General features: G+C 38.4%; 1 pseudogene; it reads left to right on the top strand.

Annotated features, from left to right (window-relative positions):
* The first annotated feature begins 28,643 nt into the window (after nt 1-28,643).
* LOC139732251 (monocarboxylate transporter 12-like) lies at nt 28,644-40,221 on the top strand (annotated as a pseudogene).
* Nucleotides 40,222-72,089: the final 31,868 nt, after the last annotated feature.

The raw sequence follows: 72,089 nt of genomic DNA, 5'->3' as shown, positions 1-72,089 counted from the left end.
GAGGACAGAGTTTCAGAATTTGTGATAATTGGGATGAAGAATAAGAATATTTTCAAAAAATAGAACACATTGCAATGAACTCGCAAGCAAGCGGTATTGTTATGGAATTACACTGCTATCATTTCTGAAATATGTGAACCTTATAGCTGGTAAAATTGGGTCTTTGAGAGCGTCTGGGGGCTACGCCCCACCACTTAAAGCGTCTGGCAACGGTCATGCATTTATTCTGTAAGTGTAAGAACAAGTTCCAGTGGGTTTCATGGGGTTACTTTCCTAATTTTCAGCTAGGCTAGCCTCGCTGGTAAGAGTTTGGTCTTTGGGACGTCTGGCGGCTATTGTCTGGCAACAATCATTCAATTATCCTTTGAGTGTATCACAAGAACAACCGTGTGGGTTTCAGGAGGTCATTTTTCCAGCTATATATAGGCTAGTCTAGCTGGTAAAATTGGGTCTTTGAGGGCGTCTGGCGGCTGCCCCCCCCCCCCCCTCCCCACCACCATTTAAAACGTCTGGCAACGGTCATGCATATATCCTGTTTAGTGTAAAGAACAAGTTCCAGTGGGTTTCACAAGGTTACTTGTTCAGCTAGGCAAGCCTAGCTGGAAAAAGTTTGGTCTTTAAGGGCGTCTGGCGGCTACCCCCCACCAATTAAAACGTCTGGCAATGGTCATTCATTTATCCTGTAAGTGTAACGAACAAGTTCCAGTTGGTTACAATTAGGTTACTTTTTCAGCTAGGCTAGCCTAGCTGGAAAAATTTGGGTCTTTAAGGGCGTCTGGCGGCTACCCCCTACCACTTAAAACGTCTGGCAATGGTCATTCATTTATCCTGTAAGTGTAACGAACAAGTTCCAGTGGGTTTCATGAGGTTACTTTTTCAGCTAGGCTAGCCTAGCTGGAAAAATTTGGGTCTTTAAGGGCGTCTGGCGGCTACCCCCCACCACTTAAAACGTCTGGCAATGGTCATTCATTTATCCTGTAAGTGTAACGAACAAGTTCCAGTGGTTTTCATGAGGTTACTTTTTCAGCTAGGCTAGCCTAGCTGGAGTTGGGCCTTTAACTCTTAATGTGCCAGACCCAAAACCCCTAACGTGCCAGACGTTTTTACCCAACGCCAGAAAGTTTGCGAACTGGATTGACAATGTAATTTAAAACTGCCATATCTTTGAAACTATTGTCTGTTTTGAATTGGGTTCTTCACAACAAATATCAAGAAATAATTGTTCTTTCGTGTCATGTAGTCAGTTTGCTGTAATGTTTATCTGAACCTGAAATATTGAAGAAATAATTGATATCATTAAAAAATTATTACATTTTTTTGTGTAGTATGGAAAGAAAGAGTCAGGCATGATTTTTCTTCAATAGAACCCTCCCTTGACTCTGTGAGAAAGTTTTAGAGCTACATTTCCTCTTTCAAATGATAACAAATTTGTCTTCTAGAGTTGTATAATTCCAAAGATATTGGCAGTTCAATTTGTCTTTTCAATTTCATTTTCTTCCTCGGTAATTCATTCCCAAATATGTGTCCTTTAGTCCCAGATCCTGTATTTGAAACTCAAGTAAATCCCGCGTTGAGTCCTGGAAGAGTGTCTTTTGTCCACTTGAGAAGGAAGCACCCACTAATCCTTCTTTTGTCTCTACTACGGCCGGGCGTACTTTATTGAAATCGGCAGGCCTTTGTATGTGAGGAGTTTGCGCTCGTGCAATTCCTTGGTTTACAGGTCTACTTTCCGTCCACTGTACATGTACATAGACAAGAACAAAAGCGTGTTCTTCTTTTGTATAAGCTAGCGAGGGGACGATTAGTGGAGTTCACTGTCCAAGACAAAAGGATGAAAGACTTGACCGATGAACGAAAGCTTGACCCTCTTTTAGGGACAAAATGAAAGCCGCTCCCGCAGGAGAGCGCCCAAGCAGAACAATGCGAGTGGAAACGCATAGACAACACACGCAGATTCAGTAGCATACACACGCGTGATTTATCAATGAGACATTTGATCTATACACATCTCGCTGAGGGTGCGCTCTCTGCGGATTTTCCCAACGCGAAAAAAATAGATCTAGCTGAAAAATCACGCATTTACTAAAAAATTTTAAATGTAAGCATACTCATATTTTTAGTGGAAACGATGGATATGCTGATCAGCTACCAGTACATGTAAATGGCAGTTTCTTGTTGTAACGCGTTTTGGTACCACAAGAACTTAAATGACCAATGTTTTTTGCGCTCTTCTTGGTCGCCGATCGGCGACCATGGCACGTCAGGACTAAGGTCGCCGTTCGGCGACCATGGCACGTTAAGAGTTAAGAGCGTCTGGCGGCTACCCCCCCCCCCCCCACCACTTAAACCGTCTGGCAATGGTCATTCATTTATCCTGTAAGTGTAACGAACAAGTTCCAGTTGTTTTCATGGGGTTACTTTTCCAGCTAGGCTAGCCTAATTTTGGGGGGTCCTTTTTGTGGCCCTCCTGGCCACACCCACCACCGATGACCAGCCAGACGTGCATTTCCATACTCAGGGGCATATGTACTAAATTGCTATATACATAAAAATTGGTAACCTTTTCAGCTAGGCTGACCCCCGCTGGCTCCCGGACTACTACTGCCCAGACTGTAACAGCAGCGCCAATAATCCATGCTCCCTCGGAAAATCGTGACATCCCATCAACCTCATCCGCTGGCAGTCTGAACCTATCAGGACATGGCAACCCATCCCAAATCGTGCTCTCTCAGTTGTGCAAACCAGTTAAATCACAGGCAAAACGGAAGCGCACACGCAAAACTGAGAGGGCTGGGTTTTAACGTCTACGCCTTACAATAAGACTCTGGAAGAAAAGAGCAAGAACACCAAGGTGAAGCGGTAAAGAAAGACCAATATGGTGCATGGAAAATCAACCAAACAACAAGAACAACGTCTCAATCAGAGAGAGGCAAGCTCCGACGAAGACAAATAATGGCCATGTCTTGTTTGTGGTGAGTCCTTCAACAACAAAGCAGGAGAAAACTGGATACAAAGCACTGCATGTCTGCTGTGGGCCCACGAGGAATGCACTCCTGGCGAAAGGGGATACATCTGTCAGAACTGTGATTCACATGACAGTAACGACTAGTTGCAGCACCCACCAGTAACACGCACACTCAAAAGACTAAGGTAAATTCAGTGCCAAAGTTTGGACCCAATTCTGTTATCTATACCTCTGTCCGCCACAGTTGCAATGAACTTTCATTCTACGTATGTCGTATTCATTTGCCAGTTTTAGTATATGTTGTGTTCTTGTTATCAGCTAACAAGTCTTCAAAGAAATCCAGTTAAATTTGGTCATGAAGGAAGCAAACGTGTGTTACGCAAGGGAATATATTCTACAAATTGTCTGGTTTGCACAGAATTTTATCACAAAGAAGAAATTTAGAAACGTTCTACGATTGAGGTCTTAACGGCCTTTTATTCACGAATCATTCCAATTTTACTTTACATCTTCATTACAATGTATTTGTTTTTTCTAAATCTATCTACTTTGTGAGAATTTTACTGATTCTTTTATGGTTGTCCCATTTCACCCATCTCTCTCATTCACCCGGGGTGTCCCATGTCTCCCCAAAATTGAGGGTTTCAAATTGAAGTACCGTAAAACGGGGTGAACAGGGACGGCGGGGTGAATAGGGACAAAACCGAGAAAAGTTTTTTTGAATGTGCATGTTTTATATTTGCTTGAACTTTTTTTCTTATTTTTATCACAGGATGGAAGGACCATCCAACAGTGTCCAGAAAGTGGTCCACCTGATGTGAAAAAATTCTTAAAGGGTACAGGAAGTCCAAATAAAAAGTTTTCAAAAAAACACCAAAAAATCAGGGCGGTCAAAACTTTTCTCCTCCTGTAGCTATTGATTAATGAAATTCGCTGAAAATGTGCATGAATTTAGCCTATAAGGTCCTACAACACGCCTTTGAATTTGAAATAATAACTCCAACAGGAATTGATAACAGCACGTTTTTTCTTCTCTTGGGCAAAAAATCAGTTAGACTGAGGTGAATAAGGACCCCATGGTGTCGTTTGATTGGCCCTTTAAACTTTCTGTATGATTAACTATTATAATGTCATAAGTTGCCCTGAAATGTTTATTTCCAGATATTTCCAAAAGTGTGAATTTTTATTCTAAATCTCTTGACAAGAGAGCAATAAGATCTTGGGATATGTGGCTTCACTTTTGTATGCATAGATGAGAGTGAACTTTGCTGTCTTAACCCTAACTAGAGCAGGAATGGTCTGGGAACCCCGCCCCCAACCATCCTCTTGGAAATGTTTTTCACTGCCTAAGACAGGCTAGGATTTTTCCACTTGTATTTCAAGACCCTTTTCTCTGTCTTCCTGCATGTTTTAATGCCATTAACACACCTGTTTGGGTCAAGCCCATACTTCAGGTGCCAGCCTATAATTACTGTAAGAACTCCAAAAATATCCCGACTTCATCAGAGTCAAGTTACACTGAATCTAGTGTATGAATAAGATTGTACATCATGATTTGCCACTTGAAGAAGAAGTGGGTTGATATTTGAGTGCAATTCAATGGATTAGTAAAGTTTTGACTTACTTTTCAATCTTAACCTTTGACCTGATGGGTCACTTTTTGTCTCGCCCACCGGAGGTGAAGGCGAGACTAAGGGCGGACTCACACTGTGCGATTTTTACTGCGATGCGCTGCGCTGCGACAATGTGCGATATCGCAGCCTGTTGCACTCTGTCGCAGGTGCTGCGATGTACACCGCACACTGTGCGATTTGTGGCCTACGATTTACACCGTGCGCATGCGTACATCGTACATTACGGCACCTGTTCATTACAAAGAATGTTTACCATGAATGAAGTCACTCGTGACTTTTTTTTTTTTTTTTTTTTTTGGCGACGTTGGTTTGAAAAGTACATGTATGTTCAAGCTTGCTTTTTTTATCATTCCAAAGTAACTACAGAAATTACTAGATATGAATCGAATAACAGTGTATATTCTAAGAAATAAAGTTAATAATGATAGAAAAATGAAATGCCATATTTTGGTATTAATTTGGATCACTGCCTGGATCAAAGCCCCCCCCCCCCCGTTTTTTTTTTTTTTGAGGAGGGGGGGGGGTTACGTGGTTGTAGGATTCTTGATCATTGGAAATAGTCACTTACAGCATATTACGCATATTGATGTAATTATTACAATGGGTAGAAATCAGAGTAAGGGTGAAAGAGTACTGCTTGGTGGAGGTCTGTATTCTCTGAGTGCTTTTCTAAGGCTTTGATAGTGGAATTCTAGCATTGTGGTTTCTCAAACACATAAAATATTGTGCTGACATATTTTTCTGGTTGGCCCTTGAAAAATTCACTCTTGTTTTGTGTACGGTATGTAATTACCATCCAGATGTAAGGGAATCACATTTATTTACAATATATATTGATTCACAAATAAAAACGTGACAAGAATAAAGATAATGATATATTCTAGTCATTAAATTAAATCTAAAATATAGACACATTGATCACAATTAAAGTCAATTCAATAGTTTATTTATTTCCATCATCAAAAAGAAAAAGATAAGATGGTACAAAGCAGTTCAAGTTGTCGATTTGTCTTTCTATATCATGAGTACAGCTGTATGCTTCAATTAGTTCAATACAATTGTACACTGTACTGTCAAAAAAATGCAAAAAAAAAATGCAAAACTAGTAGGAAAAGCAATATCATAATTGTGCTGTACAATTCATATATACATACTGCAGTATGGATGTCATAGTTCTTAAAAGTATCACACAAAGTGACAAAAAACATCAACTTCCATTTCTTTTCCACATAAACAATGAATAAATTCAGTCAACTTGAACATCTACAATAAGTTCAGCTCAACGAGTTACCATTACAATTTGCATGAGACAACTACCTATGCCACTACAATTTCCCAAATAATGTTGCAAAAACAAACAAACAAACCTCAGAGAGGAAATTGCTGCAATCTAACATACTCTACAAGCAATGTTTACAGTTAGAGTTTGTGTACAAAGGTACATAAACACTTACTGTAAACATATAGTGTATATTGAAAAATGCCAAATTGAAATGATCATACCAGCATCCGAAGGGGTGCTTTGAGATGCACTAAATGTGCTACTGGTCCTAATCCAGATTAATCAGACACTGCATACACTGCAAAATACTGTGGCAAAGCCGTCATTTGAATTGAAATTCCAACTGTGTGTGAACCTTGTCAATTGTATACCTTAAAAATGTAATATCATTACAGGAGATCTCATCTTCAACATTGCCCATTTTCTGTCCATCCCAGATTATGTTGGTGCCTACCTTAGGCATTCTTTGCAAGAAGAAGATGTGCTGGCTAAAATGTGCGGAAGGAAAAAAAAAAAGGTTCAAGGCTAGAGTACATGTAATTTTGGTTACACATATTACTTTCCAGAATTGACTTATAAGCAAGAAATATACAATTGTGTTACCAATAAATCAGGAAGATACAAATGAATGAACATTGAATTGCTTTGACTGATAAGGGTAAGTGGCAAATTGTAGCCTACAATGTAGCAAATACATCTATAACAATTTTCTGACTCAAACTCTCAGATGTTGAGTCCAGTAATAAATGTTATCCATTGATACAGATAGAGGTATGATAAAAAAACAAGCAAACAAACAAACATAATTTTGTGCAGAGGGGGGAGATCAGCAGTTAAAATATGTATGATTAAAATACCATGCAGCACTTATACGGTAGCATATATACGACTGCATAGGGAAAAAAAATAGCTATCTCAGAACGCTGACTGCTGCATTCACATTGCTCTAAATTCAGAATTGCACAGTAACATGATTTCTTGTTTGCAGCTATAGTACAACTTATTGCAATGATACGTGTGCCATTCTCCATTTTTCTAGCTCAAACATTTCTGGCAATACATGTATCATTGTCAGACTCACATTTCAATACGCTTAGACAAGGGCGATGAAAACACACTGTGCAATTCCATCATTGTGCAATGATTACTAAAAGCCTTGTTGATGTAGACTGGCATTATTTGGGTGATTAATAAGTTTACAAAACTAAGTTGTTCAATGGTCAAGTTAATCTAATATTAGACAACTTGCAATAAGCTCTCACTTCCACAAAGGCCTAAGGTGTTTTTACTCTGTGCAGTCCTGTGAGTGACGAAGAAATATGATGTCATGTCACTACCACTTTTGCAACAGTGCAAGTCATATACAACAACTTCAAGGTAAAACATCTCTTGAACTTCTGAAGTTTTCCATCGATTCAAAAGAAGTTTTGCTTACATGTTCAGCTCACTGCAAAGTGTGTTGCCGTGGTAACAGCACTAATTGCCCTCAAAGTTATGTAACGGCTTTAAGAACAGCTTTCTTCCCCAGTTTTCGAGCCATTAAAACAATGTTTGGCCCACATGTTGAGTTTAATGTAAAGTTGCACAAAACATACATTTCTAAACAGTAGTGGAAAGAGTGTTGCTATTGTCTCTGAACATTGTAATGGCCCTCACAAATCAAACAAAAGCTTGTGGAATTTTTCCCTCTCCAGTTTTCCAGTGATACAAACAAAACATGGTACATTTGTTGTACATGATCTTAAGTTGCAGGATACATTTTGAAGAGAAAGGGAAAGTGCATTGTCGGAGTAACAGTGCATAATCGCCTTAAAATCATGACAAAACCTTGCACATTGAAACTCTTCAGCTGTTTGATGGTATTTCAGAAAAAAAAAATGACTCACGGTGATTGCACGTAAATTTGAGTTTTTCGAGAGTAGCTGTGTTTGTAGTTGGTGGGAAAACAGAAATCAAATCATTGTAAGTTAACATCAAATGCATGTACAGTTCATGGAACTTGCACTGGTCCAACATAAATGAAAGAAACAAGTCAATATGTCACTTTCTTCAAGTTCCACCTTCACGACTGCCTGCTGTAGTAGCTTTGTAGTAGCTTTTGTTTCCAGTAAGTCCCAGAGAGACAGCAATGTCATCCCACACCGATCTTGCAGTTACAGGTGTAAGTGTTGAGGTGAACTACATGACAAAGGCTAAACAAACACACACAAAAAAAAAGAGAGCAAAAGGGAGAAAATAGGGGAAATATTAATTGTTACAAAAATGCATAAGGTTCCCTGTGAAGCAAATGTTTGTAGTTTAGGATGCCTCCAACTTTCCGCCCATTTGCTTACAGTGTTTACAGCACTTGAACTACACACATTAGCAACTGACAACCACAGTTGAGCTATCGAGTCGAGTTTTTATGAAGTTCCTCGACCATGGAATTCACTGTGGAATTTTATTTTCTTGAAAAAGTAAAAGAAAAATGTGGCATGTTTTTGTTTTAGACTTAGAGAACTTACGCCTGAATAATCCTTTCGACAGTGATCATAGATCTGAACGCCCTGACAAAAAGAAGTATCCCTGGATGATAATTCTTTGAATAAAGTCTACTCAACAATGTTCTTTGAAGTATGTAAATCAAATTTGGGATTTTCGGGTACACCCCAAATACATAAATATGTTGCACTTGTCTGTAGAGAGAGAGGAAAAAAAACCAACAACAAGCATGTTTTTGTTTTTCTTTCTCTCTCTATTTTAGAGGTAAAGCAAACATTTTCCATTAGTGCATCAGCAGGGTACCTACTGCTGATAAAATTTTGGTTTCCTTTGCTTCTTGACTCCTCCTTATCTTCTTAGGTTTTGCTTTGACAGGTCCTGCTTCTCCTTCTCCTGCTCCTTATGTGTAGCATTTCAGCCTTTGACGCCTTGCTGGTAGAGTCTTTATCATCTTGTAATTCCTAGTAAATAGGAGAAAAAGAAAAAAAAAACCACACAAACATGATTACATATTGTATTGAATTAGAATGATGAAGAGGGATGCATTCCCCCTATGTCTTACAATGGATTCATTCTTTCAAAGAAATGATGTTTTCATTTATTTCTAGAAATTTTTTCTTCAAAATACTGTAAAAGACCAATTAAATTACACTTTTTGAAATAATATCTTTCTTGCTCTCAACTTAATGTTTTTTTTTTTTAATTGTCAAGCCACCATAAAAAGAAAAAGAAACTGATGTATTCACACATGCAGTCACATAAACATTTTGGAAAGTATGAAAAAGTGTTTATTTTATCTTCTAACATATATACTGTACCTCAGTCTCCAAAATTGGTTAGGTATCCTCTTGGCATGTTTGTCCTCAGAAAGTGCAGGTGAGAGAGGGATTCATGTACTTCTGCAGGACAACCAGTTGCCAGCTGCTCCTTTTCTGCTCTTCCTTTTCAACATTGAGACAAGCCTCCAGTATGAATTCCTTAGAGATTTCATTTTTATCAGACCTGTTTAGGGTGACACAAAGGGACAACTATTTTCAGGCATTATGATAATTACAGTAGACTCAAAATTTACCATTTGGGTATTAAAAAGGACAACATTTGGGAATGAATCTAGAGTTAACAAACACATATAGTGATAAACAAATTTATTCAACTATTCACCATTGTTGATCATTGGACAGGCCTTGTACATAAGTGCTTCATAAATTCATATATCATAATCATAATTATTTCAGTCATTTACTAAGGTCTAAGGGCTCGAAAGCTTAACTAAATTACACTATGCATTACAAGTATGTCAATATACATACATGTGTAACACATGACGCACACAGCATTGTTTCCTACAATCTGCAATTTTGGATAATTCATGATTGCCCTTGAATGATGTTTTACATTCTGCAATCAAACTGCAAGTACAGTTTGTACACCCTACAGATTGGGGTAGGGTCTTTGATGATTTCAGACTGAGAGTTCATTTTGATATACTTTGTTATGAAATTAAAGGGCAATTAAGTTAACAGAGAGTATGACATGTACACCGGTACTGTACTGTACTGTATACTATATAGCCTTACCAAGTGCTGTGCACAGCACGTTTGTGACTTGCTGAGGCAGCAACGACAAGGCTGTGTTAATCGCCACAGATTAACAAATGACGCACTGCCGGATAATCAAATACTTTGTAGCACTAGTCTGCAGACCTGAGCATGAACATGTTACAGCCTCATACAGTAACAACTTTCAGTTTGGAGTGCATGATCGATCATCACATAAAAACTCGGACAAACATGGATAAAATGTTAATCACCTAGTAACCTACATGTAGAGAGGGTCACTTCAATGCATTGCATTTGTTTTGTGTGTGTGTGTGTTTCTAGACTACAATTTCTGTACAAATCTCCAAGAACAACTGATCAATCTAAGTTACCTCAGTTCCACTTAGGCCTTATTGTTAAAAATCTAGAGTGCTATACTCCTGGCTTAGTTAGGTAATTTCCATGAGACTAGACACTACGTCTACTCTAAAAAAAAAAGTTTGGGAACAGTCTGTTTATTTTTTGTCTAGGATCTGGATTCATACTGCTTGTAACTATAGCAATGGATCTCAATTACAGTGTAGGTCTAACTCCAACGGTTAGAGTTCTAATTCCTCTAACGTTTGATACAAAATAGGTCTAAGCCTACGGTTCTAGGGTTAGACCACAGCCAAGGACAGGAAAGGCTAGCACAGCTACTGACAATCTAGATCCAGTAGGTGCCTAGGCCTAAGTAATAATCGACACTGTATTTCTGTAGCCATCAATAGCTTAACCAGAGTAGGCCAACCGTATGGTTTGGAAATCCATGAGCACATTTGGAAAAAAAAAATGCAGACCATCTAACGTTAGTACCCTTACGTTAGATCACCATCAGGGACTAACATTACTATCGTTTAATGTTGTAGAACGGGTCTAAAACTAAGAAGAAGCCTGCTGACTGCGAGTAGTGCTAACGTTAGTGCATGCTACGACTGCTAGTGCTAGACTAATTAACTGTTAGATCTAGTGCTTAGGCAGGGTCTAAACATACTAGTTTAGGTAATCTATATAAGACTTTAATAAGAAAATGTAGATTTCTAGAGATCTTATCACTAATAATATCAGTTACATCTTGATGGGCTAGACTTTCAATTATCAATATCCTTTCCTATCAACGTGTAAAAAATATCTGGATCTGTTTCTGTTTCTGTTCCGGTTCCGTCGGTATAGAGGTCTACTCAGAATTAACTGTACTCCACCAACGTTTTGTAACTGTGTGTTAGTATGGTCGTGTGTGCAGGGCAGGAAGAATGTTTCACATTTGAAGCCTCTAGACTAGACTAGATCTCTAACTGTTGTACTCTTTTTCAACGTTATGTCGTTAGACAGAAACCACGTCTAACGTTAGGCCCTAACGTTATGTGTTTATTGTTACTGTTAGTGTTCACGTCCACGTCAGTCGATCCAGTAGCAGTGCAATAGTACTAAGCCATTATGGTCTAGACTTACAAGAGCCTGTCCAGACCAGGGGCCTAGCCCTAGTAGTTTATACAACGTGTACTATAGACTATGTCGATTTAATTTATAAAATTCGACTGGAACACGTATGTAGATCTAGGGCAGACTAGGCCTAGAACCACTTCTAGGCCCACACACGTATTTAGGCCTACAAGTAGCTAGATATGGGTCTAGTTTATAGCATACTCAGTAGGGCCTAGGCTTAGTATAATCTAAACATTAGATCTAACACTTAAAAAGTTAGTCCAAGGCTATGCATATGATACAGTACCGGTCCGGCGGTACGCAAACAGAATTTTAACCAACCCACAGACTATGTAATCTGCCCTCGTTCAAACTCTATACATGGGACTACGTATGGACAAAACGGCTGCAATGGACGCGAGAAGCCCATATTCATGGTAGAATTACTCACGATTGCACTCTAAGTCGTTGTAAAACTCCCTCCCCATCTCATCTTCGTCATCATGTTGAGATAGATCAGTAAGCAATTGTGGAATAAAGGAAGCATATCCAGCCAAATCTTGATTAGTACTTCTTCTACCACCTTGCTTCACTGAAAGTTTTCGATCATCGTCGCAAGCGATTGTCGCAGAATTTTGAACATGTTCAAAGTTCTGCGATGGGGCTGCGATCCCTGCGATATCCCCAAATCGCCGGTTGTCGTATCGCAGACATCCTCACACTGTGCGATTTCTCGTCGTGCGACATCGCAAAGGGTAAATCGCAGTAAAAATCGCACAGTGTGAGTCCGCCCTAAGGGATCCAAATGGCGTCCGTCCGTCGTCCGTCCGTCGTCCGTCGTCCGTCACGAATGTTAAAGTTTAGGCCCCAGTCACATAATGCTCTGCGTCCGGCGTTACGTCCAAAAGAGTCGATTTTTCTGCGGACTCCCGCGGATTCCTTGCCGTTACCAGAAAATTCTACAAAACATGCGGGAAAAAATGCGGGCGATACGGACAGATACGGATATTTGCGTCCACTTGCAGATAAACTTACGAATTGACACGTAATTTGTTTTTCGACTCGCGTTAATTTCCGAATGCTTCTGAACCCTTGCTGAGAGTTGCGAATATTTACGGAGAATTCCGAATATTTGAACGCAAATGGACGGGAGGTAAACATTTTTGCGGATGGTCTGCGTCCAAGCTACGGATAGTTACGTTCAGTTATGGATAGTTGCATTTAGTTACGGTTACTTGCGTAAGGCTGCATCTGTGGAGTCGCTCTGCGAAATTTTCGCAGGCTTGGCGCTGTCATTTTGCGTTTCTTTACGGAATAGTTACGGACAGTTACGTCTACATACGACCCTGCGGATGCCTGCGTCCACGCTGCGTCCCCCTGCGTCCACTCATCCGTATCTATCCGCGGCGGACGTAACCCATCGTAAGGCACTGTGTGACTGGGGCACTACCTGCAAGACTCTCTTATGAATAACTTGGCAACTGTTACAGCAATGGCAGCCACACTTGGGTGATAGAAGCACTAGGGGTATCTTCATGTTATGGTGTTGTCGGAGGTCATGTGATGATGTCAAAGGTCATTTGAGGTCATATATTAAAGAGTATGTGCAAGACTCTCTTTTCTATGTTAAAGTTTACCTGCAAGACTCTCTTTTGACAAATAACTTCACATAGGTTGCTTGGATTACAACTTAACTTGGGTCATAGATGCACTGGTGGTACCTTCATGTTATGGTGCCGTTGGAGGTCACAGGATAAGGTCAAAGGTCATTTGAGGTCATACGTTAAAGTTTACTTGCAAGACTCTCTTACCACACGTAACTCGACATATGTTGCTACAATGGCAATCAAACTTGGGTGATGGATGCACTGGGGGTACCTTCATGTTATGGTGCCGTAAGAGGTCACATGATAAGGTCAAAGGTCATTTGAGGTCATACGTTAAAGTTTACTTGCACGACTGTCTTATCACACGTAACTCAGCACATGTTGCTACAATGGCAATCAAACTTGGGTGATGGTAGATGTCTCTTGGGAAGTTGAAGGTAGCCACAAGGTCAAAGGTTACAGACAGGGGTCAACGAACTTTTAGGGCCCAATGGTAAGTTTTTAGGGCGCATTTCGTTTATGGCTCATAACTTTTGATCCCTATGTCCGTTTGTGACCAAACTTGGATGGAAGATGTCCCATGGGGAGATGAAGGGCGTCACAAGGTCAAAGGTCACAGACAGGGGTCAGCAAACTTTTAGGGCCCAATGTTATGTTTTTAGGGCGCGTGTTGATTGTGGCTCATAACTTTTGATCCCTATGTCCGTTTGTGACCAAACTTGGATGGTAGATGTCCCTTGGGGAGTTAAAGGTCATCACAAGGTCAAAGGTCACAGAAAGGGGTCAACAAATTTTGAGGGCCCAATGTTAACTTTTTATGGTGCGTTTCGATTATGGCTCATTACTTTTGATCCCTTTGTCCGTTTGTGACCAAACTTGGATGGTAAATGTCCCTTAGGGTGTTGAAGGTCACCACAAGGTCAAAGGTCATAAGCAGGTCAATTAACTTCTGGGAGTTATAAAAAAATATTAATTCCTTGTACGCGAATGGGCGAGACACAATTTGGCGATTGCCTTGTTTGTATATCAGCTCATTTTGTTGGGCTGTTGCAATTTTGTTAAAGATTGGTTTAACGATGGAATAGAATGCTCTGAAATGTTTGTTTATCATTTTTAAACTCTCTAGGTGTTCCCTTAATCCAAGCTATTGGATGGATTGGAAAAAAAATGCCCCCAAGCAGCTTTTTTTTAATCAAAATTTAGAATATCCACTGATGTAACAATACGTTCCACTTGCTGTGTTTGTAGTAATTAGTATGTAGTGAAGCTGGGGGGGGGGGCTCTTACCCCAGTCTACCCTACGAATGCTGGTACTCACGTTGAACCGACATGACTGAGGAGCAGTGGACGTGTGTAAAAGACGACTTCAGTCAATACGTAGAGGGGAAATCGTCCATGAAATTTCAAAGAAAGTTAGATTTGAAGAAGTTTTTTGAGACACATGAACTCCAAACTATTGCGACCAAGGTAATGAATGAAACGAGAGAAAAACAGGTAACGCAATCCAACAACATGATATCACTTCAAATCATTAGGTTAAGAAACCTTCTTGCCTGTTGGAATTGGAATGCAAGAGAATGATGATCCATATGAGTTTTATGACGTACAGGTACATGAAGAGAGTGACGGGAGCGTAGAAACTGAAAACAATGACAAAGTGAAAGGAGCAGGGAGGACTCACATGGGTGTTTGACATCAGAGTTGTACAAAGTCAGGTCTGCGATCTGCACCCAACTAATTGGAGTATTAAAGGTCCTGTTCACTTTTGGGAGCAATGATTAAAAAAATTATTCAAGATCTCACTTTTGAATTTCGATGCATATATGTGTAGGTCAGTTGTATAAAAAAAAAAAAAACCTTACCGTATATTTTTTTTTCAATAAAGCCTTAAATATTACAGGAGATACCACTTCTTTTCTCATCTAACCGTAACTGTAGATTGTTTAATCTGGAAGCATTGTTATTACTACTGTTTACATTTCTTGTACTGCATTTAGCAATACTTCGCGTTGGTTATATTAGTTTAATTTTTTACATTCTTAGTGTTTTTTTTCAATCCCTAACTCACATTTTCGAACTACAGAAGCACTAATCGCTGAATTTTTATTTGATCTGCATATGGTTAATTATGCCTTCAAAACATTCCTGCAGGAAACAGTTATTCCAAATGTTGTTAATAGAACTAGAATTTTCAGGTTTCCATGCCAAACGTGGCTTAAATAAGCTAGTGCACAAATGCAGGTACTCACGTTGGACAGAAGAGAATGTGGACGGGTGTAAAAGACTACTTCATTCAGTATATAAAGGGAAAATCGTCCAAGAAATTGCCAGGAAAGCTAGAGTTGAGAAGGTTTGTAAAAACACATGAGGGATTCCCACATGACCTCCAAACTATTGAAACCAATTAAGGTTATGAATGAAAGAAGAAAGCAGGTACAAGTGTAATGCAATCCAAAACCTGAAGTCACTTCAAACCATTGAATAAGAAAGCAAGAGTTGAGAAGGTTTTAGGAGACACATGAAGGATTCCAACATGACCACCAAACTATTGCGACCAAGGTGATGAATGAAACGAGGAAAGGACAAGTAATGCATTCAAACAACATGAAGTCACTTCAAGTCACTGGGTAAAGAAACTGTCTTATCTCTTGGAATTGGAATGCGATGGAATGATCCATATGGATTTTATGACGTACACAGGTATCATAAAGAGAATGAGGGAAGCGTAGAAACTGAAGACAATGACAAAAGTGACAAGAGCAGTAAGGACCAACATGGGCGTTTGAAATCAGAGTTGAACAAAGTCAGGTCTGACCTGCACCCATCTTGTAATGTACCAGGTTTGTTTGATTTAAAAGAATGAAAGGGTTGGGAATGGGGTGGGTATGTTTACATTGGCAGTTCTGTATCCAGATTTTAATTTGGGCAGGCAAGGTCAGGGAACAGTACACAAATACAACTTAAAGATTTAATCTCATTATACAATCATGCACTACGAACAAAGTGAAAGGAGCAGGGAGGACTCACATGGGTGTTTGACATCAGAGTTGTACAAAGTCAGGTCTGCGATCTGCACCCAACTAATTGGAGTATTAAAGGTCCTGTTCACTTTTGGGAGCAATGATTAAAAAAATTATTCAAGATCTCACTTTTGAATTTCGATGCATATATGTGTAGGTCAGTTGTATAAAAAAAAAAAAAACCTTACCGTATATTTTTTTTTCAATAAAGCCTTAAATATTACAGGAGATACCACTTCTTTTCTCATCTAACCGTAACTGTAGATTGTTTAATCTGGAAGCATTGTTATTACTACTGTTTACATTTCTTGTACTGCATTTAGCAATACTTCGCGTTGGTTATATTAGTTTAATTTTTTACATTCTTAGTGTTTTTTTTCAATCCCTAACTCACATTTTCGAACTACAGAAGCACTAATCGCTGAATTTTTATTTGATCTGCATATGGTTAATTATGCCTTCAAAACATTCCTGCAGGAAACAGTTATTCCAAATGTTGTTAATAGAACTAGAATTTTCAGGTTTCCATGCCAAACGTGGCTTAAATAAGCTAGTGCACAAATGCAGGTACTCACGTTGGACAGAAGAGAATGTGGACGGGTGTAAAAGACTACTTCATTCAGTATATAAAGGGAAAATCGTCCAAGAAATTGCCAGGAAAGCTAGAGTTGAGAAGGTTTGTAAAAACACATGAGGGATTCCCACATGACCTCCAAACTATTGAAACCAATTAAGGTTATGAATGAAAGAAGAAAGCAGGTACAAGTGTAATGCAATCCAAAACCTGAAGTCACTTCAAACCATTGAATAAGAAAGCAAGAGTTGAGAAGGTTTTAGGAGACACATGAAGGATTCCAACATGACCACCAAACTATTGCGACCAAGGTGATGAATGAAACGAGGAAAGGACAAGTAATGCATTCAAACAACATGAAGTCACTTCAAGTCACTGGGTAAAGAAACTGTCTTATCTCTTGGAATTGGAATGCGATGGAATGATCCATATGGATTTTATGACGTACACAGGTATCATAAAGAGAATGAGGGAAGCGTAGAAACTGAAGACAATGACAAAAGTGACAAGAGCAGTAAGGACCAACATGGGCGTTTGAAATCAGAGTTGAACAAAGTCAGGTCTGACCTGCACCCATCTTGTAATGTACCAGGTTTGTTTGATTTAAAAGAATGAAAGGGTTGGGAATGGGGTGGGTATGTTTACATTGGCAGTTCTGTATCCAGATTTTAATTTGGGCAGGCAAGGTCAGGGAACAGTACACAAATACAACTTAAAGATTTAATCTCATTATACAATCATGCACTACGAACAGTTTATTTCATTTCAGGTTCATATTACAGTGTATTAAGATTGCCATTTATTTTATATTATCTATTTCTCCTTTGATTTCTAACTTTTTCATCAATCTGGTGGTCCTTTTTTTTAATGAATCTCTGATATAATGGATAAGTCGTTGCTTGCCTTGAACTGCTTAATCTGTCATGTAGTTTGATTGATATCATTCATAATTGCAAGAGAAGTAAACCATTTTGTAATATTGAAGTTATTAATGGCTAGGCACCGGGGGTAAGAATTCCCTCCCCTGACATAATAATATATTTTTTTTTTTTTAACTGGCATTTTTTACTGAAAAATTCTGCAAAACTGAGCGAAACTTTCCCAAATGGAAGCATCAACCTAGCTGAAAAGGTTACCAATTGCAAGGTCTAAAGCAATGCAGGAGGGGACAACGGGGTGAGTTGAGCATAGGGTCAAGATGAGCCACCCCCCCCCCCTCCCAGCTAACATATGAAGGAGTTTGAAACTATAAAGGAGTGTCATCTGTTGATGACCCATGGCATAGCCCTAACCCCACCATTTTGTTTTTCAGCTAACCAGAGAAACCTTTGCTGCAGAGGAGAAAATCTGACTTTCAGCCTCAAAAGTGAAAAGCTGTCAAATACGTAGGTGCAGTGGTTTTCATTGCGCATCCCTGCTATGCGAACATGGATATCAAATGTGACCGTGCACCTCAAAACGAACATAAAGTCGCACACACTGATTTTGCGTGAGGACTGAAAATAAGTGAAATGGGTCAACCTAGCCGAACTTGACTTTTTCATATTTTCTGAAAGAGTGGGTCTTCTTTTACATTATGCTAAAAGTTGGTATCATAAAACGGGCAGGAAAGTGTGTTTTTTTAGCAGTTTATCTCGAACATTTTTGGCAGAATAGTGTGATTAGGTGTGTCTTCAGAATCCCTTTTTCATTTCTGAAAAAAAAAACTTGTCCACACTCTTCACTTTCAACTCTAAAAACTTTTGAAAGGATAGTGCTACTGCTTTCAAAGTTGGCATTAATTATGGACAGAATGTGTTAATGAGGTAACTGCAATGTCAGTTTAATCTGATAATCCCTTCATTGCTGTTACTCTGGTGGTTTACTTCCTGTTTTTTTGTCCCATTCATCGCACAGCCAGCACGGTTTGGTAAAGATTAAGCGCTTGAATAGACACTGTAATTCAGAGCCTCTTTTCTCAGTTCACATTTTTCCTGAGTTTGAGCTTTCTTTCCAATATTTAGATAGGTTAGGGGAGTCCATTTGATTTGAGTTATACATCATTTCAAAGCTTAAAGTCTGCTCTTTCAGAATATGGTCTTAACTAAAAATTAATGTCTGGCGACTTTTTGTTTGTTTTGAGGTGCAGGGTCACAAATGATGATTGATAAGTCTAGGTGTTGGTCTTTATCATATCATAAGCTTCAAAAATGGATGCACAAAACTTGTGTTTTTGTGTTGACTTCTCTTAATGTTAAGACTGGGATGTGTTGAGCAAGACCCTAAGGGGCAAGTTAGGTGTATAGGGGACAGGAAATCAGCCAATCATGAAAATAGATATATAGATATACTTATTGAACACGTTTTTTCGCTTGGCTTTCGTATTTCATTAGGGCCTACAGTGGAGGAGAATTGGTCCTTTCTCATTTCGGGTGTGGGAAAGTGGGATAATGTGTATCAGGTATATGGCTAATTTCAAATGTTTAACTAATGATTAAGCCAAACGCACAAAACTATACCCAATTATCATACACAGTCAGGATGTGCTTGATTAATGTATGTAATATCTATATATACATAACAAGTAACTTTAAGGGACCAAAATGAATGCACGTAACAGAAATAAATGCTTTACACGTTGCAATACAGGGATCGTTAATGACTTTTTCTTTTATACCGTCCAAAAAATATCAAGATGCTTTGTACGTATACGTCATGACAGTGTGTAAATGTGTAAATGTAAGTCCCGGGAACAATTAGGAATATCTTGATTTGTCTTGTTTCAAGATTATTATGAAGGAGGAAGGAAGTGTCATAGTAATTATGACTGCAAGAAGTCATGGCATTATTATCGTCTTAATATGTTATATGCTTTGTAACGAAGTCAGTCATCAAAATGTTGAATAGACTGCAATTTTTTTTATGTTTTTCTCTCGTTGAGATTGAATTAAAACAGCGTAGGGTAGCACGGATGCGAGGAGTTGTGTATGCGTTTTATTGGTTGATAATAATTACCCGAATCAATGAATGTGAGAAGTCAGAGTTACTATGAAACAATGAAATATTCGCTGCGTAACCCTCCATTACGGCTAGGTGTATTCTGCTTTAGTCTGAAAAAGTGAGAAAAAAAAACCCAGAACAACTTGTATAAGTTATTTCATGGTGTTTGTGCTTGTGTGTGTGTGTGTGTGTGTGTGTGTGTGTGTGTGTTTGTGTGTGTGCATGCGTGTGTGCTTGTGTATTTGCAATAAAAGCGCTGAGACGTATCTATACATTTGTCGAATATGTTCAAAGACTCGAGGTTTATGGCATGAGGCTTTTCAGAGTTTCGATTTTAATATTGACAGGGGCGTCATCAATTTTCTTTTTTTTAAGTCTAAGGGGGGGGGGAGAGTATAGTGCGAAAGCACCCCCCCCCCCCCCCCCTAGTGACGCCAATCATGGTCGGGGAACTCAGCTGCGCAGATTGGCAAATCATTCCTTCCGGCATAGAAGGGACCTCTCAGAGAAATAGCCCAGGCCCTACGTGAAACTGTTATCTTTCTAATCTATTGTATATCATCTATCAGGCAAGGTCAAATTCAGCCATTCTATAGTAGATGTTCTCATGCATGAAGTCAAAACTGCAGTACAGTCGTGTAGGGACAAAATGCTAAACCACAAATGTAGTGAATAAGGAGTTCACCTACTAAAATAGGAGTGCTATTCGAAATTCCAACGGTTCGCAAATAATAATATAACGCACCTTATTTATTTTCCTATTACTGAATCTTTGGAATAACAATTCATATTAAATTTACAAATTGTCGAATTTTTGGAATAAGGAGCCTTTGTAATAACGAATTTTTACCAAATGGGGAGAGTTAGTATTTACGTGAAGAGCACACATCCCATGTTTTCCATTAAAATTCTCATGATAAACCCTTTTTATTTACTTGTTAGCACAGCAGCTGCTGTCATATGTCATTGTAAGAGGCCTAAGCGGGAAGGGTCTGATTCACCAAAATCAGATATTTGATTTGAGGTGTAATTATTAAACGTAGGACTATTGGTGTTTTCGGTAAAGGGCAAGAGATTGGGTGGGCATGCATGAATATCATTCATTATACATTCATTCATTTTGCAATTTCCAGCAGAAATATTATATATATTACAGGAATTGATACATAAATTCAATTATAATTTATGATACAGCACAGACATACAGAATACAACTAGGTCTATGTTTCACTGGTTCCCCCTTAAATCTACATGAGATACATGAATTAAGTGAATGTTCTCAATCTATTGTAAATGATTAGAATTTCTGTTCTGAAGGTTACCTAAAGGATATACATGTATGTAGAAAATGATACTGATCATTATTGGTTTGATGATTGTCTTTTTATATGAATGAAATAGAATAAAATACTTCAAAAAATGGAACCTTCTGTCGTATCAGTATGATGAGTTGTAGGAGGGAATGGAAGTGAATGGAAATAAGGAGTCTACAGTAAGAAAAAAATGTCATGCAGTATACTGCAACACATTTGCTATTCTTACTCTACAATTTGTCAGTAATTCATTAAATATTTTGTTTCATTTTGATTATATTGATTGCATTTTGTTGTATACATTCAACATGAATTTTATTGTATAATTAGTTAAATATCAAAATCAAGTAAAAGATTATTGAAAACACAAAAAGGCAACATCCTTATACAATTATGTATACATTCCTGCGAATCTATATAAATTCCTGTTGGAGAGGTATCGGGTATTCGACAACAACAACAACAAAAAAAAAGACAGAGTAGGATCAAAAAGGTTACAAGGTTAAAAATGAAACAAGAAGTATAGTGTATCTGTTCATAATTATACACCTCTGTATAAGAGGAGATGGGAATGATGAATTTACTCCCCTCTCATTTAATACAAGTTCAGTTGAGAAGTGCAGAAAATAATATGTTAGGAATGGAGAGGGACCGACAATGCATTACACTAAACAGAAGATCCATGAAGCTTTTTTTTCACTCACATAAAATTTATAGCCTTTAACCATTATATAGGCACTCAAGCTGGTTTAACCAATTCAGACTGGTGATGGTGGACAGTGACTATACAGCATTTTGGTGTTAGTTCAATCTCACGCAGTTCTATTATTTGCGTTTCCCATGAAAATTATGCATGAATTAGCATTACGCTTACTTTAACAAAAACCGATAGGGCCTATACAAAGTATTGTCACAGTACATAAATTGTATAATGATCACGATAAACTTTGAAGCGTCTGAACAAGTACAATGAAAAAAAAAACCAAACACTAACCATGCGTGCATTAAAGGGACATTCCAGACGATTTTCATAATTTCACATAATGTAGTACATAAATCAACAACTCCATGTATAGATTTGTGTCATTTATTATGGTTCTTGAGCAGAGAAACAATACTTCGAAAAACCCCAAACAAATTACACTGAACAAGGATGATGACATAGAAGGTTCACATATTTCAGAAATGTAGCAGTGTAGTTCCATTACAATACCGCTTGCTTGCAAGTTCACCTGTGTATAATCTATGCATGCCTTCTTCTTTTGTTCTGCTTCCTTGAGCCCCAACTCATGCATTCTTATGGTGACTCTGCCATATCATCATCCTTGTTCATTGCAATTTGTTCTAAATTTTAAAAATATTCTTATTCTTCATCCCAATTATCACAAATTCTGAAACTTTGTCGTCAGTATAACTAATTAATGGTTGTTTAAATGTAAAAATCTGAAAATCATCCGGAGGTCTCCTTTAAAGTTTGACAGAAAGATGAGTCTGCCACATCTAGGGCAGGTACTTGGTGGTTGGTGGCAGCCTCAGAAAAAAAAAAGGGGGGGGGGGAACAGGCATAGAAATTGATAATGCGCCATTGAAACAAGTTTTTGATTTACTTAATGAAATCAACAAAAGGGAAGGTAGATCGTAAAGGCGAAAAAAAATCCAACTCGCAAGGTTAATGTTTAAAGTGATGATTTGGGGAATTGGTAGCAATTTAGCGTGTGCCTATGTCAGTGCTAAAGATCGGTGAGGATGTATTGAATGAGTAAATGCGCATCTATATTTGGCGTACTCATGTGTTTTGTCGTGTGAACTTACGCCTCTTGATGTGTATTAAAGTGATGTGTGTGTTAGTGTTTTGAGGGAATTTGCTTATTTGCATATGCGGCTGTTTTCGAGTCTATATGAGTTGATAAATAATTTGAAAGTTTCAATGGCTCTGGATGTTTGCTACAAAATGATAAATTAAGTATATTCCTAAAAGTCTGTGAACTGATGAGTAATCTAGTGGTTGACCAAAATTTACAAAAGCCTATAATTATTGCAGAGAGAGATGAAAAAAAAAAAACCTATGTGGTGAACAATAACTATTATCTATGTGTAATTGCGTATACGCCAGTTCGGGGCTAGCTAGACGGGCACATGGGCACACATGACCTTACTTCTTTCTAAGTTGATTGGGCACTCCACTATTGAGGGCGTCAGCTTGCCTGACGTAACAATCTATGGAATTCATCACTCATGTTCAAACAAAGGATAAATTTGCGAAGAACAGTTGACCAGAATGATTCTCAATGATTAGCACTTTGGAAAGCATTCATTTTCTTTATTTTGCATTGAAGTATAACAATCTTTTTTTTTTTCTGTTTTTATACTGTGAAATACCGCTTTTGCTGTCAGGTAGATGTACTGGCAAGCACCACCTTATAATGATCACTTGAATTTATAATCATTACATCACAGACGCTTATCTCAGAGAGTCTAACAACCAAAATGCTCCGTTGGTACAAATGACCTTTTCTGCTCATGCTCAAAGTGGCACCCAAAACTGGCTTATTGCGCTTTGCGCACCTGTCATCTGTTCACCAAAAATATAGAGTCAGCGCGCAGAGTAACAACCTTTCAAGCATTATTCAAGGGATGCATGACACACTCATTTCAAACCTGGTTCTCAAGGTAAGTCAAACTCCTGTTTTATATCAGAAATAGGAAACTTTGTGTACTTGCGCTATTTAGTAGGCCTACTTGTAACTTATCAAGACATAACTTATTATGCTTATGTTACAGCACACTGACGAGATCGACAATGACATGCAGACGAGGACCTCATTCGTCGACCGAGAGTAATCATTTAAGAGGAATGACTTTCATTTACGTTTGAAGACATTTCCAGAGATGTAGTAGTCTGATATGTAAGGGGGCAAATCATTCTACTGTTTGCAGTCTTGTGAACATACTTGTATCTTTAGCGAAAACTCTTCGAGTACGTGGACAGTGATAAGTACGCCCCTATAAATCACTCTGTCGAGTAAATCATATATGAACCAAATGGCTTCTTTTGAGCATGTATTGTGTTGAAATGTTCTTGGTAATTCTTTTCCAGGCAAAATGTGTACATGAAAATTCCGATGTTTAAAGCATGTGATGGGAAATGTAAACAGTATGTGCGAATGCTTCTATGTTTCCTGCTGAACTTGTTTGTTAGTGGGGAAAAGAAAAGAAAAGAAAAGAAAAGAAAAGAAAAGAGAAGAGAAGTCTCGCTCTACCACGTATACATACCACAACGCCTACGGATATCTTTGTTTCACATTGTTAGTGGGGAAAAGAAAAGAAAAGAGAAGTCTCGCTTCATAAGGGATGTTCAGATCCCGCTCGACACCACAACGGGTTTGAATGTCTTATAGGGCCGATAGAGCACCAACAGTAAGTGCAGATTGATTGACACGCTATCTTTTGAAGAGAAACAATACTTTGTTTCATACAAGATGAAAAAGCAGAAAGACAACTGATAATCATCCGCTCATATAAAATCAAGCAGAACTTTTTCAAAACATTTCAAGAGGCATCTTGGAGAGTTACAGTCTGTTAAACATGCCAATATACTGTGAACAGAACATTGAAAAAATGCCCAAAATTGCCTGACGTAATGACCCAAACTTAATTGGATGACAATAGCAAGTTGCAAGACACAGGGTTGCTTCATGTGGAATGCATGTTATGCCTCACAGTATGTCGCTTTCCAGATGGTCCATGACGTCACTGTATGCTCCAGGACCATGAGTCATTCACCGGAACCATACAGCCCACGAGCTTGACACTGACCAACACAGGCCCGCCAGCTCGAAACTAGGTAGCATTGCCCATGAGCTTGACACTTTAGGCAAACCAGGCCCATAAGAGTCCGACACATGGGGGGAGGGGGAGGTCCACAAGACCTACATTGAATAGATTAAGCTTTCTGATGTAATACATGTATTAATCTCGTGGGCCTTGTTTTCCTCGAGTGTCGAGCTCGCGGACCGCACAGCTTGTGGGCCTATCATATTTGATGTCGAGCTCATTGACCTTGTTCATCTAGTGTTTAGGTCACGGGATGTATGACTCGTGGGCTGCGTAACTCATGGGCTGTACGACTCGGGTTGTTTGACTCGTGACGTACATCTGATGAGGTGGGCCTGTTGTTTTCTGGTTAGCATCTGTCACCCTTTCATCCAGTTCAAGGGACTTTGCCATATGCCTGTTAACAAACTATTAAGCATCAACCCGAAATATGGTACTCCTCTCCCCACCTTCCATGTTTAAGCGTACAAATGTTGGCCAGTGCAAATTGGATAATGTTGCACATAATTTCATGCAAGCTAGTCTGCATAACTAGCCCAAACATAAATATTATATTTGAGGTCACTGCCATCACTGAAGACACGTAATAGTAGACGGCGAGTTGTCACAATATTGGGGTGTTCTTAAAATTTTCTGTAGATTTTGGGTTTTTTTGTGCTATTACCCCTATTTTGGGGGTGCTGAACACGAATCCACCTGTTGCCATTTTTCTAACCGACGTCTTCAGTCGTTGCCATGGCAACAAATTATTTTCTTTAGAAGAACGTGTATTCTTCATTAAACATCATAAAAACATGCTGTAAACACCAAAATAAGTCAATATAAACATCTCTTTAATCAAATTAAAAATCACAATTCTTATCATGCCATGGTTACCTCATAGCAACGATGGTTGCCATGGTAACAACTATTTCTAAAGAGAATAGTGATATTTTCATTAAAAAGCAAGAAAATATGACAAGATCGAGTGGAATATTGATTACTACCTACAATCATGATTATCAGCTTTTTTCCCCTCTATGTTCATTTCACTTCCTTTTCGTTGCTATAGCAACAACATGACAAAAGTTGCCTTTTAAAGAAAAAATAGATATTTCAATTAAAAGGAAAGCAAGAATGAAATGAATCGGTATATAATACATTTCTGTAGAGTTAGATTTTTTGTGCTGTTTCCCTTATTTTGGGAGTGCCGTACACGAATCCACCTGTTGCCATATGCCATCTTTAGCCGTTGCCATGGCAACAAATTATTTTCTTTAAAAGAACATGTATTCTTCATTAAATATTATAAAGAACATACTGTAATTTCCAACAGATGTCAATATAAACATATTTCTTTGATTAAATTAAAGATTACAATTTCCGAACGCCACAGCTACCTCACAGTGATGACGGTTGCCATGGTAACAGCTATTTCAAAAAGAAAATAATGATATTTTCATCAAAAAGCATGAAAACATATGAAAAGATTGAGTAGTTATTCATTACCATTTAGGGTCCTATTATGACTATCAGCTTTTTTTCCACTATGCTCATTCCACATTATTACTGTTGCTATGGCAAGAACATGAGGAAGACTTTCTTTTATAGAAAGAAGAACTGTTTCATTAAAAAGGAAAGAAAGAATAAAATAAACAAATGATAAATTCCTGTAAAGTTTGAATCTTTTGTGATTCTTTCCTCTATTTTGGGGATGCTGAACAGGAATGCACCTGTGGTCATTTTTGTAAATGACGTTTTCAGCCGTTGCCATGGCAACAAATTATTTTCTTTAAAAAAAACTTGTGTTCTTCTTTAAACATCATGAAATAATGCTGTTATCACCAAAATGGGTCAACGTAAACATGTCTCTTTAGTTTAGTAAAACATCACAATTTTCCAAGTTCATGGTTACCTCATAGCAATGACAGTTGCCATGGTAACAACAATTTATCACAGAAAATAATATCTTCATGAAAAAACATGAAAATATGGCAAGACTGAGTAGCATATCTATAACAAATTACTGTCAGTTCTGTTTTTCACTATATTCATCCCACATCGTCTTTGTTGCTATAGCAATAACATGAAAAAAAAACTGCTTTTTGAAGAAAAAACCACGTTAATCATTAGATAAGGAAGGAACGAATATACTAAACAAAAACAAATAAGTAAAATCACAAAAGTTTAGTCAGCTTCCTGAATTTCTGATCACATTGCACCTTCAAACCTTAAATATCCGTAATGATGGTTAATATTTAACATGGTTGCCATGGAAATGCATCAATTTTTTAGAAAAAAATTTCTTCAAGAAAAAAATCGTGAAATTGTGGCCTAAATTTTGAAGTATTACAAATGAGCAAGACTATTATCCATACATAATTCTGTTCATGGAACATAATTTCTGTTCCTATCGCAACACCTTGTTAAGGAGTAGATTTTTTTTTTTTTTACCATAGAAATACCTAGGGAATATAAAATACAAATAACAAGCAATTCAAATGTGTAAAACCTCACAAAAAAAGTTCAAATTTTCTCGTCATGATGTACTCTGTTTCAGCATTGATGCCTCCAAGACATTTGTAAACCTTAAATGACTATGATACGTCCCCTATAGTAATTTCCAACAGATTGCTCTAGAACTTTTATCCTTGAAAAAAAAATTCTCATGTTATTGCTATAGCAACAGAAATGATGTGGAATGAACGCTGTGAAAACAATAAGCTGATAGTAATTTGTAATGAAAATGCTCATCAATCTCGTCATATTTTCATTTTTTTAATCAAAATATCAGTATTTTCTTTTTAAGAATTATTACCATGGCAACTGTCATTGCTATGAGGTAACAATGAAATTGGAAAAAGGGATTGATTTTAACTAATTGAAGAAAAATGTATATTCACGTCTTGACATGTTTTGGCCTTAACATGTTTTGATGATGTTTAATGAAGAACACAAGAAAATAATTTGTTGCCATGGTAACGGCTGAAGACATCATTTAGAAGAGTGGCCACAGGTGGATTCCTTTTCAGCGTTCCCAAAATAGAAAAAAGAGCCGAAAAAAATTAAACTCTACAAAAATTGATCATTTATTCAATTTTTTTCCTTTTAATGACATACTTCTCCTTTCTGGAATAAAAATCATGTTGTTGCCATAGCAACGAAAATAATATGGCATGAACATGGTGAAAAAAGCTGATAATTATCATAGTAATTTGTAATTGAGTATGCTTCTCAAACTTTTCATGTTTTCATGCTTTTTGATGAAAAAAATAATTTTCTTTTAAGAAATAGCTGTTACCATGGCAACCATCATTGCTACGAGGTAGCCGTAACAGTGGGAAATTGTGATTTATAATATGATTGAAGCGATATGTTTAGATTGACTTATTTTGGTGTTTATAGCATGTTTTTATGATGTTTAATGAAAAATACATGTTCTTTTAAAGAAAATAATTTGTTTCCATGGCAACGGCAAAAGATGTCATTTAGAAATATGGCAACAGGTGGATTCGAGTTCGGCACCCCAAAAATAAAGGAAATAGCACCTAAAAAATCTCACTATACACAAATTTGTTATCTACCGACGTATTTTATTCTTGCTTTTCGTTCAATCGCAATGCTTTTCTTTAAAAGGTAGCTTTTGTCATGTTGTTGCCATAGCAACAGAAATGAGGTGAAATGAACATAGTGGAAAAATAAGCTGATAATCAAAAAAGTAATTTATGATAAATATTCCACTCAATCTTGTCGTTTTTTCTTGATTTTTTCATGAAAATATCATTTTTCTTTATAAATAGTTGTTGCCATGGTAACCGTCATTGCTATGAGGTAACCATGACAATATAAGTATTGAATTTTTTTTATATTTGATTAAAGAGGGTTCATAATGACATATTTTGGTGTTCACAACATGTTTTTATGATGTTTAATGAAAAAATACATGTTCTTTAAAGGAAAATAATTCGTTGCAATGGCAACGGCTGAAGACGTCGGTTAGAAAAATGGCAACAAGTGGATTCGTGTTCAGCACCCCTAAAATAGGGGAAATAGCACAAAAAATCAAAATCTACAGAAAATTTTAATAACATTACAACTCGCCGTCTACTATAAGCTTCATTTCTGAAGTAATTGACCGCTCACATTCCTGAGACCTGTTACTATGAACCAATGCTTTATGGAATGTGCATACATACTTTGATTATAGCGTCAAGGCGTGATTTGTACATGATTAAACATTTAGGATTAAAGCAATGAAGCCAAACATCAATATTTGCAATCCTACACAAATTTTTAGTGATATTCTAAAAGTCTGACCTCACATTGACCTTAGAGGTCAAAGTTGGATATACACAGGGTAATGACCAATGTTCTGTGGAATGAGAAGACACTTCTTGTACAATGTAGTATAAATGCTAATAGCATAATGCATGATTACACACCAGGCATACAGTTAACCATTGAATATACATCAAATATCAATATTTTGATATTTTGAGGTCATTGACCTGTCACAGTCCTCAGAGGTCAAAGGCAGAGACGTGTAAATAATTTCCCTTGATCTGAGGAATAGGGAAACGATTCAGTTGTAACACAAATGAATTTTTAGGACATCGTTATGTTTATCATCAACCAATTGCACCAAATGTCAAAATTCTGATAATTTGAGGTCAATAATTGACCTCTGGAAGTCATAAGAGGTCAAAGGTAGAAACCTGTCAAGGATCTATGGAACATGAAGACAATTCCACTGTAACAAAAATGAGTTTTTAGTACATCATTACCATATTTCACATTAATCAATGACGTAAAATATCAATTTTTATCAAATTTTGAGGTCATTGTCCTCTGGAGGTCATCAGAGGTCAAAGGTAGAAACCTGTCAAGGATCTATGGAACATGAAGACAATTCCACTGTAGCAAAAATGAGTTTTTAGTACATCATTACCATATTTAACATTAATCAATGACGCAAAATATCAATTTTTATCAAATTTTAAGGTCATTGACCTCTGGAGGTCATCAGAGTTCAAAGGTAGAAACCTGTCAGGGTTCTATGGAACATGAAGACAATTCCACTGTATCAAAAATGAGTTTTTAGTACATCATTACCATATTTAGCATTAATCAATGACGCAAAATATCAATTTTTATCAAATTTTAAGGTCATTGACCTTTGGAGGTCATCAGAGGTCAATTCAGACTTACCTTCCGATCTTAAAATGAATCTCATAACATGTACTAACACTGGTGAAAGTTTCATGCTTTAGTCAAATTTTGCACAATTTTTCGGCATATCTGCTCTATTATATTGCTTGTTTCATTCAGTCCACATTCATGCATGTTTTTGTACTTTGGTTTCCGATAACTCACTACATCGTAATATGCTAGACAATATAGTAAAATACTAGGTGTTTCAAAAAAACATTTCCCACTTTTGATCATAGTTCAAAGACTATTCATTCGAAAAAAAAACTGTCATTGATATGAGTAATAGCTGAATAGTGTACAATTTTGTTGCAGGTATTTTGAATGCGAAAGCATAAATCACTTTCAGTAAATCTAAGATTGATTTTGAAGTAAGGTTTCAGATTTTGGTCAAATTTTAACCCTCTGTACAAAAATTTAACTTTGCACAGGAACCAATGATGTGTATGTGAGTGTGTGCTGACAATGGTCCTGAACAATAGACATGCCTGAACCACTTGTTGACTAGGCGTTAGTCTCGCGCTCCCTGGCACATGAATGCTTAATCAATAATTCATGTGGATTGCCCTGGGCACTGCTAGTCTGAATTCACGCACGGTAAAGGGTAAAATGTATGCACATGGAAAAAGTAAGCAAATGTTTCCATGTGCTTGCAAACACCACATTTCATTCCAGCTGGCAATCATTTTTTAATTTTGCTTCACATATCACTAAATTTGGGGTGTAAATAAGCATAAATGATCTAAAGTTCCTCATTTTAATACAACTGTCTACTAATTGAATACATGTACTCTGACAAATTCTTCGCTTTTTCGATAAAATGAGATCATTTTTGGTAAAGAGTTCAGCAGCATTTATCATTGGGGCGATTTGTTTCACAGTAGATTAAATCTAAGGTTCCATATACACAAGTGTATACTCCAGTTGATCTTCTTTGCTTCCTGTCACCATGTTTACGATAGAACAGAAGGTATTCATTGTAATTTCGTTTTTCAGAAGTAGGGAGAGCACTGTCGCGACTAAACGACAGTATCGCCAGGCGTTTGACTTTACACAGATACTGCCAGAGGCTGAGTAAAGACTAGTTGTGATGAATAAATAATGAAGCATTCAAACCCTGGCCATTGTTCAGGACCATTGTCAGGGTGTTAACCACACACTCCCATACACACCCATTGACCCCTGTGCAAAGTGAAATTTTGTACAGAGGGTTGAAAATAGAGCAAAATCTGGAACCTAACTGTGAAATTAATCATGGATTTCATGAAACTGATTTACGCTTTCATATTCAAACCACCTTCAACCAAATTCTACACTATTCAGCTATCTCCTATATCAATGACAGTGTTATCTGATATATAGTTTTTGAATTATTAAGAATCAAAAGTGGGAAATGTTTTTTGAAACACCTTGTATTTTACACACAATAAGCACAACATGCCCTTAATATGTCGTCATGGAACGCGGGTAGCAATAGTATTATTCAAGAGTTATAAAAAATGCAACAGATTAAAGATAATAAAAAGTTTTGGTACCTCAAAAGCTTCCCTGAATTTCCTTGTCTTGGTTTGTGTTTCAGGTTAAAGTACGTTGTCTGTGAGAATTACTCGCCCCAAAGTGCTCTCATGTCTTAGTAATCATGCAATAATGGTTTCGTACCAGAGCCAACGCTGTACAGCGTCGATAAATATTGTACGAAACCACTGACTGCGACCAGCAGCGTGCAGCCCATTGTACGCATAGCTAACTGCGACCAGCAGCCCCATACGCATAGCGTAATGGGGCTTCGCATTGTAGCATTCAGGATCATGACAGAATTAGTATCGCGGGTAAATGTCAACTTAAAATCAAAAAATTTCTTCGATTTGAAGACTTACCAATTAAGTTGAAGTATTGAAAACAGGCTTCGAATAACGTTTGGTTCTGCCAATAGCCCCTTTCTGTTCGAATTGATAACTGAATGTGACTCGGTCGAGAGGACCTTGGGAGAGCTACTAGTACATACACTGGATACCATGGCCAGCGCATGCGCACACAAACATCTTATCCGTTCATGGATTTGAAATTTGTGTGCATGTGATGTGTTCGCATGCACTGGCTGTAGTATTCAGTGTACTGTATGTAGCTCTCCCAAGGTCCTGTCGACCGAGTCACATTCAGTCATCAATTCGAACAGAAAGGGACTATAGGCAGAACCAAACGTTGCCCGAAGCCTGTTTTCAATACTTCAACTTAATTGGTAAGTCTTCAAATTGAAGAATTTATGGGATTTTAAGTTGACATTTACCCTGCGATACTAAATCTGTCATGATCCTGAATGCTACAATGCGAAGCCCGATTACGCTATGCGTATGGGACTGCTGGTCGCTATGCGTATGGGGCTGCTGGTCGCAGTTAATTGCATGATTACTAAGACATGAGAGCACTTTGGGGCGAGTAAGTCTCACAGTGTTAGTTATATGAAAGGTACTTTAACCTGAAACACAAACTAAGACAAGGAAATTCAAGGACACTTTTGAGGTACCAAAACTTTTTATTATCTTTAAGCATTAAAAGAATAAATTTTAATATAAATTTGAAGTCACAAAGAGATGTACTCCTATATTTATTTCAAGGGACAATTCATTGTATTGTTTGTGATTCCTGCAAACATACAGAGCGAAACCTGTATTTCGTGAAAGGTGATAAATCACTCTGTCAAGTTGTGTAGGGTCTGTGTATGAACCAAACGGTTTATGTTCAATACGTTGTGAACATTTGCTGGCATTCAGGTAAAATCGCAAGAATCGCTACTATAGGGGAGTACGGAAAAAATAGTGACCACGGCAGTGCGACAGAGTTGTTAGGAACGCCTATAGCGGCTCAACAAGTTTGACCATGCAGTTAGTTGCCATGGTCTTCATCTTTAGATAACCCTTTCTCTTACGAAGTGGGTGAAGAAGTTCATAAATACACTATGTAGGCCTAACAATGTCAGTTAGGAATTATTTGATTGTAGATAATGCTTTGGATTTTCTTTTAAATTGGGCCTGTGCGGTTAAAAAGTATCCGAGTGCGAAGGGTTAAAAAAATCCTTTGGATTTTGTGCTCTTATAAGAGCGCTGTATATATGACATATCATAGTGTTATTATCATATCATCTTTCAGCAGCAAAGTATGGTGCCATGCTCCAAACCTTTATTGAATTATATTTCCCTACTTTTTGCGACTTCATCAAAATACATGAGAGAGAGGGAAAAAAAATAGGCCCTTCCCGAAAAACAGATTAAGTATGAATAATTTAACATTATGCAACCCATGTCAGTTCGACATTGGTCATGTATGTTTGCATTAATTTTAAAGATAGGTTTTCATAAATAATTTCATCAAAATATTTACCTTCACTAGTTTATATTGACTTCTATTCAAAAAATGCAGGTATGAGGCCTGAGGAAGTCCAAAGGATCAGTGGACGAAATATCGCCAGCAAAATTACTTAAGACTGGTAGGAGCATGTCATCGGCACGGATTCACATGTGCCATTCCATACTTGTGTTACATTTAACCTGTGTATTTCATAGCGAAACATGTGCGCATGTGCACGGGGAGACACAAGATGACCGCATAGGCCTACGTGATTATCATGGTGGCGGATTGCCAGGAATCGTTTGCCAGAATGACTGACGAATTTCATAGCTGAAGATGTTTTCATTAAATTTCATTCTTCTCTAGCGTTACAGAAAAGAAGGTCCCTAACAGTTGGGGGCTTGTCCGGGAGCCGAACCCGGTGTGAGGTTATAGTTCCCAGAGATATCAAAGAACTGAAAATGTTTGATAACATTGTTGGAAAAAATGTAAATGACTTGTCACACAAGAATAAACAATATCAAATCAAATCAATTTGTCAAATCAAACTGAGGAAAACCATTAAAATTTAGTCATGAAACTAAGAAACAAATCCTATCCATCAGACCTATAGGTGTAATGGATAGGATTTATATAGTGCCCCTAACATTATTGGCATGTCTAGATGTGTCTTTACCTAATATCACTTGTAAAATCACTGAATCTATGAATCTGTGGACATGAAATCACAAATAATTTTTTTATGTAAATCAGCACGAATAATTACTTGATTTAGTAACCTGAATCTGATTCGTGCATAAATGCATGAACTTCAATAAGAATAGTGTTGAAACTATACTAAAACATGCATAACTATAGTAATAGATGTAAGTAGTAGTTTATTGTTTGCGTTTAATACAAGCAGTCCTAGTTCCAAGGGATACTCGGAAACTAACACTTTCAACTGATTCAAAACACATGTGAAAGAGTTATATCTAATGTCCCAAAACTTGCCCATACCTCTATATTGCCTGCCACTTTTTGTTTTTAATAATTTCGCCGGTCGCCAAGTCAGACAATTCAAATAAAGTAGCTGAATTTGTAGTCTGCAAAGCTCCTATATTTAGTTTTGCAAATTGTTTATTTTTGACCTGAAACAAATGGTTATCCCTAACAAATTGGTAAACCTTTATGTCATAAAATCTTCATTTTTTTTGTTTTTTGTTGCTTATGACATATGAGCTCTCAATTTGAGGACGGCATAAATGCACCTAAAGTATTGTAACGCCAGCTTATCTGCGATGAGGTGACTAGAGGGGTGTCTGCCCAGAGATAAAGGTCAATGAAAACTCACGGAGGAAAAGAAATTTAATGAAGCGTTTTGTCAGATTTCTTCTGGCAAACCGTTATGAGCTATTGAAATCCTTCCCTCTGAACTGCTGAATGGCTGAGAGAAAAATTTCCCGACATATTTGTCTGACAAAACATTTCATGAAATACTTCCTGAAATTCGCGGATACATTTAGAGGTGTTGTTTATAGGGGGGGGGGGTCTTCGAGGCAGGAAAAGTTTTCGGGGATTCAGAATTGTTGCACTTCTCAGTTTTATACTGCATGATTTCAAAGTTAAGGCACGAGCATTACAGGCGTAACATATAACATAATTCAGCAAGTTTAGATTTGAGTCAGAAATCGTCTCTTTATTACATCAGTTGGTACCTCTGAATTTCTGCGATGAATATTGTAAATTGAAAAAAAAAATCCAACAGAATTCCGAACATCTCCTTAAGATATGAATGTGTACACCTTCATTGTGCATCTCTGTATTCATGTTCCACTGAGGAGTGCCTTAGGTTATGTTGAGGATTGAATAACCGGCACAATTCACCCTATGATAGTCAAAATGTAAGGGAGAAACATATTTCATTATTATAATTCATGAAATGCAGAAAAAAAATCGGTCGCAAATATGCCCATGCAAAAGACCAGGGAGTACTCCCCTTTAGCTCCATCGCTGTTTCTTATCAAAGTGCTTAAATCATAAGGACACCTTATTCCAGTAACAATCATCAATTTTACGTTAATACAACTCTGCAATTATGATGGAAAGGACGTAACTCATGTTTGTTTGGTTAAAGGGACATTGTTGATCATATTTGCATTAAAATAAAAATATTTTTAGATATTCATCTACTCTCCAGTAAGTGATTTCCTGGTATTACCATCATGACCTTGATAACTACAGTGCATTGTACGGATGATTAGGCGAAGGCTCGGTCAAACAACGTAGCTAACAAAATATGAAATATGTGAAAACAGTTTAAGTGTGATTTGCTTATACTTTCTTTTACCCCTCTATGCTTGCACAGAATTGTAACTTACGGAGACAAACCATAAGGAAGCCAAACAGGTGTGAAGGTAAACATAGCAGTGATAACAATGGGTGACCTCTAAGCATCCACGCCCCCCGAGCCAGCTGGAAGGAGTGGATTACTCGTTGTATGTCTTTTCTTCATCTCCTTCATCGAGATGGGATTAGTTAAGAGCTTCAAGCGTCGTTCTGGCCGATCTCGTCCTACCAGCTGGGACACCGACTACGGAACCCTCGGACCGTAATCGGACTCTATCACGGTGTGTCCTTCTTCATCGGTTAGTTTTCCTCGTCAGCCGGACATGATTTTGTGGGCTCAAAGAAATTACAGATCTGTACAACTTCCACAGAGTCTAATACGTCGCTTATCTTCTTTTTTTTTCTGTAAATAATTGATTAGGTAATCTATTCCAAGCCATAATAAACAATAGGCCTTGGAGAGTGTCACAAAAGATTCTATACTGACTTAAAAATGTGTTAGTTCCAAATCCGATAAAATCAAAGTAGCGTTAGTGGTACTTTCAAATGGTTTGCAGCTGTCGCCCTCACAAAAAACCGTTGTCTTAGTTTTACTTGATTATTGTTCACTCTCAGTCGTTATCAATATTTTTTATCTAGGCAAAATAAAATATGAAAATGAGGCTCTTCTTCTTTTTAATATACCTCGCACATTTTTTTTTCCTCTCTTTTTCCTTTGGTTGATGGATCAATTGATTGGAGAATATGCTTCTTATCTTACACACAATAAATATGCACCCTCATCAACAGAACTTACCTTTTAAAAAGAAAAGGAAATGGTTTTTTGATAAGCAGCTTCAATTCACAGGGGTATTTCTGAATGTCGACTTCATTAATCTTTAAAAAAAAAGAAATTCCGCATAATGTGTTGAGTCTACCTGTCTGAGTAAAAACATATTCAACACAAAATGGTACCTTTTCATTCTATTAACACAAGAGTCAGTTATGGAGGTGTATCAAACTTTTTGCCCACGAGAGGGGGGGGGGGGGAGTAACAGTTTTTCTTGCCCACAATTTTTCATCAAGAATTCCGAAAAGTGTATTGAAGTGAATGAATCCTTACGTTAACATATTTTCACGAAACAGTGAACGTAGGGGCAAGCCCGTATGGAAATTAAATGAGGTGATCACTGCCCATCATTAATTTGTACACATACCAGAAAAAAAACATGGGTTAGGAGAAAATATGACTCATACCAACGTAAAAGCCAAGCATTGCAATACAAAGGACAACGTTTTAGAACTATCCACATCATGAAATTAGTTGCAGCTTAAATCTACTGTAGTTACATGTTTTATATTCTATTTCACCAACACTTCGTATATCATTATTCTTCTTGCTTGATTCTACCTGTACTGGGTAGATACAACTTGACAATGAAGTGTGTGTATGTGTGTGTGTGTTTATTTGAAATAAGTTGTGTCTTTCGTGTCCTGCAGCACCACTCGTCGCACCTATCTTGGAGAAACTTCGACTGAAGATGGTAGCTGGTCCTTGCCTTCGGTCAGCGGGGCGAGTCTCTGCCTAACGAGCTTCTCTGGAGGGACTGTTCTTGTTCACTGTGTCCGCTCCTCATATCCGGCAAGTATATCAATTTGCAAACAGACTGAGGGGTGGGGTAGAGGGCGGGAAGGATTGGAAGGGTACAGGAGGGCTGCAGGGGAGGAAGAGTGGAGTGTAATTGGAGGGAGATATCTTTAATATACAGGCATGACAGCGCTATACATAAGCGCTGGCCAAGAGTCGCGGGGCCACTGAAAATTGATGTTTGGACACCAAATTTAACTAAAAAAAGAAGCTTTTTCTTGGTAGCCCCTCTCGAGCACTTACGATTTGTAAAAAATGAATTTTTATACTTTCGTTTACTTACAAGGTAAGGACATCTGCTTTTCGGGCCAGGAAAATTTCAGATTCAAAGACTTTAGTGGTGCGAACGGGTGACCAGAGAAAAAAAAAGTGATTGTCAACTCTTGTGTTTATCATAGATCATAAAATTCTCAGCCCCACTTTCCTCAATCAATCGCATTACAATATCATTTTCTGACCAATATCTGAAGTTGACAGTGGGGTGGGTATATATGATGGGAAAAGAATTGGAAGGGAGGTGGATACGACGGGAGAGAAGGGAAGAGGAGGGTAGGATATTGGAGGAAAGAGAAATGGGGGAGGGTTGTTGAAAGAAGATTAATTGTCGATCAATGTTTTCCTCACGACTTCTCTTAACCCACCGACCATGCGAATCTGTCGTGATCAGTGCCACGTCTATTTGGTGATCTGAGAATCTCAAAAGAAGCGGGTTAAGACTAGACATGAAGTTGAAGAAGGATGAAATCGTCATCCCATCAAGCTGAAGTGTGCATCATCGTTGTGACTGCTGTTTAGTTTGGTTTGCTTGCTTTTTTTTATTTCTATCGCTGTTTTAACTACTGTCTGATACAAATTAAACCTATCCATTTAGGCTTGTCCATTTTTTTTTTTAAAGAATGTAAATCAGAGTGAACATTGAGTGGCCTTTCAGCGTTCCAGTTGAGTTTCATTTGGAACAAGCTCGTAGTGACAATAGTACGTGACGCGAGTTTTGGATGCCTCAAGATGAAAAAAAAAAAATAATTTTCCTTTTCCTCTCTTCAACCCCCTCCCCCCGTTAATAGGGATATCCTTTGCATTCGTTATTGTCTGCATCGTCGTCGAATTTCAACGAAACGTGCATGAGAATTTCGCCCTCAAGTTCGGCATCGGTTACTGTGGCAACGCCTTCGGGATGATTCTCATTCCAATCCTGACCGAGACCATGAGGGAAGTGTTCGGCTGGCGAGGAGCCATCCTCCTGCTGGGAGCCATCGGATTTCACATGTCTATGTTCATGTATCTCTTCGCCGTAGCGATCGAAAGTATCGGGGCACCAATCAAGACGTCTGTGAGTCAGAATGGAGGCAAAGTTGAACCAACCGAAAGCGCAAGCTACGAAATGGATGACGACCACGTGGACGAAACATCAAGGCTGACCAAAAACGGTGACTCCGACAAATCTTCATCAGCCACTGCCTGGTGCTTGAGATTGGGACGAGGGATCTGTAAGCTATTTGGATTATCTATTGTCTTCGAGGAACCCTACACAATTCCGCTCTACATATTCTTCTCACTTGGCGGTCTCATCAACGTTGCCTGGGTGGTGTTCCTAATCCCCCACGGTGTAGAAAGGGGATACCCTCTCTCCACGGTCGTCTTCTTGGCGGCTTTTGGAGGAATTGGAAACGCGGTTGGCCGTATCATCCAGGGCCCAATCGTCGACAGGAAATGGTTGTCGAGTCTCGATCTCAACTTGCTCCTAGCTTTCACAAATTGCATCGTGTTCGCATTCGATCCCCTTACCTTGGCCTTCTGGCATCTAGGGCTTGCTGCGTTCATCACTGGAGTGACTATCGGAGCCAGGATGTCGCTCCACGTCGTGACACTGCGGCAGTACATCCCACCAGAAAAGTTCTCCTCGGCGTTTGTATTCTTCTGCCTGGCATACGGCATTGGAGAACCTTTAGGAGGTGTTATGGCTGGTAGGCAGATCGCAATGATTGCAAAACCCGCTTATAATCAAATTAGACAGCAAATCTAACACTTAAACTCGATCAGTGATTGTGTTACCCAGCACTAACTATAACCCAGGATACAATACATTTATTTTAGCATAGGAAACTTTGCTGGGACAAAAAAAAAAAATAAGAAGAATCTCCAAATACTTCAATGAGCCAAAAGTCATAACATGTGAAGACGCATGTTATCATTTATCTCTGTTGTTTGACTGTTGGTTTAGCACGGTGAGATAGTCATAGTGCGTTATATAGACATGGTTTTCGATACACCAAGTTTTAAGTTCAAGTAAGTATATGCAAGTCAAATGCATATTTATGTTGTGTTGTTTCATAAAGCGTTCAACTGAATCTTAATACCTAACAGCAATAGTAATGATAATAGCAATGATTTCAAAATAATTTTTGTCTTTCTTCTTCAAACGCAGTACGCCAACAGGAGCAAAAAATAAAAAATAAAACAAGATGTATGCTGCATGCTGAGAATAACTTGCAATGTATGTTGTTAATAATTACAATGTCATATGCAATAAAAAACATGCAAGATATGCTCAGTCTATGGAAAGGTGTATTCCCATGTCTTTTGTGTAAGCAAATCTTTGCCATAATTCTTTTATCAATATTGTTTGTTGTCTGTTTGTGTGTGTATTTTGTTTTGTTTCTGTTTTTGTTTTTATTTTTTTTTCTTTGCTTTACGTTGCATGACGAAGTTGAATCTTCCTGTTTCTATTTTATGTTCGCGAAACATAACGTCAAATTGAGACCATGGGGACTTCCTAGTGCATAAAGTAATTATGCGCCATGCTTATCAGCATGGCGTCATTTGCTCAGTGAAAGGAATGGAACGACTATAGTCTTTTTGAGGGTTTTTAAAAATATCTTGAAATCTTTCATCACAACTATCATGATACACTATCTTTTACATAGGATCTCTCGCGCAGAGGTTCACCCTCACTGTGGCATTCATGGCGCTCGGCGGGATTGAATTCTTCTCCTTTCTTCTTCTGTTGCCCGTACGGTACTGCTTGTCAACCATAGAGACCTAACACCAAAGTCATGCGACAGGGTGAAAAAGAGGACTATGCACAGGTTGCGGCTGGACGGAAACAAATGCCTGGAATTTGCAGCTTACTCGCACGTATCGGAATAACTGTGAACAATGGCATTAATAGTCACATAATCTTGTTTCATCATTGAATGAAACATGAAACATGATTTGATGACGGCATTTTTTGATATAGAGATATGTACAGTCCTATATTGAAGGTTATCGAGTATTACAGAAAGATAGAAACAGGAATGAAGGAGGCCTTGTATTAAATGCAGATGGCATATCAGTGTGTATAGATTGAGGACTGTACCATCAATACAATTTAGGGGAGATTGTCAGGGATGCCAAAAAAAAAAATATGGGTGTATATATTGGATGTGCATACCTTAGAAAACTGGTCATTGAGGCAATGTAAGTACGATGAAGGCCTATATCCGATTTTTCTAACAACGAGTTGCACTTTCTCATTAACCTACAGAATTTATTGGTACATGCATGTGTAGAAGATTGATTTTGTGCTCTTGTCAGTTCACTTCTGCATTGAGCCCATATTAAATCATAAGGATTGTCAAAAAGGGCATATTTGCCGTTTCCTGAATATTTTCATGCTTTTTATCTAAATTCCCCCCAACTATCATTTATTTCGTTTTCCCCTATGGCTGGAAATAGCGTTTTATATATGGGTGAGAATTTTGAACGATGTACAATTGCCAATTTTCGCACTTTATAACATTCTTTCCCTTAGAACACGCCAGGATGATCTAAGAAACCAGATTTTTTCATGTCATCTCAAAGATTGGTAAATTTCCTTTCAGGAAATATATGGTTTGGTTGACTTTTGCCTGATATTTTTCATTTGACAAGGACTTAAAGCGTAAAAATACGGTAAAAACGCTATTTTCACAATAATTTTTGTTTTTCAAACTAATGATGTGCATTTTTTATGGTACGTGGCATCTAATATCTGACCATGTTCTGGATCTGACATATCATGGGTATGTACCACAAAATTATAAGAACTTTATGAGCACGTATAAAATTACAGAGTACAATTGAAATATCACAGTCCTAAACAGACGAACGTCCGTGATGCTTTTATTTCTATCGCTGCTGCAAATTCTACTTTGTTGTCCCAACTGTAACGAATAGAAAATTTGGTGTTCCACCTAATGAACATATCCTGCAAAAATTGTACGTCTGCTGGCTGTATATGGGACGTAATATTCTTTTATCCAAAATTATACTCAGTTTTCGTCACGGACGTGCTTCCGCTATTCTCTAACAAAGATCGTAGTCCATTAAACGTTATTGGCGATATTGTTCTGAGGCGTAATCAACTAAGATCTAGCCACACGATAATATGTTTGATTTGAGTTTCTGTCCATCCTTTGTCAAATAGGAACCGAAATTATATTCTTAGACGAATCTCCGAGGAAAAAAGAACGTCCGTGATGATTAAAACGTTTTCGAGTGGGACACCATCTTGCTTTGATGGCGAAGGTGCATTTTACCTTTGGCTCTCTAGCGGAGGAGCTGCATGTCATTTTTGGAGCGGACTGAGGTTCGTCCGCAGTTTTTGGACCATGCAATTCACCGAAAACCGAGCAAATAATTAATATTTTCTCTGAAAATTCACCTCCTGATCCTCCTCTGAGCAATGCATTTGTTGTAAGGATGTCAAATTTCTTATAATTTGCATTGACCTTTTTCAAATTTTTCAAAGAGTTGGGAAGGCTAGGTACTCTCTGCCGATTAGTTATCCGTCCTGGAGCATGACCCTTGTAGTAGAACGAACGTCCGTGACAATTCCAGCGAATGTCCGTGACGTATGCAATCCCTCCGATAGGGATATCTTGTCCCGAAAGTGTCCTGTATTCTTTAAAACTTTTGGCTCCAATAGCGACAAATAAAGTTTTACAAAGTAAACAATGAGTTTAGAGCAGTAGTTTCAGAATTTTTAAGGCGTTATGTGATCATGATGAACGAACAGTTGAAAATTTACTCACAATTTTACGCTTGTTTTCCCTCTAATTATACAAAAACAGCTTAACACTGAAAACAAAGTTATAGGAAATGGAATTTTGCGTAATCTGTAATTTCTGTGCATTTAAATTTCTTTCTAATGAGGTTCTGGAGACAATTTGTACTGTTACAGGTTCTGAAAGTTTCGCTCACGGACGTTCTGTCCGAGAAAGGAAATTTCTGATAATTACAAATATATCACTGCACATAAAGTTAATGTTAGTTGAAAATATTACCAAATCACCGAGCCGCTCACACCCGAAAGTGAATAACGTTCATCACTCAATTTACCTGTAATAACAAACGGAAAACGTTTTGGTGACGGATGTTCGTTGGTAGAATAAGTCAATGGATTACATAGAAGGAGAAAGAGGATCAGTGCCACTTTTTAGTGACAGGTGCGCCAAGTGTTTATCTTTTGAGTATGGTAGCTGCCGTCTCAAACAGAACACATCCAGTTTTGGTCTCCATAACGGACGTTCGCTGTAATTGTCATGATATTAAATGCCTTAATTTATTCTTATTTTTCTCTTCGTGACGATTCTTCTCTCATTCCCTCAATAGCCTGAACACGCTGCGACCAAACAGAAAACAAAATCAAAACAAAATAAACCAAAACAAATCCGAAAAGTGCTACGCAATCACATTCAGGATAATGACGGAAGAAGTCTGTAATGGGCATGTGTTGAATAAGAAACGGACAAGTTTCAAAAGGACGTGGAGGCAGTTGAATGAAAATGACTGAGAAACAGAGAAGGGATCGAGCTCCAACACACAGAGAAAAGAATTGCCAGTGCACTGCCGTTATACCAAATTCCTCTGGAGAAGTTTTTGTTTGTTTGTTTATGTTTTTTTATTCATCGAAATGCCGTCACAAGCGAACAAAAAATAATGCAGTATACAATTATTGTCTGATGAAAACACACAGATACTCCGCTTATCATCACGTGGTGTTGTTTTATACTCATCACTGAAAAGCAATGTTCATTTGTAATTCTTTCTAAGATTTTTTTTTCATTTTACATTGAAGAGACAGAGAGATCGTCAATTTGTTTGTGCTTTTGTGCTTACTTTGAAAACACATGTTTAAAAAAGTAATGATTAAGAATAGGTTTAAAGTTGCACTTTGATACGTTCGCTCTTCCAAAGATTCGTTACTCCGATGTCCAAAGGTTTGTTATTCCGAAAATGAAAAAAAAATGTTTGTAGTTAATTCAGGAGGTTTGTTATTAAAAATGTTCTTATTCCGAAAGTTTGATAGTCCGAAAAATAGATATCAAGGATCATTATTTTTAGGTCCGTTCTTCTAAAAGTGGAATGGGCCTGATATTCGTTTAGGTGAAAACGGTTATTATGAGGTTTTGAAATTTGGAGGATGTTAGTTGTTAATTTGTTTCTCTACATTAGGATAAGCGAACATGATTTTTCATGTTCCAATTAATAAACTTTTCGATTAACCTTCGGAGATTCCTATCATTTACCGAATAAAAAAGCTTCATAAAAATACGAACTCTATCAATTTTCGTATTGACAAACTGTATGAATAACGAGCCTCCGAAGTGACGCGCTACAAAATGTTTGTTATAAGAAACCATATTGTATAATATCGAAGTCACAAACATCCATCCAAGTTATATGGACTTATTGTGTCTTGTTACGACGAAACTTCGCAGTATGGAATCTATTATCATTTCTGACTAATATAATAACACAAATTCTCCTCGGTAGTAGTGTGTAGCACAAGGAGCAAACGCAAAGGGATTTCTTCCTAACGTATTTGTTTGCCTTCCCCAGCTAAACTTCGTATTTCTATAACGGAGCACGTTTCTGTTGTTTTTCTATGTTAATTCTTTGTCATAATTTTAGCCGTGATCATGTTCGTTATAACCAAATTTTGCATTGTAGACTTTATATAAGTTTAGGACCTGAATCTTTACTTCATGATAACGACATTTCCATAAATATATTCGTTCTCAAGGATGGACTACGTCACTGAGATTACACGTACGTTTGTACGTTCATTTACGAGAGATGGAAAAATTGTTTTCTTTGATTCCTCAGTATGAGAAGATAAACAAGCTTATATATAATTGAGAATTGGTAATATCTATTCAAGATTTTGCAGAGGAGTTTGTTCTCGACATGAAATTGCTGTTTGTTGTGAGTAGAATGCGTTTCCAACTCAAGAGAACTGCATTGTTCAAAATCTTGTTTGTGTGAGCTACATGCGAACCTCCGTGATGAAAACTATGCTATGTTTGTTGGGTTATAGAGACTGCCTAGATCAGATACATCTGAAAAAGGTATGTTATTATTTGGGAGTGAGGATTAAAGTATGGGATAGTGAAATAGGAGGTCAAGATATTGAGTTTCTGTAAAATGCGCGTTAAGTCGAGAAAGTGTTTAGCAGAAGAGCAATATTTCAACAGAAATGACGAATTTAGTTACATCATCAGTTGTCTACCATTACGTACAGGTTAGGAGTACAAGCTTGATATTCTGCAAGCACGTAGATTATGTCCCTTAAAATATTTCGTTAGGATTTTGAACTGAATCATATCTTTGCAAACTATGTTAAATGATATCTAAATGTATGTGCAGTACTATTCCTCATGGACGTTCGCTGCTCTGGACATGGTAAACTTCAGCGGTGAATAAAAACTTGTTCCTCTGGGAAAATCCTAGTATAATTGGGTTCATATTAAAAGCTTGAGTTATACTCTTTCAGGTAAGATGAATGATTTGGAGAATTTCCTACTTTTTAAATTTTGTCTTGTTTTGGCTCAATTGTACATCGTTCAAAATTCTGACCCATATATATGTATATATATATATATATATATATATATATATGTGTTATATATGTATGTATATATTATATACATATTAATATTGTGTGTGTTTTTTTGTATTTGTTCTGAAATGTCACGTGAGAGATAAAACGCATGGTACAGTTACTTACAGAAGAATGAAAGACGATGGCCTCAACTTGTATGTAGGATGTAGAATGAAGTACTTGCAGTTGAAATCAAATGAAATCATGCGTGTCATGGATGTGCACGGAAAATAAACTTTTTCAAAAAATGTATATATTTACTTATAAACTTAAGGGGCCCTGAAATCAAAATGCATGTTGATTTGTGTAGATTTATGATACCCTAAACATCACTTTTGCCGTGAAACGAATATCTAGAAACATTCCATATCTTTTTAACGATTATTTTTTCTATTTTTCTTCAGATTACTTGGAAACGCCCACAAAAAAAAATCCTTCCACACCAATATTCTTGAGATGACCTCATCTGTCAATCATTGCTAATGTACTGAAATGTTTGATAAAAGACCTTGGAATGCACTTTCCTTTCGACTTAGCATAACTTGCATTTTTCTGTGATATCAATGTGAGTAACAAAAGACATGGCGAGGGAACATGCAAGTTATGCTGAGTGGAGGGGAAGGTGCATTCCAATGTCTTTTGTTAAACATTTCAGTAACTAAGCAACGATTGACAGATGGGGTCATCTCAATTCGGAGAATATTGGTTGGGAAGGATTTTTTGTGGGCGTTCCCAAGTAACCTGAAAAAAAAATAGAAGAAAAAAAATCTTTAAAAATATATGGAATCTTTCTAGATATTTGTTTAATCGGAAAAGTGATGTTGAGGGCATCATAAATCAACAGTAATCAACATGCATTTGGATTTCAGGGCCTTTTTTAAAAGGATGACATCAATTGAATTTGACGAAAGTAAATGTTACTGAAAAATAGATTGAGTGACTTTTCGAATGAGACGACATTTCTGGGGGATGCAGGGTTTGTTTGAAATATTTATTTCATTTCATTTCGTTATTTTTCTTTTCATTTTGAACTGCACAAACCCGAACGCTAATAAAAAGCAACAACATGCATATTCTACATAATTCTAATATGTAAAAATAAAGTTTATTTGCAAGATAAATACTGTAAAGCAAAGGCGCATACAGGTAGTCAACAATCTACCTTACTTTCTCATGCAATATGTTGGATCCTCAGGAAAATCATACGGAATACAACAAGGTTCCATTTGGGGTCTTCTTTTTTTACAATATAATCGACGACAGTCTTATGGAGGAAATCCAGTCCAAACATTAGTCAGACTGTTAAACTAGAAATGTCGCTACTACGACTGGTATGCCTCCGCCATAATGCATGATTCTCCTAATAGGTCTAGATAGTACATGTGGACAATGTGTGATTACATTTTCACAAAATTGGCAAAATATCAAAATGACAAGTTTGTCACGAATGTGTTGAATGTTCAACTTCTTTGACCTAGGTTTAATTGGATGAATAGGAGAAAAAGTATTTGGGGATTTAAGGACTTTAACTTGACTTTGACCCATTCATACGTTTATGCATTGAGTAATTTTCAAGTTATGGAGAAAAAGTGCAATTTCTGTATTGAATAGTAAATCATTACCATTTTCATCTGGCCTTTGACCCTAAAATTCATAAGGTAACCACTGTCAGGCAGAACATGCATAAATATGTACTAAGTTTCAAGATAACTCGAGCCACTTCCGAGATATGGAGGAAAAAGTTAGTTCAGCACTTTCACTTGATCTTTGACCTTTTGACCTTTGAGGCAAAAAAGAACAGAAAAAAAAACCTTTCCAGATAATCTCTATTAGGTTATACATGCATATACCACGTGTAACAAAAAAATAATACTGCTGGAATTGCATAGACATGAGGGAAATAGTAAAATTTTGAAGTGTTGCCCTTGACCTTTGACCCCTGACCTTTGACCCCATGAACCCTGAATTGTCGAGATAATCACTGCCAGTCAGTACATGTATATATACAAAGTTCCATGAAGATTCTTGAGCAATTTCCAAGGTACGGAGAAAAAAGTGAAGTTTTAATATTTTTACTTGATCTTTCACCTCATGACCCTAAACTTTCACCAGAGAATCTTAATTGTATCCACTAATTTTCAAGAAAATATCTATAGGCATTGCATAGATATGGTGGAAATAGTGAAATTTTATGTATTTGACCATGACCTTTTGACCTTTGACCTCAAGCATGTGCACCCAAAAGTTGATAGGCACAACTCCACCCCCTAATACAGATACATGCCAAGCTTCATTAGGATACCTCAAAAGGTTTTTTAGTTACGCTGTCCACAAAATTCATTACGGACGGAACAGGAAGGACGGACGGAAAGAAGGACGGACGGAAGGACGGACGGAAGGATGGACGGACGGACAACCCGAAAAATATAATTCCTCCGGCACCACTTTGTGGCGGAGGCATAAAAATAAAAATCTTACGAGTTAACGCTAAAGATTTGACGGAAATCGGATGAAAAATACGACAGTTATGACATTTTGAAGTTTCGTTAATTTCTGCAAAACAGTTCTTGTACAATGGACATGAATATGCAAATGAGTGAGTCAACCATGTCATACCCTCACTTGTTTTCCATTGATCGTGTACAAACATGACGAAAATTCGTTGTTTTTATCATTGACTTCTGAAACATGACGTTGTTCTTGGTTGAATAACTTCAGAATATGTGATCAGTTAGATATACGAGGATTTGAGTATCGGCCATAATTGCGTTTTAATGAAAATCTGGAAATTTCAAAAATTTACATATGTTCACACTATATGGTTAGTTGTGAGTGAATGACGGGCTCACTTTTCCATTTGCATATTCATATTGATTGTTGAAGAACGGTTTCCCCCTAAAGTAGCAAAACTTAAAAATGCCATTAACTTCCTTGTATTTCATCCGATTGCTAGCAAATCTATACCGTTGAACACATAACATTTTATTCTTTCTTATCAGACAGTATTCCATTATCTGTGTGCAGGTGACCCTAGTCTGTTTCGTACTGTAGCTCTGACAAAAATCAAGTAAACGGATCGTCAAACTCGACATGAGTCACATCAGTAGATGGATGTTTTGAATAAACCGATTCTCAATGTCAATAAACAAAAATGTCTTTTGAAAGAACATCCGATGTGATATCAAATGCAAAGCGATCAGCGTAAAATTGTAATACTGTTCAGCGCATCCAACTACAACCAACAGTAGAGGACGAATTATGATTAAGAATTGAAATGGAATATTTATAACTAAACACACACTACATAACACAAAAGCAATTTAATAGATTTTCTAGCATGTCTTTGATATAGTTTAAATGGACAAAGGATTGAACAACATTCTATAATCATCATTATAATGCCTTTGTTCAATTATACTTTATGACCCTGAAAGAATTACGGAGAAAAGTTGCTCAAATCAAACAAAAGAACATAGAGAATATGATTGTCAGTCATAAATATAATGACATTTGTACAGAGAGAGGGAGAAACACAGCAAGAGAGCTGACACACATGTCTGATAATTACGTGACACTTTATCATCCCATATTAAGCAGACTTCTAAATAAGTGTTGCACGCTATCATGCATGCCTGTTGTAGTGCGCATAATTATGAATAAGCGGCAGCATCAGAAGTTTAGCGTTCTGGCGATAACCACTGTGACTTGCCAATGCAGAGATAATCAACCAACATCTTATTTTCATCTTAAAAGTTATTAGACACCAATAACTTCTCTATGAGACATTTCATTGCAGGTAAACAAATCAGAAATTCAGAGGGTTTGCCCACACGAGACTAGTGTTGTCATAGAGAGAGGGGGAAAAGCAGTTTAAGGTTAAGATGATACATTCTCATGTTATCTGGAGACATAAACAGAGTGAGTTAAAAAAAAAACAAACATTAGTTTGAAGTTGTTTTGTTTGAAGTATTAATATGGTATACATATGGGTTTCAATATTATAGTCTTTGCAGAGCTAGTTTCCCAGCATTTTTGGCACTTTTTTCATTTGGATCTTTGAATGATTAAAACAAATAATGTTGATAAAGAAAAAAAAAATCTATACCATAACTGAATGTGCACACAAAAGGACACACACGCACACACCACACCCCCCTCCCCCTCCCCCTCAACACAATTACGAATTCACAGTGCAGTGTTAACATTCCCCCTTTTCTGAATAATCTTTTTTTTTTTTCTTAGATCATCGCTGAATGTTCAATCTGGGCCAATACAAAATGTTGTATCAAAAGGAATCAACCAATGATAATCGTATATTGATTACATGTATTATGTATGGACGCCATTAAGGAAACAATACAAAGTTCATTTCACTCCAGCCAATATTCATTTCACTTTTAACAAATACATTTCACTCACAAACATTGATTTTACTTTTTATAAAAATACATTTCACTTTTCACAATAATACATTTCACTTTTAAATTAAAATTCATTTCACTTTTCACAAAAATACATTTCACTTTTGAATTAAACTTCATCTCACTTTTCACAAAAATACATTTCACTTTTGAATTAAAATTCATTTCACTTTTCACAAAAATACATTTCACTTTTACATAAAGATTCATTTCACTTTTCACAAAAATACATTTCACTTTTAAATACACATTCATTTCACTCTTCACAAAAATACATTTCACTTTGGCGTACCATATCACTCAGACGAAACCATTTCACTGCGCTAAAACCATTTCACTCTGATAAAACCATTTCACTCCGATAAAAAAAAATACGTTCCTCTTTTTTCTCGGCCAAAAGGTGGCGCCAGTCTGAGAGGAGTCACAGTGCCATGGCACTTAGCACTGAGCTGAGGTGAGTGGCCGGCCAGCTGGCCGGCTGGCTATGCAGTACCTAGATTTAGCGCGCTACGCTGGCGCGGAAGCGACGCGAGGCGAGCTAGCAGTCGACGGTCCTCGCCTCGGCCTCACTCACATGCACGCTCGTGCCGTTACATGCATACTACATCGAGAATTGAATCTAACGCCTGACTTGCTGAATGATTAACGTGTGTTTTACAACGCTTTTCAACAGCGATGTTGTGGGGTAAGTTTGATGTCTGACTTCTTGTGATCGACATGCTATTTTTTCCGGTTCAAAATGAGTATTTTTTTGCCGTTTAAATAGTATCTCGAAGTTGACATAGTATTTTTCCTCTTTCAAAACATTCCCGTGTTTATAGCTGGCTGCTGACCCATCTAAAAAGGGGATTGATGTGACTTTTTGTTCATCAGGTCGGCAATACTTCGTGCTTTACGCAGATACCAAGATCGACGGTGCCCTAGAAGCATAACTTGTTAAAAATTAGGCCTGAAGATTGCATTTTTAGAGGCCAAATAATGTATTCTAGTCCTCCGGAAGGTCACGTGATCGCATCTAGTGCGGAAGGGGACTTTTTCGGACCGTAAATGCACCGTTGTTAACGATCTCTGCGGAGGTGCAGGGTCAGTCCCATATATTGAAATTAGCGTTGTTCATTCGCTCAATTGGAACTTCGTGATATCGTGTGTTGTGTACACTTCTACTTCTACGAAGGTACTCAGCAGGATCCATAAGTCAGGATGTAGTGCTAAGGGGTTGAACTTAGGTGCTCATTTGCAGTGCATGCTTGTTGGTGCATTAAAAATATATGGTGCGAGTAAAAATCTAGCTCCTCAGTCTAGATGCTGAGTGGAAGAGCTCCCTTAAAGGCCTCCAATGAAGTGGCTTCAAGGGCGTTTTTAGGAAGCCCATTCCAAGCAGTTACTGTACGTGGAAAAAATGAGTTCCGATAGAGTTGGGTTCGGGTAGGAATTGCCAGCAACTTGTTTGGATGGTACTGTCGTGTGTTGCTAACAATCATGGGTGATGTGTAGTGCTGTGCATTGATGGCTGCCATGTTGTGCTGAATCTTGTACATGAGGAAGAGGCTAGCAGCATTTCTTCTCCTCTTCAGACTTTCCCATTTAAGTTGTTCAATCATGGCAGAGACACTGTCTGGACGGTAATACCTCTGGAGGGTGAATCTTGCTGCTCGCCTTTGGATGGCTTCTATTTGGGAAATGTGTTTGTTTGTATGTGGGTTCCAGACTGAGCTGCAGTATTCTAGGTGTGGTCTCACTAGGGAGAAGTATGCTTGTTGGCGGATCCTTTGCGAGGTCTTTTGTAGGTTTCTGCTGACTAGTCCTAGCATCCGATTGGCCTGGGATGTGATGTTGTTGATGTGACTTTGCCAGGATAGGTTGGATGAAAAAGTTAACCCTAGATCTGATACAGATGCAAGGGGAGTGTCTCCCAGGGTGTATGTATTTCTGATGGCTTTGTGTCCAGTGTACAGTGAGTCAGTGTAGGCCGGTGGCGGTAGGCCTACAATTGTATGTGGCGATGGCAATTTGTAAATTTGAATTTACAACTTATTCACAAAAATTGTACAGTGTACAATGTGTATGCTGTCTATAATAAACAGGGTCTTAGTCTTCATCTCTTAGTAGTTAATTATTATATGATTTAGGCACCTACTCATCACTTAATACAAACAAGAACAGTATAGATTCAATATTATTATTATTATTAGTTTTTTTCTTTCGCATGGAGAAAGAAGGCACAAGAGCGATTCTAGTATTTGATGTAAACATAATTTTCATGACATGTTTAAGAGTTGACCCGGCTGCAATGTTAACACTAATAGAGTACCAGGATATTTGAATTTTTCAAGTTGGTATACAGGTTGTCAGTAAATATAGAGATGTATTATTAGTCTTCCGCATCTACAATTTGTAACAATAAAGTTTACGAGGATGTCTGAATGAATGCAATTATTCTCAGAATAATATGAAGAGTTTGTTCGCAAAAACCGATAAGTCCATATTTGCCAAATGGAGATATTTGCGATTAAAGGTCAGGAAAAATAAAGAGAATACTAAGAAAATTTTTGCTTCTTTTGACCATAACTTCAAAAATGCCCTTTTATATGTAGTGACCAATATCTCATTTAAAAGGTGTTATTTTGTACTTTATGACAGAGACCGTACTTGAAAATCTTCAAAAATGGACTTATCGGTTTTTGCGAACAGACTCTTCATATGTTTACCATAGTACAGTGCATGTCTGTAGTTTCTCTCTGCTTGAAGTGGGGTTTACTCCAACATAATGTTTTCGGACATGTTATTGTGAATAATGGTTTATAATATCATCTATGATTAATTTTTAATTTGTGTCACATTGTATATGTAGGTATCCCCAGTACCTGACATCACACCGATGGAACATGCATATCTAAGGTGATTCTCTTCTCTGTGGCCTCCAGGAAAATCTGCATGACATAAACGAGAAGATCTACACTGTCAGTTCTATAGTGTATTTTGTTTTCTTGGATGCACACGTACCATTCAATCTCTGACAGATTTTTATCAAGGAGAGCACTGCTGTTTTGCAAGCGCTGAGTGACTTCTTCACAAGAATAGAAACAACTGATTAGTACACCTGTCAACTTTTTAATTTCATTGAAAAACCTAGAGCAGTATGTGATCATGATAACCTACCTCAGAAAGGTGCTAAATATGTGATATGATACAATAGGAAGAATGAAGTTGATATACAATTGTAACATATTACAGTATGTTACTGTATATCAACTTCATTCATCTTTACGGTAACATTTTTAGTAAAGAGGATGTACATGTATATTCTTTGAAAAGCACGGTTGTTGTAGTAAATGTGAAGTTCGACCATTACAGATACATCAATGTGTGGAACTATGCAAGATAGTATATGTTAAATTATGTGCATTTAAATTACTTTGGAGTTTGTACAGATGGCAGAATTATGAGCCCTGATTAAACTAAATATTATCCTTCATGATATTCTTGATAAATGTTATGGAAGCAAGTACATTGTACAGTATGAAGTAGTATCTGGACGTACAGCCATTACTCGACAGGGGCATGTCTTGTTGCTGAAGGTATGAATTTAATTTGTACATCATCACTGAAGCACTATAAGAGGTTTAGTTAGTACATGTATGCATGTTTTACTGCTAATATTTTGGTTGTGACCCATTTCAGAAGAGGTTTCAAAGATGTAAGAATTCTGTTCGATCAGGAAGATACACAAGGTATGTCACCAAAAGGAATTGAACGGTCAAGAAGGGATAAGGAAGATGAAGATTTTGACACAACAGTTAGATAGATGATACATTACATTAGTACTTCCCTCAAATCAACCAAAATTTTGAACATGTTCACATTGAACGGGCATGCTCTTATTAGATACCTATAAAGAAAAATTGTGGACCTTGTGAAAGGTAAGATGAGCAGATTTTTATAACACCTGGGGGGTTTCATGTTGGCCTGTAGTCTACCCCAGGGTTGTCGAGTGTTGTTACTGGCAAGGGGTTCGAATACACATTTGTATCATTCACTCAGTCATAACCATGCAGAGAGTGACACACAGATATTTTAAATGTGTATGATACTGCTTGTGTACATGTACTGATACATGTGTATTCAGTTGACAGAGATTTTGGGATGATTAGTTTGCCTTTTGACATTTCAGATAAGATTATATACAGTCAATGCTAAAGTTGGGAATGAAAGATTTCTTCACATAGATGTTTTGCAAGATGCTATAAGGCCAAATCTAATCTGTCTGCTTCGATTTCCAGTAATATTGATGTTTTAAAGTTACTTTAAATTTTTTATCTGTTTAGTTTCCAGTAAGTGTACTTCATATATTGGCGGATCCAGTTAGGACCGCAACTGGCACACGCCCCCCTTTATTTTTTGTTTAAACAAAAGAAATTAAAAGAAAAAAATGGGGGAAGGGGTGCATGCGCCCCCCTTTAATTTTGTAAACGCGTCCCCTCTTTACGGAATTCCTGGATCCGCCCCTGCTTCATATGTAGTATGTACACTTCTGAATTGTTGATGCAGCTGCCAATTCATGTGTTTGAAACATTGGCAGTGTGACCAATAGATACATTGTACTTGCCTTCAAAGTATTTAAGGGCATATGTACACCTTCAAAACATTCTCTGCTGTTTGGCCTGTCGATGAAGTTTATTATATTTTGTACATGTTTCATTTTGTTTCCAGTAAGTACACTTCATATGTATACATGTACACCTTCAAATTGCTCTTGCAGCCGCCAGTTTACTGTCACCCTCTATTCATGTGTGTGAAACCTTGGCGATGTGAATACTATAGTAGATACATGTATGTGTACCTGCCTTCAGAGTACTCAAGGGCATTTGTACACCCTCAAACATTCATGCAGTTTGAACTATTAATGAAGTTATCTCTGTACATGGAGATTTGAGTGAAACCTTGCCAAAAGTGTAGATGGCATGTAATTTACAGAGTATTGCCTCAAAACATTTGTGGTATTCTTGCTTGATTTTATTCACGTATATAACATTCAAGCCATATTCACAACTGTTTCATGTTTGTGCAACATCGGTATCAGTGTAGTTTGTTAATTGCCAGTGTCAAAATTTGCCGGCATTTTATTTGTACAGATCTGCTCCATACAATGTAGCTCTGCAATTGTTCAAACTACCTGGTACATTCATTTGCTCTTGTCTTATTACTGAGCTTCACCAGAAGAATTTTTTTTTTGTTGAAATGTTCACTGTACATCACTGTTGTAGTCAAGACAGACTGATCCTACTCGCGTTCCTACATGTACTCACAAGACCGCTGACAGTTGTACCTTTCGCAGGTCTCTTACATGCCACTTGGCTGGAGACTGAGTCCAATACCACCACCAAAAAATAAATTAAAAATAATTAATAACTGGATGAATAAATGAGAGTTATAAATAAAAAAATAAAATGATCTAAAACTGCATTTGACTATACTGCTAAAAATTAGATAAAACTGTAGACTGCTTATGCAGCTCTTACTTTAGGTATTATTATTTTTTTTTTGTTATGTGTGTGATACATTGTCATGAAGATTGGTGGATACCTTGAAACTTAACTGCAATGTAGTTCTTTCAACACTTACATGTAATAAATAAATAAATAGATATATATATATATATATGGAGATGTATATACATTTATAAAGAAAAAAAACTTGTGGATTGTGCTCCTTTCTCTGTTGTTATTAATGAAAAAAAAGGTATTTTATTAATTGATGAGAATGGCACATGCAATAATGTATGTAAATTTCTCTGCCTAGTTAGGTAGGCCTATAGTAATAGAGTGAAGTAATGTAGTGAAGTCCTTGGGATCAACAGCTTTCTTTTGTTATATCAAAATGTTATAACCAAGCATGTAAAAAAAAAAGTGGATAATGTAAGCGGAATTTCGATATAATGTAATTGTGTTCACTTTAGCGGAGTGAACGGTGTAAGTAGTGGTTATAATGTATTTGAGTGGATGCTTAGGATGCTTTGAATTGAGAGAGAGTGATGTGAATGATTGATGGCAGAATGAAACTGAGAATCAGACACTTCCTGTTGACGAAATCAGAAGGGTGGACAAAAGCAAGAAAACAAACATACATTGTATTATGAATAACAAGAACAAGACATATAATCAAAAAAAAGAGAGGGAGAGAGAGAGAGAGAGAGAGGGAGGCCCAGCAAGAGGCTGTAGACTATTAGTACGTAATGTCTAATGACAGACACAAGTACAGTATATCACAGCTAGACGCTCGAAACTAACTACGTGTATTTACGCTGGGGTCGCTCATACAGTAACACACACGTACAAAGGCATCGAGGACACACGTCAATTTCTATATGTGGGACAGTACAGTACTTCGCGATTTCGTGCCGAGAAAAAAAGGAATGACATCCCTATGATATCAGCTGGCGGCTGACCCATCTACAAATCATCACATTACACTTTTAGGTATCATCTTAAAGCTGAATAAATTTCCTTTTACATGATATAACTTTTGTTGGTGCCCCACGATGAAAAAGAAGACTTTTAGGAGAATTTTAGAAGAATATCTGTATCCATTATTTCCGGAACATCTGCAATTAGTTAGCCACGAAGTTGATAATCTTTCATGTCGTTCTTGGAAAAATCAACAAGATAGCATCCAAGTTTTAACCTTTACCTATCAAATAAAAGAAAAATCATGTGAAAACGTAATTCAGTGACCAAGATATGAGCATTTCAAAACGATTCTCCAATCGCGCTCTCTATGACTTGCGGGGTCAACTCGCGTGCGAGGACTTGGATATTCTAGACGGGTTTTTTCGGGCTTGCCGACTGACTGGCTACTCAGTAAATCTAGGTACTGCATGCATAGCCAGCCGGCCAGCTGGCCGGCTACTCACCTCAGCTCAGTGCTAACAAAGTGCCATGGCACTGTGACTCCTCTCAGACTGGCGCCACCTTTTGGCCGGGAAAAAAGAGGAACGTATTTTTTTTTGTATCAGAGTGAAATGGTTTTATTAGAGTAAAATGATTTTAGCGCAGTGAAATGGTTTCGTCTGAGTGATATGGTACGCCAAAGTGAAATGTATTTTTGTGAAGAGTGAAATGAATTTGTATCTTAAAGTGAAATGTATTTTTATGAAAAGTGAAATGAATCTTTATGTAAAAGTGAAATGTATTTTTGTGAAAAGTGAAATGAAGTTTAATGCAAAAGTGAAATGTATTTTTGTGAAAAGTGAAATGAATTTTAATTTAAAAGTGAAATGTATTATTGTGAAAAGTGAAATGTATTTTTATAAAAAGTAAAATCAATGTCTGTGAGTGAAATGTATTTGTTAAAAGTGAAATGAATATTGGCTGGAGTGAAATGAATTTTATATTGTTTCCTTAATGGCGTTCCATAATTATGGCATAGGATTACGTTGTCACGATGTGACTGAGAGTGCGAGTGTGGAATGTGTGAGATTCCTTTTAGACCGGGGGCCCAGAGCATTTATTCAGCTGAAAAGGGTCACACTTTTTGATGGTCTCATCATGTAAGCATGTGGCCAAGGGTCAATAAAATGAATTGCTGGCAAGTCACATCCTGTACCGTAAGCCTAGGGGCCACAAAAAGGGACCCCGAAAAATCGATTTATTCAGCCGAAGGGGGTCACGGACAAAAGTTGGTGGATATTGTTCCTTTGGGTGTACTTATCATGAAAACAGCAATGCCAGCTATTTTATCCTGTACGGGGCCCCAGACAGTAGCTCCAAAGGGCCCCACAAATATGGTGTTATTCAGCTGAAAAGGGTCACGGCTAATTTCTTTTGCAATGGAAGTAGTTCCCATCAGAGATATCCAAAACACCAATGCCAGCTATTTTATCCTGTACGGGGCCCCAGACAGTAGCCCCAAAGGGCCCCACCCCCCAGCTAGGCCCTACGTACAAACACACAAACATTGATTTTATAAAGTTGAAAAGAGTCACGGCTAATTTCTTTTGCAATGGAAGGAGTACCAATCAGAGATATCCAAAACACCAAAGCCAGCTATTTTATCCTGCACGGGGCCCCAGACAGTAGCCCCAAACTGCCCCACCCCCTATAAGCCCTACGTACAAACACACACACACACACACACACATTGACTTTATTCAGCTGATAAGAGTAACGGCTAATTTCATTTGCAATGGAAGTAGTACCCATCAGAGACATACAAAACACCAAAGCCAGTTATTTTGTCCTGTACGGGGCCCTAGACAGTAGCCCCAAAGTGCCCCCCCCCCCCCTATACACATACTCACACAATAGTTTCATTCAGCTGAAAAGGGTCACGGCTAATTACTTTTGCAATGGAATTAGTACCCATCAGAGAAATCCAAAATACCAAAGCCAGTTATTTTATCCTGCATGGGGCCCCAGACAGTAGCCCCAGACAGTAACCCCAAATTGCCCCCTTACCCCCTCCCCCCCCCCCCCACACACACACATACATTGATTTTATTCAGCTGAAAAGGGTCACGGCTAATTTCTTTTGCAATGGAATTAGTACCCATCAGAGAAATCCAAAATACCAAAGCCAGTTATTTTATCGTGCATGGGGCCCCAGACAGTAGCCCCAGACAGTAGCCCCAAATTGCCCCCTTACCCCTCCCCTCCCCCCCCCCCCCCCCACACACACACACATTCATTTCATTCAGCTGAAAAGGGTCACGGCTACTTTCTTTTGCCATCGGAAGTAGTACTCATCAGAGATATCCAAAGCACTAAAGCCAATTATTTTATCCTGTACGGGGCCCCAGACATCAGTAGCCCCAAAGTGCCCCCTACACACACACACACACACACACACACACACACACACATACACACACACACACACACACACACACATACACACACACACACACACACACACACACACACATTGGTTTCATCCAGCCGAAAAGGGTCACGGCTAATTTCTTTTGCAATGGAAGTAGTATCCATCGGATATCAAATACCAAAGTCAGATATTTTATCCTGCACGGGGCCCCATACAGTAGCTCCAAAGTGTTTTGCTTTATTCTCTTTATTGTTTGCATATCTTCTTCTTCTTAAATATGCGCTCCTTCGTCTTCATTTTCGCGACAACGACAACGTTCTCCTCATCATCATCAGTTTTGCTGTTCTGGCAAACATTTTCCAGCGTATCGGCTACGTTCGATTTTAGAGCGGCGAGAGCGGAAGACATGCATAATTGAGTCTGGGAAAGCGTAGGAACAGCGTAGCTAAAGCGGCCAACAGCGTTATCGAAGCAGGAATGAAGCGTCGTATAGGAACAGGCCTTGACTTTATACGAGAGTAGAGAACTTAGTGAGAGCGTCGTTAAAGCGGAAAGGTCGTGCTTTGATCAAGAAAGCGGCCCAGCAGCGGGACCATGTCGTCGGTGTCTAGTTTAGACTATATTTCCCGTTCTGTGCCGCTGTTACTACGGTCAGAAAAAACCTGGAATTGTTAAGCTCATCCCGCGGTATTTACACTGTCACTGCTCTCTCCCCGTTTGAGCTACGATTCAAAATAGGTCAATCTTGATGGGGAGATGAGGAAGAAATTTTGAACCAGTTCAAAATTTCTTCCCGATCTGTAAAATTGTCAGATCCAACCCCATCACCCAAACGCTGCTGCTACGATGCTCCCGGTCCCCGTACACTTTTGCCGCTCTCTCCCGATCTGACAGATTGAATAGATCGGCATGCAGATCTTGATAGTGGAATTACATGTGGGGACACTTTAGGAACATAATGAAACTAATATGTGTGTGTGTGTGTGTGTTGGGGGTGCACTTTGGGGCTACTGTCTGGGACCCCGTACAGGATAAAATAACTGGCTTTAGTGTTTTGGATATCTCTGATGAGTATGCCTACTACTTCCAATTGCAAAAGAAAGTAGCCATGACCCTTTTCAGCTGAATAAAATCAATGTGTGTGTGTGGGGGGGGGGGGGGGGGGGGGGAGCAATTTGGGGCTACTGACTGGGGCCCCGTGCAGGATAAAATAGCTGGCTTTGGTATTTGGGATATCTCTGATGGGTACTACTTCCATTGCAAAAGAAATTAGCCGTGACTCTTTTCAGCTAAATGAAACTAATGTGTGTGTGTGTGTGGGGGGGGGGGGAGCTCCTTTGGGGCTACTGTCCGGGGCCCCGTACTGGATAACATAGCTGGCTTTGGTGTTTTTGATATCTCTGATGGGTACTCCTTCCATTGCAAATGAAATTAGCCGTGACTCTTCTCAGCTACACGAATAAAATCAGTGTTTGTGTGTGTTTGTACGTATGGTCTATGGGGGTGGGGCACTTTGGGGCTACTGTCTGGGGCCCCGTACAGGATAAAGTAGCTGGTATTGGTGTTTTGGATATCTCTGATGGGAACTACTTCAATTGCAAAAGAAATTCGCCGTGACTCTTTTCAACTGAATAAAATCAATGTTTGTGTGTGTTTGTACGTAGGCCTATGGGGGTGGGGCCCTTTGGGGCTACTGTCTGGGGCCCCGTACAGGATAAAATAGCTGGCATTGGTGTTTTGGATATCTCTGATGGGAACTACTTCCATTGCAAAAGAAATTAGCCGTGACCCTTTTCAGCTGACTAACACCATATTTGTGCGGCCCTTTGGGGCTACTGTCTGGGGCCCCGTACAGGATAAAATAGCTGGCATTGCTGTTTTCATGATAAGTACACCCAAAGGAACAATATCCACCAACTTTTGTCCGTGACCCCCTTCGGCTGAATAAATCGATTTTTCGGGGTCCCTTTTTGTGGTCCCTAGGCTTACGGTACAGGATGTGACTTGCCAGCAATTCATTTTATTGACCCTTGGACACATCTTTATATGATGAGACCATTAAAAAGTGTGACCCTTTTCAGCTGAATAAATCTTCTGGACCCCCGGTCTATTTGTTCAGGCAAGCCATCAGGTGGGAAATGGGGACAGCAGGCGTAAACAGCATAGAAATTTAGAATCGGGCAAGCCAGGTGGAGAGAAGTGGTTAGGGAGAAAGGACAGTGTGGAAGAAAGAGGGAGGCTCAGTGGAGTCAGGGTAGAATGGCTAATGTAGAAAGGGAGAGTTGGTAGGAAAGAATAGGTATTTAGTAGGGGGAGATAGTTGGGATAGATAGGTTTAAAGCTAAAAGGAGGAATTAGTTGGAAAGAAAAGGGACATGTAATAAAAAGGGGAAAGCTAGTTGGAACCAGTTTAAGCACAGTAGAGGGTGGAGTTATATTAGAGGCGACAAGGAAAGTAAATTTGGAGTTAAAAGTCAGTTGGATCTGAACATCTGTCAGAGCAAGACATGCTCTTCTAACTCACTGGTGATAGGAGTAGAGAGGTAGCTGATCGGCCTACAACGCAGCGCTGCATTTCAGGCAGGAGAGTCATGGCACAGCAGCCCCACGCATGAGGGCAGGGTACGCGCAAGACATGTTGCAGGCACAGACAACAGCTGAAGTCTCCTCCTTACCATTGCTTGAGGGTCTGAACACCAAATCAGACGTAAGTAGTTTTGTAGCTGTATTAAGTTTGTTTTTGTAATATTCTGAGTTTGTCATTATTGTTATTTTTTTATATAGAGATTCATATTATGTTCGCTGGTTCACTATAATAATATGTGGATTAAGAATGTTAGAGTAAAGATTGTGCTAAATATCAGATTGGATACGTTGTATAAGAGTACAATAGGATTTGTTGTAGTTTGGCAGGAAGACAGGCCAAGTCAGCAGGTGAATGTTTCAGGTGGAATGGTTAAATTTACAGCGATAGCTGTGGATACAATGTATTTTGGTTTTCTATGGTTGTATCAGGAAAATACAATCCAGGTTTTGTTGTTCATAACTAAAGTGAATGAAGTTAGAAGTTTGTTAAGTGATAAGTTAGAATGTGAGTTTGGTTGCTGAAGGATTTAAAGGTTAGTTATAATGAGAAAGGGATATATGAGAGTTAAGAGAATACAGTTTAGCTGGTTTTTGATTGAGATAGTTTATATGAGATGATCTGTCATGTTTATATGTTAAGTGAGTTATGAGTATATACATGGCGATGGTTTATTTCTGTAGTATGTATATATAGGTCTGTTTGTCATGGTGGAAGTATACAGGAGCATTATTGGTTAAGTATAAGGAAGTATTGAACTGTGGTTCATGTTTGAGATTACCCTGTGAATATATAATGTTATGAGAGGTGGTTATAATATCCCCATATAGATCGACACCGACGAGCTGGGCTCGACGGAACCATCGTTATCTCGACGGCATAGCAAATACGCTCGGCGGAATCACCGTCAGGTAACTCAACGGCATCATATTGACGGCATCACCATTAGCTCAACGGCATCTCGGTTAGCTTGAGGGCAATTCCCGCTACCCTGACAGAATTCCCGTACCTTGGTAGTCCTCCGGTGCAAGCGGTGGCATCTCGGTCGACACGACGACAATCCCCGCCAGCCGGACGACATCCTCGACATCGCGATTATCCAGGCAACTTCTGCATAACCGCACAGACTAGTTCACACCCCCCCCCCCCCCCATTCCCGTCGGACAGTATACATTGAAACCACACGTGCGCACAGTAAAGTATTGAACCACAGGTATTTTATTCAACCCGGGTCTAGGATGTGTTTATAAGATTAGTCTAGGATGTGTTTACATGAGGAAAGGATTTATTAGCATATCATATTATCTCATTGGATTGCTCCTGAACGTTTCTATAATTTCTTGGGTGTAAATACGAACGCAGTTGTAATAGGTTTTTTTTGTGGGAAAGTATTGTAAAAATATATTTTTTTGTTCATTAAGTCTTGTTGGAAAAATAAATAGCATAAGAGTTGCATTTTTTGTTCAGTAAACTCACGAAGTGTTGAAGTGTATTAATTACAGTGTATCTCATAGCAGAACCAGACTTATCGTCAGTCGTAGATAAATACAGATCTTAGAGCTGACATACGTAAATGCACGTGTTGTGCATGCTCAAGTTCTGAGTGACAAGGTGTCTGTCAAGGATACCCGACGAGTCATTAGTGATGCTGTGCCAGGATAGTAAAGAGTAGGTAGGCCTAGAGTAACTCTGGGCAGTACAGTGTATGAGTATGACAATAAAGAAGTCTTACCTTATAGTGCTTTCTCTTCAGTTGTCTACAGACTACTACAGTTCGGCATGCAAAATGGCCAAGACTGGGACGCCGGACAGCTATTGGGACCATGTTATGGGATTGTGTGCAAGAGGGCAATATCGGTTTGGTGTAGGCCAATCACCAGGTGGGGAAAAAAAAGGTGAAAAGGAGGATTGCAGCATGCCTCCTTCAGTTGAAAAAGCAATCTGTTGGTGTGTTTAGAGCCGTTGCTGACCTGCAAACGTCAATACCGAGGTGAATTTTTCTTTGAAGGGTAAAAAAACTCAGACAGTCCCTGATTTGGCAGATTTAATATTTGCAGCCTCATGTTTTGCAAAACATAGCTGTACATGATATGCAAGGCTCACACAGACTGTTGTAAATGTTCCATACATATGTATTAGGTTCAGAAATTGCTTGCTTTAAAGTTAAACACAATGTAATACTGGAAAAGAGTGAACAAAGTCTAAATTCAGCTGCAGCCTGCAGACGATATTATATTTAAAATATTATAGAAGTCTGTCAGGAACGTCAATAAAGAAAAATTCAAATAAGACACGCTATTTTCAATGAGTACAGCAATTCATTTTGCACATGAAACTGTACTGATTTTGAAATCATTAATGGTGGAAATCATGCCTCAGACCTGATCTATTTTTTCCAGCAAGTTCTAGTCCATATGAGTTATTGCTATTTCACATGAGAAACTACTTATAAATGTTCAAATCATATAATGACTTTCTGCATGCATTATAGCTCAGGATTGTACAATGTATGAGAGGGATTAGAATGATACCTCGGAGGGGACAAAATCTAGTGCGGAACTGTCTCTGAATGTGTCATTTCTTTTTTTTTATCCTCAGTAATGCTTAGCTCATAATATTCCTTTCAAAAATATGACCCTCAGCCATTTTTTCTTTTTGTTTGTATGTGTGCGTGTGTGTGTGTGGGGGGGGGAGGGAAGTCGAGGTAAACTTGTGTTGTGAGATATTGTTGAGGCATTCCACCTGTGACAAACATTATCATCTGCAGGCGCAAGGCATCTAGCAACTGAGTCAATGTCGGTATGTGCTCAGTCTCCATAACCTGCTCAGCCTCAACAACCTGCTCAGCCTTTACAACTTGCTCAGCCTCCACAACCTGCATCTTCCAAGCAACAATATTCAAACAAGGCAACAAAAGCATGTGGCCTAAGTCACTGACATGACACTTAATTGAAGACTTTCCAGAGCATCATGCACAGGTGTCTTGCCAGATATGTGGCAGAATGTGTCGTGGAGCAGAGAAGCTAACTAAACATGTCCAAACGACAAAAAAAAAAAAACAGTTCCTGCTGGTGCATGGTTAGTACCATAAATTATGATTTTCTATTGGCTGATGAATTTTGTACAAAAGTTGAAGTGAAACAAAGATAACAATTCCCCCCCCCCCTTCCTTGTGCATAAATACCATGCAAAATGGGGCTCGAATTTTGTATTCTACAGGTACTTAAAGAGTTTGGCGGAAGCTTAGAAACTGGAATGACAAAAGTAAGGAGAGCAGGAAGGACTCACATGGGCTTTTGAAATCATAGTTGAACAAAATGCAGCCACTGGACAAGACATTTTTCAAAGGCCTGAAGAATGCCTACAACACATCAGCAGACACATGGATGGTTGCCAACAAGGGAAAGCGTATACGTTTTTATGACATTGCTGAGATATTCACCTCCGCATATGACAGATCAGCAACCGTCGAGAAGTCAGTGAATGGGTTCAGAGTGTGTGGACTCTGGCCATTCAACGACAAAGTCTTCACTGATGAGGACTTCATCCCAGTTGCACTGACCGACGAACCCCAACTGATCCAAGGGGGCAATCTTCAGAGACTACTTGGGACCGCGGCGGCTGAGACAGAAGTGCCTCCTAACCGAGAAAACGCGCAACAGCCCTCCACCCCTACTGATGAGCTGAAAACGGACGGTGATGGAGAGCAACCGCCTCCCAATGAGCACCCAATCTGAGTGGACAATCAGCAAGTGGATCATAGGGCGCCTTCCGGACCAGCTGCTGCCCAGACTGTAACAGTAGCGGCAATAATCCATGCTCCCTCGGAAAATCGTGACAACCCATCAACCTCATCCGCTGGCAGTCTGAACCTATCAGGACATGGCAGCCCATATCCCAAATCGTGCTCTCTTAGTTGTGCAAACCAGTTAAATCACCGGCAAAACGGAAGCGCACAAGCAAAACTGAGAGGGCTGACGTTTTAACGTCAGCTACGCCCTACAAGAAGACTCTAGAAGAGAAGAGCAAAAATACCAAGGTGACGCGGCAAAGAAAGACCATAACAGCGTATGGAAAATCAACCAAACAGCAAGAAAAACGTCTGAATCAGAAAGAGGCAAGGATGGAGAATGGCCATGACTTGTTTGTGGTGAGTCCTTCCACAACAACAAAGCATGAGAAAACTGGATACAAAGCACTGCATGTCTGCTGTGGGCCCACGAGGAATGCACTCCTGGCGAAAGGGGATACATCTGTCAGAATTTTTACTGTGATTCAGATGACAATAACGACTAGTTGCAGCACCCACCAGTAACACGCACACTCAAAAGACTAAGGTCAATTCAGTGTCAAAGTTTGGACCCAATTCTGCTATTTATACCTCTGTCCGCCACAGTTGCAATGAACTTTCATTCTACGTATGTTGCATTCATTTGCCAGTTTTAGTGTATGTTGTGTTCTTGTTATCAGCTAACAAGTCTTCAAAGAAATCCAGTTAAATTTGGTAATGAAGGAAGCAAACGTGTGTTACGCAAGGGAATATATTTTACAAATTGTCTGGTTTACACCGAATTTTATCACAAAGAAGCAATTTAGAAACGTTCTACGATTGAGGTCTTAACGGCCTTTTATTCACGAATTATTCCAATTTTACCTTACACCTTCATTACAATGTATTTTTTTTTTCTAAATCTATCTACTTTGTGAGAATTTTACTGATTCTTTTATGGTTGTCCCATTTCACCCATCTCTCTCATTCACCCGGGGTGTCCCATGTCTCCCCAAAATTGAGGGTTTCAAAATTGAAGTACCGTAAAACGGGGTGAACAGGGACGGCGGGGTGAATAGGGACAAAACGGAGAAATGTTTTATATTTGCTTGAACTTTTTTCTCATTTTTATCACAGGATGGAAGGACCATCCAACAGTGTCCAGAAAGTGGTCCACCTGGTGTGAAAAAAATTCTTAAAGGGTACAGGAAGTCCAAATAAAAAGTTTTCAAAAAATCACCCAAAAAAATCAGGGCGGTCAAAACTTTTCTGCTCCTGTAGCTATTGATTAATGAAATTCGCTGAAAATGTGCATGAACCTAGCCTATAAGGTCCTACAACGCACCTTTGAATTTGAAATAATAACTTCAACAGGAATTGATGACAGCATGTTTGTTTGTTTTTTTCTTCTCTTGGGCAAAAAATCAGTTAGACTGGGGTGAATAGGGACCCCATGGTGTCGTTTGATTGGCCCTTTAAACTTTCTGTATGGTTAACTATTATAACAGTGTCATAAATTGCCCTGAAATGTTTATTTCCAGATATTTCCGAAAGTGTGAATTTTAATTCTAAATCTCTTGACAGGAGAGCAATAAGATCTTGGGATATGTGGCTTCACTTTTGTATGCATAGATGAGATTGAACTTTGCTGTCTTAACCCTAACTAGAGCAGGAATGGTCTGGGAACCCCGCCCACAGCCATCCTCTTGGAAATGTTTTTCACTGCCTAAGACAGGCTAGGACTTTTCCACTTGTATTTCAAGACCCTTTTCTCTGTCTTCTGCATGTTTTAATGCCATTAACACACCTGTTTGGGTCAAGCCCATACTTCAGGTGCCAGCTTATAATTACTGTAAGAACTCCAAAAATATCCCGACTTCATCAGAGTCAAGTTACACTGAATCTAGAGTGTATGAATAACATTGTACATTATGATTTGCCACTTGAAGAAGAAGTGGGTTGATATTTGAGTGCAATTCAATGGATTAGTTAAGTTTTGACTTACTTTTCAATCTTAACCTTTGACCTGATGGGTCACGTTATTGTATATCAGCTCATTTTGTTGGGTTGTGGCAACTTTGTTAAAGATTGGTTTAACGATGGAATAGATTGCTCTGAAATGTTTGTCTATCATTTTTAAACTCTCTAGGTGTTCCCTTAATCCAATCTATTGGATGGACTGAAAAAAATGCCCCCAAGCAGCTTTTTTTTTTAAATCTTAATTTAGAATATCCACTGATGTAACAATACTTTCCACTTGCTGTGTTTGTAGTAATTAGTATGTAGTGAAGCTGGGGGGGGGGGGGGGGGGCTCTTACCCAAGTCTACCCTACGAATGCTGGTACTCACGTTGAACCGACATGACTGAGGAGCAGTGGACGTGTGTAAAAGACGACTTCAGTCAATACGTAGAGGGGAAATCGTCCATGAAATTTCAAAGAAAGTTAGATTTGAAGAAGTTTTTGGAGACACATGAACTCCAAACTATTGCGACCAAGGTAATGAATGAAACGAGAGAAAAACAGGTAACGCAATCCAACAACATGAAATCACTTCAAATCATTAGGTTAAGAAACCTTCTTGCCTGTTGGAATTGGAATGCAAGAGAATGATGATCCATATGAGTTTTATGACGTACATGTACATGGGTGCACGTCACGAGACCGACACCCACGAGTCATACAGCCCACAAGTTATACAGCTCACAAGTCATACAGCCCACGAGTCATACAGCTCACAAGTCATACAGCCCACCAGTTATACAGCCCACGAGTTCGACACTGAGTAAATAAAGCCCACGAGTTCGACACTGAGTAAATAAAGCCCACGAGTTCGACATCAAGTAAAATAAGCCCAGGAGTTATACGGCTCACGAGACCGACACTACGCACAAAAGGCTCACGAGACCGACAGTAAGCAAACAAAGCCCACGAGACCGACACTACACTTAAAAGGTCCACGAGATGGACGCTACGCATACAAGGCTCACGAGACCGACATTACGCAAAAGAGGTTCACGAGACCGACACTAAGCAAAGAAGGCCCACGAGACCGACAGGATGAAAAGCGCCACCTATAGACCAATAAATTGTATAGGGTGTCCTGATAATAGCATAGGAAGATATGAAAGATGGAAAAGAAGAGTTGCCATCTCCGGCAGGGTGTAACCCCATCAGTTGCCCCCCCCCCCCCCCCCCCCCCCCGAAATGATCAGGATCTTTAATTGTGTTTGCATGGGTGTTTGTTTGTGAAAAAAATGAACAAAGTACAGTAAAAGTGTGTATTTAGATCTTTCCACAGTAAACCTGCGAGGGTGTTGAATTATAGTATACTAATGATGCACAGGATAGAGTGTGTTAGTGTAGGCGTGGTGCACTCGAGGGTATTTACAATTGTGAAACATGCACGAGGCGAAGCCGAGTGCATGTTGCACTACATTGTAAATACCCGAGAGTGAGCTACGCCTCCACTAACGCCACGAAATAATCCTGTGCATCATTTGTTTTATAAAATGGGTCGAAAATTCGAAAACTAACATCATTTTTCAGCGTTTTTCACGTACCTTTGTGGGTCAAGACGTCCGAAGATGTTCGTCCCAAACATTTACGCACGTCGCACTCGCGGAAGTCCCGCACATACAGTATAAGTATAATGGGGGGTTGGGTTTCCGGAGACTTAAGTTCCCGCATGAAAACTTACTTATTTTACATAGAATATGCACCCTTTACCTTAAAGACTTGATATAGACTCCTCATATAGGCCTACTGGACAACATACTCTGAAAACGGCGTGAGAATTAACCTGCTAAATCGTTGGATTTGCTCTTCAAAGTGACTCCATGTACGCGTCCGGTCCCATAACGCTTGGTCTACTGTACTGTACAAAGTGTACGTGTAGCTAGTAGAGTATACGTACGTACGCCACACATGTTATGCACAAGGGAAGACAGGCCGGCCGGCCGGCAGCCCGAACTAGAAGTTGTTTACAGGATTGACAGCGCGTATGCATGCAATTCATCAAATAGTAGAGGCTACAATGTAATCCCGTGAGATTTTTGTGCCAAAATTGATTTTTTTGGCTAACTTAGTCAATTTGGGGGTGCTGAATCCAAAAAACTTTGGTTCCATTTTTTCCGACCACGTCTTCAGCCGCCATTTTGAATTTCAAAATGGCCGCCATAGCAAACTGTATTTTTATCCATATCTCATTAAGTGAGCATTGTAGAAGCTTTAAATTTGGTGCAAAATGCATGGTTGAGATGTCAAACACACTGGTATATCTTTTTCTGATATTGTAGATTGTTTTGATACATTATGTAGGCTGCCATCTTGAATTTCAAAATGGCCGCCATAGCAAACAATATTTTGAACCATATCTCATACAGTGAGCATTGTAGAAGCTACAAATTTGGTGCAAAATGCATGGTTGTGATGTCAAACACTCTGATGTATCATTTTCTGATATTGTGGATTGTTTTGATACAATTCATAGGCTGCCGTCTTGAAATTCAAAATGGCCGCCATAGCGTTTTTACCCATACCTCATGTTGCAATTATTGAAGGAGCATCAAATTTTCAGTAATGTACATACTTGTGGTGTCCAACGTTCCAGTACAGCTGTTTCCTATTGTGGATCATTAGATACGCCACCATCTTGAGATTCAAGATGGTGGCCATATAAAAGCATATAAGACTGTGGTAAGCGCCTTAGATAAATTGGCCAAAATTGTCCTCGTTTTCATTTTTCATGAAAACATTCATTTTCATTCGAATTCATTTTCAGGTCACACAGAACGACAGCCAGCTCTTAATTCAAAATGGCCACCATAAATTCAGACTGTAAGGACGAGGTTCCAATGACGTCATCAAGCCATCCTGAGGGGCAAAAACTGCATATGGTTGGGGGGGGGGGTAGGGGAGGGGTCCTATACCACTTCCCATAGGTGTGGGCAAGCGTGTAAGCATTACATCCCACGTCCCATAATAGCCAGGTATATGTGGTTTGCGTACTGTGTGCTACAGCTATGCGCTTAATACACACGTAATTTGTTTTTGCCTCTCAGGCAATACACTATTTGGTGTCGTGGAACCTCGTTAAAAGTTACATTCAATCCCAGTTATTAAATATCTGTACAAAAGCAAGCATTGATACGATTAAAGGTGATCTTCAAAAACTTGATGCTGCCTCGAGAGAATGAAGACAAACAAGGAAAAGTCTCGCAATGGCAAGAAATGCCATGGTCACCCTACCAGGCATCCCATTCACAAGCTTGTTTGTTGACCACAAAATGAAACAACTCATCAGGAAGCTCATAATTGCTGGATGTGTTTCTGGAATAACATAGAATGAATAAGGAATGTCAATGAGTAGTTTTTTTCCTGATTGCCCTGTGTGGGTCATCCTCAATTATCAAGACTTCCAAGATGCTTACTGCTTTACCGCCAATGATTCTAAAACTACAAAGGAGCAATAATAGCTCAGTTCTGTGGCACTTTTGATGCATCAAAATTCCTCAATGATTTAGAACACCATCACACAAGGGTAATCTCAAAAATTGTCACTGCATTGAAACTGATGAATATGGTGTTTGGCAATCAGGTTCAAGGAGGATATTCTAGAAAGAGATGACAAGGGAAGTTTTCATGTTCTGTACGAAGAATTTGTATCTGAAAGAATAAAACAAAAAAAAATCTATCTGGGCTAATATGAGAAAGGCCAGACATTCAGCTCTTGCAATTGAAATACACCATTTAAGATTGGATCAAAAGTTATTAAGCTTAAGATAACCAATACCTTCTTATAACACTACGATACAATTATCGGAAGTTATAAGTTCTACTGTTCTAAGTAATTCCACAATCACTCTTCATCTCATAATTTTATGGCCTTCTCCTCATTCTCACTAACAAAGGTTTTTCATACCCATGCCTTAGAAACCCACAAAACTGAGCCAAATAATCAGCCTGAAAGTTGAAATACTGAGCAGTCAATTCCATCTGACACAGATACCACATCACGGGGAAAAAAAAGAAACAAAGGGTTCATCGAAGATGCTATGGGAGCTGTCACCCGTCACAACGAGGAATCAGATATCCTCATTCCATTGCATGTATTAGATGCTACTTCAAGAGCAACAGGGAATTTCAGAGATATTGATGATTATTACGTATAGACACTGACATTTTCATTCTCCTAATTGATCTTTGCTTCTCTTTTAATACTGCATCGCATGTTGTCTACTCCATCACTGGAAAAGGAGATAAAAGTACAATTGACATTGTTGAGAGATTATGTTCTGCAAATTGTTGCGAAAAACAAAGGTCTGCTTGGTCATGCCTTTCATGGTGCAGGCTGAAGTTGAAAATTTGAGGATGTCTCAAAGAGCAGATGGATCAAGAATTCTCTAAGCCTTGAATCATGCAGAATGTGCAATGACACAGTCCATGCTTTCCAGAAGTTGGGCGTGGATGACTTCAACCTGGACAATCTCCCGCTTTGCTCTTGTATAGAGTCTTGATACAACACATCCAGAGAACAAACCTCGTAAACTTTCACAACCTAATTTGTGCCTCTACTTACAGGGTAATATAATATGGTACATTGTAGTTATTTTCAGCGGATAGGCCTATGCATAAACTGTGCAATTAAGTGCTTTGAGCTTCCTACACCAACGGTAGCCACAGAATTCATTATCATGTTCATGTGGCACAAAATGCAAATGCAATTGTTTCTGGAAGAATTTAGAACCAATTCTCCCCATTGTACAGCCCTATACAAGTGCTGTGACTTCAAAAACACATGCAGGGAATGAGCCTAGAAGACATAAACTAAGTAAATATCCCATGAATTTTTAGTACACGGTTAATATTGTTTATTTAAACTCTACAACCAAATCGTCTTAATGGGGGCATTTAGTCACTCAAACAGTTATTGAGGCACTTTTTCCAATTCACAAGTTTTACTCAAATGCAAGCTCTTAAAGGAATGTTTCCCATGGCAGCCATTTTGCATTTCAACATGGCAGTGTACCGACTGGAAGCAGTCCCGCTTACGCAATAATAATACTATTTACTAAAGTGATTGACTTACACATAGGTCCTACATGAAAGTGCTCCAGCATGCTTGAGTTTGCAGGGTAAAGATCTTACAGCACCAAATATGGGTCGAAATCCATCTTGAATTTCAAGAGTGGCAGCCAATGCGAATAATCCATTATTACAGAATGTATAATTATGTGTGTGTGTGTTTGTAAAAGAATGTACAATGTACACCACCATAAACATTGATATGCCAAAAAGTTGCTTGCCATTAGCTGAAAAGCAGTCATTTTGAATGATAAAATGGCAGCCTCAAAAATGATCTGCAATTTTAGGGAGGGGATCAAAGTGCATCTGAATGTTCAACATCATGAGCC

Source organism: Diadema antillarum, unplaced genomic scaffold, assembly GCF_040938485.1.
Source record: "Diadema antillarum isolate AM-2024a unplaced genomic scaffold, OU_Dant_1.0 seq00000407_RagTag, whole genome shotgun sequence".
Taxonomy (NCBI): domain Eukaryota; kingdom Metazoa; phylum Echinodermata; class Echinoidea; order Diadematoida; family Diadematidae; genus Diadema; species Diadema antillarum.
Note: the sequence above shows the minus strand (reverse complement) of the source record. Positions and strands in the feature narration are given on the sequence as shown.